Genomic DNA, 72,089 nt, shown 5'->3' on the forward strand with positions numbered 1-72,089 from the left:
AAAGCAGAGCAAGACGTTATGGCACCAGCTTGGCTTGAGGGGTTGCCAGAAGGAGGCATACAAGGTGCTGCCCTCTGGATTTGCGTAGGATTTACTCCTTAGCCTTTTTAATGTAGGTTCTCAGAAAAACTACACATGGCTGGAAGGCCAGTCAGGCAGTAGATCTTAAAATACATATATTTAGAATTATTTTGAATGCAAGTACAGTGGTACCTCGGGTTAAGAACTTCATTCATTCCAAGGAGATAAATAACTATAAAACCTACTCCTGGTGGAGCCTTGACGAGTGAAGTGGGATGGGCATGGGACTTCTGTTGCAACAGAATATTAAAGATTCTTGCTTTCACTGGTTCCTGCCTCAGCTCATTCATCTCTGACAGATGACAGACTTGGTGGAATCTGACTCCCTTGAAAGGAGTTACTTTGTTAAAGCCCCACCCCCTTATATTCTGGTAACACCTTCCTGCTGAAAAGGGGGGAAATTGGGCCATTCCTCAGTTGGCCTGCTGGTGTGTACCTAAACATGCAGACACTGTGTATCTACATATGGGCTTGATATACAGTGGTACCTCAGGTTAAGTACTTAATTCGTTCCGGAGGTCTGTTCTTAATCTGAAACTGTTTTTAACCTGAAGCACCACTTTAGCTAATGGGGCCTCCTGCTGCTGCTGTGCTGCTGCTGCACGATTTCTATTCTCATCCTGAAGCTAAATTCTTAACCCGAGGTACTATTTCTGGGTTAGTGGAGTCTGTAACCTGAAGCATCTGTAACCTGAAGCATCTATAACCCGAGGTACCACTGTACTTTTCAGGGATAGAATTTAACATCGCACCAATGCAATTGTTTAATCAGCGTAAGCATTTCCACTTGCTAGATGGAAAAATTCCCTTCTTCCCCCTCTCCATAACCCCTTTCGGGGGTTTTCTTGCCCCTCCAAAGTGGATTTGGAGGGAGGTGCAAGGGAAGGCGGGAAGGAAGCTCTGTTCTGCCCACAGAAGTCTTTGAGATAGCTTCCACTAGGTTAGTTGAGACTCCAATACTTTGGCCACCTCATGAGAAGAGAAGACTCCCTGGAAAAGACCCTGATGTTGGGAAAGATGGAGGGCACAAGGAGAAGGGGACAACAGAGGACGAGATGGTTGGACAGTGTTCTCGAAGCTACCAGCATGAGTTTGACCAAGCTGTGGGAGGCAGTGGAAGACAGGAGTGCCTGGCGTGGTCTGGTCCAGGGGGTCACGAAGAGTCGGACACAACTAAACAACAACAAGGTTAGTTGAATCCGGACCCAAAACTTCACATAGGTGGTAAAGATTTAGAAGAAGAAAAGGATGCTGTCTGCTTTGCAGTACCTGCATCTGTAAAACAAAACAGAACTTTTTCTTCAAAAGTTTTCATAGACAAATTCAAACAGATTAAAATGCATTAACTGATTAATAGTGCAATTCTGTGTGTTACCTCCGAAGTAAGCTATTCTGCATTCATTGGTGCTTACTGCCAAGTAGAGATTCAGTTTGCATTTAAAGCCAAATTTATCAAATCTGCACTTTCTGAAACAATATGAGAACAGAAACACAGCCATCCTTCAAAATTTGCACTTATCTTAATTTTGTGATGCAATTCTTCCACCACAACGTATGCAAAAGGGCATAATGAAGAAGACAGTGAAAGGGCAATGGCAATAGAAATAATAAGCTTTTATATTTTATATTTTACATAGGGAAGCATGCAGCTAAAAATAAAAAAGCTAACTAAAACGTATATGTGTTCTGCACATGACATAAAATATATAGCTCCAGCATGATTTTTTTTGACAGCAAAGTCATTGATAATGTCATCACATGCTGAGCTATGAAGTTTATCACCTTCTAGGCATGTAAGGATAAATGCAGGCAGCTTTCCTTATAACATTTGTCCACGGTTCATTCTTGATCTTGTTCAGCCGTGAAAATGACCTTTCTCCCAAGCAGTTTGTTACCATTAAACTCAAAAAGAGCCGCAATATTGCCTCTACATTAGGGAGGGCCAGCTACATCTTATCTTGGATGATGACTTGAGGGCATAAATGTTTTTTATCTGATTAATTTTGCTTGATCTAAGCATGGAAGTGCTGTATTTCCCCAATGAGGTTAGCATCAACATGATCAGGGTGGTCTTTCGTCAGAAATTTGATACCTTCACACAATTGTTTTTCTGTGGCACCTGAATCAACCAAGAATTTGGGGGGGGGGAGTGCGCACAACATTTTCAAGTTGGTTTCAAGTGCATCCACCATAGGCATAACAGATTTCACTCAAAATATTTCTCTTGAACAAAGCCTTTCATCAGCATCAGGTGTATCGCCATCATGGGCTACCGGTAGTTTTTTCATCATTCTCTTTCTTTTATTTACACACTTGCAATCAACATCAGGCAAATATTATTTTGCTTTCCCCGGGTTTCTTTTAGGAACCGAGATACTAATGTGCAAAGTTTTGCACATGTGCCAAGGGCTACCTGTTTATCCTGTAGTTTTTGTGGAACTGGCCTAAGAAATGATTCCACGAACACTCAAAGCCCTCCATTTTCTCCTGAAGAATGGCAGGTTATCTCTTTGTATCACCTTATTCACTGTTCCATGAGCAAGGATATTGATAATTGAATCACAACTCTCAGCTGAAGTATACATGTGGTGTCAAAGAAATTTTGGGTACCGTGGAATTAGGACCCAGTAATAATCTCAGTATTGCACAGCATTTTGTAGAGGCAGAAAGGAATGCATATATTTGATGTACAAAAGCCCTTTTTCTTTTTTACTGAATCTAGGCAGCTGTCAGATGGAGTAGAGTCAACAAGATTCAGTCAATAATGTCCAGCACATTATTTCTGCACACGTTTATAAAAACAATATGGCATAGTTGTCAAACCAGAATGAAAAAAGGAATTTGCCAACCAGCAATTTCGCCTCGGTTGTCGAACACTTCAGAAGTCAAACAGTCTTACGGAACGGATTACGTTTGACAACCAATGTTCCCCTGTATGTGAAATCCGATATTTAGTGTGTGGAACAGGGTATGTAGAGGTTCCTCATAATCTGAGGTCCTAAATTGTAGTTTACGTAGTTTATGCATAAATCCAGCACCATGGAGGACTGTGGACACTCACCTTCCCCAAAAAAACTTTGGAAAGCAATTCTTGGAGAAGCTGTTTGCAATTTCACACAAATAGTAGGATAATAATAATAATAATAATGATGATGATGATGATGATGATGATGTAGGGAAAGCAACAACAAAGGGATCATAGAGATAGAAAAACAGAGTGGCACACTGTTGAATGGTAAAAAGTGAAAGCCACCATTGTTCATTAAAATAATAATAATAATAATAATAATAATAATAATAATAATAATAATAATAATTTATACCCCGTCCATCTAGTTGGGTTTCCCCAGCCACCCTGGGTGGCTTCCAACCGAATATTAAAAACAATACAGCATCAAAAATTAAAAACTTCCCTAAACAGGGCCGCCTTCAGTTGTCTTTTAAAAGTAAAATAGTTGCTTATTGCCTTGACATCTGCTGGGAGGGCGTTCCACAGGGCGGGTGCCACTACCGAGAAGGCCCTCTGCCTGGTTCCCTGTAACCTCACTTCTCGCAGCGAGGGAACTGCCAGAAGGCCCTCAGCGCTGAACCTCAGTGTCCGGGCTGGATGATGGGGGTGGAGACGCTCCTTCAGGTATACAGGACCGAGCCCCTTAATGGGTACTTAGTGGTGTTTCTGTATTTCTTGGCATCTTTGTGGTGAAAACCTGGAATAGAAGAGCGGTGACACTGTTCAAATTTAGACCAGAAGTGCAAATAAGAATTTCAGTGATATATGATGCTAGACTTTCTATCTCTATGGAAGGTTGGCATTTTAGAAAAATGACCAGTGGAGCAGCAGGCAAGGGAGAGAGGGAGATCTATACTATCATTTACCCAGGGCTTTTTTAGGGGGAACTCACAGGAACTCAGTTCCAGCACCTCTCAGGTGGGTGCCATTGATATTCTAAGAGAATGAGGGAGATGTTCATGGTAAGTTCTGGCACTTCTTTTTCTATAAAAAGAGGACCGCATTTACCACATCAGAAGCCACAGCTTCACACCAAATGGCATAATAATATAACATCAGCTCAGACTACAAAGTTGTAGTACTACTACTGCAATGAAGGCACTTTCTAAAGGACATGGGTGGCGCTGTGGTCTAAACCACTGAACCTCTTGGGCTTGCCGATCAGAAGGTCAGCGGTTCAAATCCATGCTACAGGGTGAGCTCCCGTTGCTCTGTCCCAGCTCCTGCCAACCTAGCAGTTTGAAAGCACACCAGAGCGAGTAGATAAATAGGTACCACTGTGGCAGGAAGGTAAATAGTGTTTCCATGTGCTCTGGTTTCCGACACGGTGTCCCATTGCACCAGAAGCAGCTTAGTTGTGCTGGCCCCATGACTCGGAAAAGCTGTCTGTGGGCAAACGCCGGCTCCCTCAGCCTGAAAGCGAGATGAACTCCGCAACCCCAGAGTCGCCTTTGACTGGACTTAACAGTCCAGGGGTACTTTACCTTTTTACCCTTACGTTCTAAACGGGGGGGGGGGGGTGTTTGAAAAAAGCAGGATGGAATCTGGGGGTTGTGGAAGAAATAGCAGTTCTGGAAAATGTTTTGGGGAAATATTGACTAGTTTCTCAGCAACAAATGTGTGAGTGAGTATTATCTCTCCTAGGGAGAAGGATGAATGTGGGAACACATTAGGTTTCGCCATGTTCGGAGGCCTCGATTGTCTGTCTAGGACCCTTGAGAGTGCTGTACCCAATTGCACAGATGCTGCTTCTGTATACAGTGGTACCTCGAGTTAAGTACTTAATTCGTTCCAGAGGTCCGTTCTTAACCTGAAACTGTTCTTAACCTGAAGCACCACTTTAGCTAATGGGGCCTCCCGCTGCTGCCACGCCGCCGGAGCACGATTTCTGTTCTCATCCTGAAGCAAAGTTCTTAACCTGAAGCACTATTTCTGGGTTAGCGGTGTCTGTAACCTGAAGCGTATGTAACATGAAGCGTATGTAACCCGAGGTACCACTGTACTAACTTTAGACCAGAATCCTCCAGCAGCATGCCATGAAAACATAAAACTTCTAAGGTTTTTCTGTAGGTTGTGGGATATTAATGGTAACCCCAGGAAGAGGCAGAGACCCTAAAAAATCCATTCAAAGCAGAACTGTCACTTAGCAACCACTTTAGGCACCTATATGTGGTTATAGACCTTTCTTCTTCCTTGCCTTTGCCAGAGTTTCTATGCAACTGTGTAAATTAGATTTCTCCCCAGTGTGTTACCACAAAACGAAAGGTATCCACAAACATGCATGATATAAATGTGACTCAATTTAGTTTTATGATAGGAACACCGATGTGCTGTTGCTTGACGACGGTAGTCTGTCAATCAAAATTCACCTTCAGCATGAATTTGCAGGAAGGCTGAAGGCAAACCCCACCCTCCCACGATTGCAATATTCTGATATTACCGTTCTTCTTGAAGGGGTCCTGTTTAAAGATAACACTCTAAAGCAGCTTTTGCCAACCTAGTTTCCTTCCGATCTTTAGAACTACAATTCTCGTCGGCCCCAGCCAGTACTTGACAGGAGCTGTAGCACTGTACACATGCTAATCATTTAGAAATAAACTTAAGACTGTTCCTTTCTGCCTCCTTGGCTGCCTCTCTTCATTCTGATTACTTCTGGCTTCGAGACAATTTTGCACCCAGCCATTGCCAAAAGTAGATCAATTAAACCATCTGTCATCTAGAACGGGAAAGCCAATTGTCGAAATTTAGTTTATACCGAAGCTTAATTAGATCACCTTAATTGGATTCATGAATTTGGGTTTGTGCAGTGCTTTGAAGTTTAAAAGAAGCAGCGCCATGTGCAGCTATATACAGTATAACGCAGGGTCTCCCACATTCCCCACAGCTGATCTGATTCTACTTTTCTTTTTCTGGATTAAAATGGGAGGCACACTTCCCTGTCCGGTCCAAACGGGCTTCCTTTTCAGGATGCTCGAAACATCAACAACCCTACCATTTCACTGTCTGATTGGAAGGCAGGAACCCCCAGAGCGGTGACTTCTGCAGAGATGCAACACACAGACTTCTCTGAGGATGAGTCATTCTGTTGCATCTCCACATCAGGACCGATTTGGCTGATTAATATTCTGCAGCCTTTTAAATGTGTCTGTGGGAGGCGGGGGAGTTATTGCTTTGTATTTATTTCTGTCTATCTTGGGTTTTTATCTTGTGGACCACCCTGAGATTATTATTTTCTGATGAAGGGCGGTATATTAATGCAATAAATAAATAAATAAATAAATAAATAAATAAATAAAATCTTTAAATTGTTACCTATAAGGCTAAACCTAGACAGACAAACCTAGACAGCATCTTAGAAACCAGAGACATCACCTTGCTGACAAAGGTCCGTATAGTTAAAGCTATGGTTTTCCCAGTAGTGATGCACAGAAGTGAGAGCTGGACCATAAAGAAGGCTGATCGCCGAAGAATTGATGCTTTTGAATTATGGTGCTGGAGGAGACTCTTGAGAGTCCCATGGACTGCAAGAAGATCAAACCTATCCATTCTTAAGGAAATCAGCCCTGAGTGCTCACTGGAAGGACAGATCCTGAAGCTGAGGCTCTAATACTTTGGCCACCTCATGAGAAGAGAAGACTCCCTGGAAAAGACCCTGATGTTGGGAAAGATGGAGGGCACAAGGAGAAGGGGACGGCAGAGGACGAGATGGTTGGACAGTGGTCTCAAAGCTAAGAACAAGAGTTTGACCAAGCTGCGGGAGGCAGTGAAAGACAGGAGTGCCGGGCATGCTCTGGTCCAGGGGGTCACGAAGAGTCGGACACGACTAAACGACTAAACAACAACATAAGGCTAAAACAAAATGGAACGAGTTCCCCACCAGCCACACCTTCTGCTGGTCAGAAAGATGCAAGGGATATCCTGTGGCAGCACAGTGACTCATGCAGAGGCAGAATGGGCACACACACACACACCCGTGGATGAGTGCCAGGGCTGGTACAAAAATATTCTGATGTTGGAGGCAGAGCTGTTGTTTGCCATCCATTTTCACTGACCATTGTGACCGACATGGAAGGAAGAATATATGATGCTTTCAAACACTGAAACACAGTACTGCCACTCCACAGTACTTTTCTTTGGGGCAACCCTTAAAAAGAACCTGCTGTGGGAGGGGAAACAGCAGGAGATAGGTACAGCCACTTTCTCCTCTGCTGTTTTCCCACTTCAAACCATCGCTCCCAAAATTGTGCTCCCTTTAAAAAAACAACAACACACCCTTAATCATGTAGTTAGGCTCTCAGACTGTCAAAGAAGGATGCAAGGATGCAAGCGAGATTCACTTATCCTTATTTGCAGATTGGCTTCCTGGTAAATTGCATTCAAGAATACTGCAGAAAACCACTTTAATTCAGGTCTTTATTGTGTCTAGTGTTGGCAGCAGAGCTCACCCTTGACATCTGTTTTCATGTCAGTGCTGAACCCTGGGACTGATTGATTGGTTTTAATAAATTCTGTTGTGCGGTTCTTTATCAATATAGCAAAAGAAAGCTAACGGCACAAAATCAATAAAACACCAAACGCTAAACACAAATGCAAGGTTACAAGGTAGTAAGTGGGAAACATAACAAGAGTATGAAATACAATCCCACAGCATTTTCTGTGACACAGAAAAAGAGAGAACTGCCCTTGACTGTGGGTGCAAAAGTGCAGTTCTCTCATCAAGGAACTTCACACATCAGGAATTAGGGGGGGAAGCCGTTTCAGATAAAAGAGTCTGGAAACAAGACAGACTTCAGCTCAAGCGTCTCTTTGGGTAGAGAAGAAATTTAACGTGGCTTTATTCTTTAAAAGACCGGCACATTTTCAAATTATAAAGCTCTTCCTTAGGGATATTCTCCATCAATTCAGCAAGGAGGTGGAGTGAAAGGATGATCATCCTTTGAAAGGAAGAGAACACTTGCTCTTGAGAAAGAACTGCGCAGCTCAAAATACACTAGCCTTTCAAGAATATAAGAAACTTATTTCCCCCTTTTTTCGGTGAAATTCCTCGGAATTTTCACAGTAAGATCGTTTTGTACAGGTATCATGTCTCTGAAGCAACCATCCATATTTCAGGTACCATATTGGCCCGGATATAAGCCGCACCCGCAAATAAGCCACACCTTTAAAATTCAAGGGGCAAAAAGAAAAAAAGGACAATACCTGAATATAAGCTGTTCCCTTAAAATTGGGTTACAGGCTGAAAATTGCTGTGGCTTGTAGAATAGTAACTCCAGGCCAATTTAAGCCTTTGATCTTGCAAGCCCGCAAAAGTTACTGTACAATCGCTAAAATCGCAAATTGCCGTTCAATTGCTACAATTCCTCAGGCACTCAAGCTCGCAAATAGGCAATAAAACGTATTATTTTTGTTCCATTCTTCCGTATGTCTGTTTCAGCAGCGATATCGTAAAAGCCTATTTTTGTAAGGTCGCAAATATAAGCCGCACTTAAACTTTTCACAGCTGGAATTTGGGGGGGGGGGGAGTGCAGCTTATATTCGGGCCAATACGATACATGATTGTAGTTACAGTGGAAAAAGCCCTTTTAGGGGTGTATAAGGATTCACATGCTCAGGTGCCTTGCTTATTTTATTCCATGCAATAGCTTTACCCTCTGTGTAAAGCACTGCTTCTCAAGGAATGTGTGGGGAGCTTGTCTGGCAGCCCAAGTGAGGGCTGTTTCCAGAAAATAAGGACTCTGAAGAAAAGCAGCTACCTCAGGCATACATTGTTGTTGTTGTTTAGTCGTTTAGTTGTGTCCGACTCTCCATGACCCCAAGGACCAGAGCATGCCAGGCCCTCCTGTCTTCCACTGCCTCCCGCAGTTTGGTCAAACTCATGCTGTTAGCTTCGAGAACACCATCCAACCATCTCGTCCTCTGTCGTCCCCTTCTCCTTGTGCCCTCCATCTTTCCCAACATCAGGGTCTTTTCCAGGGAGTCTTCTCTTCTCATGAGGTGGCCAAAGTATTGGAGCCTCAGCTTCAGGATCTGTCCTTCCCGTGAGCACTCAGGGCTGATTTCCTTCAGAACGGAGAGGTTTGATCTTCTTGCACATTGGGGTCTGTCCCAGAGATGCAGGTGAAAGCCAGTATGGAAAAGTACAAAATGGCACAGAAAACACCTGTGTTTCACAGGTGCTGCTCAGCGCATCTTTACTAATCGCAGGCAGATTTCCCCTGTCTTACGTTTCACAGTGTGATACCGAGTCCTATAATTATTCCGGGTCTGTTGTTACAGGACATGTCACACTAATACTTAAGAGCTGACAGTTTGACAAGGGAGCATAGAGGCAATACTTGCAGCATGCGAAATACCTGCTCCGCTCTTGCTGAAGTTTAAATAACTAAAACCACACAGAAGAGAGTCACTGACTATAAATGTTATATTTTGTAATGCTAGCATATCTGCCCCAGTTTTTGATGATCCTTTTACATTGCAATACTTGCTGTGTTGTGGAACTGTGACTTTTTTAAAATTAATATACAGACATGTTGCACTAATTTTTAAACAGTGGGAAAGAACAGAATGTCAGGTCACCAGCCCCAATTACATTGTGTGAAATTTCAGCACAAAACTCCCAGGATTTTCCATGTTAACAGAGATAAAAATGGATTTTTTCCTAGAAACAATTAACACAGAAAGGAGCGCTAAACTTCTGTTAGATTCCACTAGATTTCAAGAAGTGGCATTTGACATTGTGTGGAAGATCAACGTAAAAGTTAACAAGTCAGGGGAGATGCTGTGAAGGCAAAACAAAGTGTCGTCTGAATGCATCCTTTTTTATACAGCCTCAAAATTTGTGAGGAGTCAATCTGTGTGAAAATACATTTCCTTCCTGGGACACTTGTTTAGAGACTAAAGCAATAAATTTGAAAGCTATATATCCCAAATGATGGACTATGACTGATTTTCAGTTAGAATGGAGAATTCCACTTGGGGCTCTTCCATACAATTTCATGCAGAAATAATATAACTTCCCTGCTTATTGAGCATTCATGATGATTTGTTTGCATGGAGGTTATATGATGTTGCTTGATCATTTCCCACACATTCTGATGCATTTCCCATCACTTTTCTAACTGCAAAAAATCAGGGTGTGTTGTTGTTGTTTTGCAGACAGGAGGTGTTAGGTACAGAAGTTGTTGTTTAGTCATTTAGTTGTGTCCGCCTCTTTGTGACCCCATGGACCAGAGCACGCCAGGCACTCCTGTCTTCCACTGCCGCCCGCAGTTTGGTCAAACTCATGCTGGTAGCTTCGAGAACACTATCCAACCATCTCGTCCTGTCATCCCCTTCTCCTTGTGCCCTCCGTCTTTCCCAACATCAGGGTCTTTTCCAGGAAGTCTTCTCTTCTCATGAGGTGAGGTACAGAAGTACCAAACCCATTTTAACTATGCAGCCTAAATTTGCCACCTACAACTGAATCATACCTTCAAAACAGAGACAGCCTAGAATTGACCTTAGTCAAAGTAAGGTCCATAAATGTGTCAGACTTATTGGAATATTTGATGGAGATCTTTGGGGGCAGGATGGTGCATTAACTTAATAATTATATGAAACAATTGGGTACCTGCAAGTGTGTCCACAGCTCCTAACCTTTTCCTTCCATGCTACTTAGTACATACAGTACATGGGGTGTGTGGGATGTTAGAGGAAGGGTTGTATCTCTAGGGCGGGGGGTGTGTTGTGCTCCTTCTGGGATAGTTTTTCCACCTTTGGTCCCCACCCTGCACTCAGCTCTCACCTGTGGCTTCTAGAAGCTGTCACCCCAGGAAACAGGTTCGAATGGACGGCTAAAACAGGTGAGGGTAACCTATGGGTCTTAAGCCCTTGTAAAGTTGAGGACTTCCTCTGCATGTAAAGACAGGCTCAGGCAGTTAGAGTGGAAGAGACTAATAGTGGGTTCAATGGTCCCACTATCCAATGGTCAGGAAGGTAGTTTCTGCACAAGCTGTGGAGGGAAGTGAGGGGCAGATGTTCTCCTCAACCTGGGAAAGGAGCCCATTTAGGAGAAGGAAAAATCTGCTCCTAAACCTCTGCTGTCTTGTGGGACATCTTCAGGAGAAGAAATTGTTAAGGAGGAAACCCTACACACTCCTGCCAACCTAGCAGTTCGAAAGCACGTCAAAGTGCAAGTAGATAAATAGGTACCACTCCGGCGGGAAGGTAAACGGCATTTCTGTGTGCTGCTCTGGTTTGCCAGAAGTGGCTTAGTCATGGTGGCCACATGACCCGGAAGCTGTACGCTGGCTCTCTCGGCCAATAAAGCGAGATGAGCGCCGCAACCCCAGAGTCGGCCACAACTGGACCTAATGGTCAGGGGTCCCTTTACCTTTACTTTAAACCCTACACAAATCCCAAGTGGGGTTCCTAAGGCGATTGGATGGCGCCTTGTATGCCTCCTTCCAACAGGTCCAGCAGCCAAGCTGGTGCCAAACATATTGTTGTGCTTTCCTTTGGACCACACCAGTGTTGCCAAGTTGAGGAGCCTTGTTGTCTAAAAAGCCCAGGACCTCCATAGGCTTGCACCCTAGAAGGTCACTTTGGTGCTGCCAACACAGTGGTTTGCTTCACCCCCGGAGGCACACTCCATTGTCTCTCAGGACAGATGCCAACAAACAACATGGCACTGGAGAGTTCAGCTGCCCACCCTGAAACTGTTGTGTTTCATTGCTACTTAGCCAGGGATGGAGGCTACAGAGTGGCGTTCTGAGGATATTCTTTATGTCATGGCATGCGTTCCCTTGTCCCCAACTCTAGTGATCAGCTCCAGGACACTTCCAAGCGAATGTATTTAGAATTACAGTACAACATGTAGGTGTCTCAATGACTTTCACTCCTCTCACTCTGCATGATGTCCTGGTCAACTCAAAGTTGTTCATGTCAAGATGTCACAAAGTCAAATCGAAAGAACAGCCTTGCCTACACTGGGCATAACCCCCTAGGAAGGTCTCCTGCACAAACCCCATAGACGTGAAAGGCATAAAAAGCTCTTGTTGACATTAGTAGACCTTGCGCTACAGACCTTCCCAGTGGGATCATTCCCTTAACTCTCATATTCAGTTGGGTGGTATGAACTGTAGGCCTAAACAGATTTCCTTTCAGGTGAACCCCACTGAACATAAATTATAGCAAGCAATGCAGTTAACACATTGTGTTGCGAGTTGCCTACAGAGTCTGAGCAGATCTCAAATGCATTTTAAGTTAATTACAAAATAACCTTGGCAACGTGCAGTCCTTAGGAGAGTGGGATGGAAACCTAAACCGATAAATCGATATTCACTCGTCCAAACTCAATGTGACAACTTGATTATTTTCAACTAGGCCTGTAAATCATATTTATTTCTTGTTGCTGTCTAGGTAGATCCTTGTAGCTCTTGGAATCATATTTCTTCCAGTATAATTTTTCACACTTGGGAACTGGGGGGGGGGGGGGGTTGCTTTCCACAAACATGTTTTGAATATTTACTTAGGCAAATGCTTCCTTGAGCATTTTTTCCCCCAGCCATATCTGCTAAACTGTGTAAGAAAGTGTTTCTCTAGAAGGCCAATACAATAGAAGCCCAGGCAGCTTCAAGTAAATCTGTTTCACAAATATTTAAACATATTATTATTTGGGGGTTTTACATAGAGCCTCTTCCTGATAATATTGTGCTTTGTGAAAATACAGCCAGAATATTTAAGCCAGAACATGAGGTTAAATACATTTATTCCACTGCAACTTGTTTTATAGCTCTTTTACAGCGAGATATCACTTATTATTACTGAGCAATCCGATTCATTTCACAACAGTTCTGAGGTAAGGTATTGTGGTTTCTTGGTAGCAGATTTGTTTCTATTCTTTGCCCTATATTTGTGATGGAACTGTTTTCCTAAAACCCTGTACCAGATCCACCAGTTTAACAGTACTGCCTGCAAAATCCTGAGGGATTAGTAGCACAACTCTTCCCTCATCCCTACAATTTTATTATTTAGTTGTTAGTCTCTAAGGTGCCACAACACTTTGCTGCTTTTGCTGCAACAGATTAGCATGAACACATTATCTAGGCTGCTATCCTACATTGGACGCGGGTGGCGCTGTGGTCTAAACCACTGAGCCTCTTGGGCTTGCCAATCAGAAGGTTGGCGGTTCGAATCCCCACAATGGGGTGAGCTCCCGTTGCTCTGTCCCAGCTCCTGCCAATTTAGCAGTTCGAAAGCACACCAGTGCAAGTAGATAAATAGGTACCACTGCAACAGGAAGGTAAAAGGTATTTCTGTGTGGTCTGGTTTCTGACACAGTATCCTGTTGCACCAGAAGCAGTTTAGTCATGCTGGCCACATGGCCCAGAAAGCTGTCTGTGAACAAACACCAGCTCCCTCATCCTGAAAGCCAGATGAGCGCCGCAACCCCATAGTCGCCTTTGACTGGACTTAACCGTCCAGGGGTCCTTTATCTTATCTTTACCTACACTGGAGAGTCTGTCAGTTGAAGAGAGCTCTGCAAGGGCAGGGGGTGGGGCTTGTGGTTACTGTCCAGTGTTCTAAATTTTTTGCATGTTGAGGGTGTGGCCTCTATACCATCCACAAGTAGATGCCATATCCAGCTCAGTCCTTGATTGGTAGGCTTTGGTGGTGTTTCCAGGAATTCTGGGGACAGAGAATCATCGAATCATAGAGTTGGAAGGGACCCGTGAGAGTCATCTAGTCCAATCCCTTGTGACACATGTTAATCTCAAACCAGACCCTGCTTAGCTTTGCAAATGAGCTAGCAGTTTTACTGCCGCACCAGGCACGTTGTGGGCTTTCCACCAGTGCAGCAACAGCGTATCTTTGGTCCAGATGTGAGGATTAGGATTGTTTTGCTCATTTGGGGATTTCTAACTCCCCCCACCCTTTTAATGGTGTCTTCCATTCCCCTGCACGTGCGTACAGTGGTACCTCGGGTTAAGAACTTAATTCGTTCCAGAGGTCCGTTCTTAACCTGAAACTGTTCTTAACCTGAAGACCACTTTAGCTAATGGGGCCTTCCACTGCCGCCACGCCGCTGCAGCACGATTTCTGTTCTCATCCTGAAGCAAAGTTCTTAACCCAAGGTACTATTTCTGGGTTAGCGGAGTCTGTAACCTGAAGCGTATGTAACCTGAAGCATATGTAACCCAAGGTACCACTGTATTTGATGCATCTTATTAAGACCTCAACATGTGTTAGAAGGTGTGCAATTGCATCCATGCATATGAAAACTGTCCTACATCGTTGCCCATCCCAGACCATATCCAACAGTACGTACCAGGACCTGGCACACTTGGGAACTTCATACAGACACCCCAAAACCATCCAGCCACATCAGCGCTGGCTGATGTAGGTGTGTAGGTTTCTTGCCATGTTGAAGGTCCACCTGGAGTGAAGATGGAGGGTGCAGCGATGGAAGAAGTGGCATCCATCAGGATGAAGATGCTGGACCAGTTGGGTCTGGATGCTCAGAGAGTATGCGTGTCTCAACTACTTCTTTCTCCTCCCTCTGGGCTCCATAAGAACTGGATCTTTCCTCTACGGTGTTGTCTATAGCTGCAGTACTGAGGTCCTCCATTGAAGTGCTGGATCACGCCTTTAAAGTGCTGGATTATGTCTTCAATGTCCCTGGTGACCTCGTCTACTGCAGTGCTCTGTAGCTCGCACTGCCCTGCCATAACAGGAGCTTTTCCTTAGAAACAAACAAACCAATTTCCATGCAGTTCTTATGACATAAAACTAACATCATGGGTGCTTGTCAAGCAATAACAAAGGTGAAGAAGTTTTGTGGCTTTCCCTACACCCCAAACACACACCTGTATCCCGCCCCCCACACAGTGTGGGGACTGGCTGCTGGCACTGTATTAGGTCTAGCACAAGTATGGAAAAAGTCCTTGAGAAATCTGAGATTCCCAGGCTAGCTGAGTGCCAGATGAGAACTAATGGTGGAAATCTACCATTGGATTGCCTGATGATGATGATGATGATGATGATGATGATGATGATTAATTGAAATTAGCTGCTGGGGCTTTATCAGAGTAGCAGTACTTGAAGAGGGTTTGTTTAAAAACAATAACAAACCTCTTTTCCCCATTCTGAATTTTCCCAAGGTGCTTCACAAGGTCTTCCTTTCCTTCTTTCTCGCTTCTCAATTTGAGATGGTCTGACTTGTTCGGTTTCATGCCTTACAAGGAGCCTCATGGCCAGAGCTGGTAACTAGGTAAACAGGATAAACAGGGCTCTAGGCAGCAAAAAACACTGGAAAGGGCAGAAACACACACTTCCTTGCAGATTTTTCATATCTGCCGTGCTGGCTGCCCCTGAAAGAAGGTCTTTTCTGGCCAAAACTGTTTGTGGAAAACACAGGAGTACACAACATCACAAAGAACAAAAATTAGTGTTAACCCACATTCAGGGCCCATTGGTTTAATGTGGATTGTGAAGCCCACTTTAATCCTTTAATCCCACCTTGCCCACGCATACACCTCCAACCAATGCTGCCCCACACTTTCTGCTCCCTAAATCAAGAGACTCCAAAGGGCCCTTAGTAGAAGAGGTGGCAACAGAATGATATAGGGTCCAAGCCGAAATCCTAATTAGAAGGGCAGTTCAGCAGTAGAACAAACTATCTAGGGAGCTCATCATGAATCTTCCTTCCTTCAAATATTTAAAAGAATGCTTTCAGCAGACATTTGTCGGGATGCTGTAATACATGGCAGTGTTGTCTTTAGGTCCTTTGAGAACTTCCACTCCATTCTGCAATGGTAATGGCTGTGCAGTCTGACATACAATTTCTCTTCTCTTCTCTCCCCACACCCTATAGCTACGCAGATTGGCTTATATTTGGCCAGTGCTATCCTGGGTGGCGCTGTGGGTTAAACCACAGAGCCTAGGACTTGCCGATCTCCTGTTGCTCGGTCCGAGCTTCTGCCAACCTAGCAGTTCAAAAGCACGTCAAAGTGCAAGTAGATAAATAGGTACCGCTCTGGCGGGAAGGTAAACGGCGTTTCCGTGCGCTGCTCTGGTTCGCCAGAAGCGGCTTAGTCATGCTGGCCACATGACCCGGAAGCTGTCTGCAGACAAACGCTGGCTCCCTTGGCCAATAAAGCGAGATGAGCACTGCAACCCCAGAGTCGGTCATGACTGGGGTTCCTTTACCTTTTATCCTATCTACTCTCAGGATCCTTTCCTATTGTGTCTTCCCAGTCTTTTCCAGAAGCTTTGGACTACAAATTCCATCATTCCTGACCGCCAGCCATGATGATGGGGCTGATGGGAGTTGTAGTCTAACAAACCCTGGAGCAAAATAACAACACACACCACCACCCATGAGTACCTACTGAGGCACGTACAGTGGTGCCTCGCAAGACGAAAAGAATCTGTTCTGTGATTCTCTTCGTCTAGCGGTTTTTTCATCTTGCCAAGCAAGCCCATTGACGGATTAGCGCTATTAGTGGCTTTTAGCAGCTTTTAGCGGCTTATCTGCTGATTGGATCAGCTGATAAGCGGCTTAGCGGCTTAGAAAAAGGGGGGGAGGGGAAAAAACCAGCAGGAACTCACAAGACATTTTCGTCTTGCGAAGCAAGCCCATAGGAGATTCGTTTTGCGAAGCACCTCCAAAACGGAAAACTCTTTCGTCTAGCGAGTTTTCCGTCTTGTGAGGCATTCGTTTTGCGGGGCACCACTGTATATCAAAAGGAATTATGGTGAAAATAAGAAAGTGGGGGCAAAATTTGTCCTCGCTCAGGGTACCATGTTACCAAAATCCACCCCTGCGCAAAGTAAAGTCACTAGAAGTGAGTAGCAGGGCCGGCCCACTCACAAAGCAAGGTGAGGCGACTGCCTCAGGTGGCAGGATCCACATAGGCAGCAGATTTGGCCTCCAATGAATGCATCACTCAGTGTTCCTGCTTAGTGGATAGAAGATGCTGGTGGTCTCCTTCCACCCTTGTTCCCCAAGTACAGCAGACCTTCATTTCCCTCTTGTTTCTGATGTAGATCTTCACTCACCCCCTTCTTCCCTGACCAGGGGTGAGGTGGGGGGCATAATTTTGTGGTTCGCCTCAGGTGGCGGAATGTCTTGGTCCAACCCTGGTGAGGAGCCTGGTTCTCAGCTTGGAGGTTCAACCCTCCAACATTCCACAGATAAAAATAGGGACATTTCTCACTCCCCCCACAACTGACCCTCCTCGACTCCCCATTTCTGCCCCATCCCCAGCAGAGAATTTCCACCACCATTACACCAATGGGACACAGCACACAAGCCCTCCACCAACCTGAAAAAACCCTTAATCCAGATTTTCTTTTATTTTACAGTAGTACCTCGGGTTAAGTACTTAATTCGTTCTGGAGGTCCATTCTTAACCTGAAACCGTTCTTAACCTGAAGCACTGCTTTAGCTAATGAGGCCTCCTGCTGCTGCTGTGCCGCCGGAGCACGATTTCTGTTCTCATCCTGAAGCAATGTTCTTAACCCGAGGTACTATTTCTGGGTTAGCGAAGTCTGTAACCTGAAGCGTATGTAACCTGAAGCGTATGTAACTCGAGGTACCACTGTATTTTATTCTTTGGTAGATTTACAAAAAGAAAAACACATACCAATAAATAAATTTTGGAAAGGGGCAAGGTTAGACATGGACACGCAAAGCGTTTTATTTTTTAATCAAGACTTCTTGTGCTCTGCTCAGCTCCCCCTTTTTTCTTGCCCATCCACCTGCCGTCCACCTGCATCTCAGAGATGGTTCTCAAAGGCCGCGGAAGCTCCCTCGCTGCTGCCACATTCCGGGATCAAATCAGAAGCCGGGATGGCTTTCGTAATTCCAGGACTGTCCCTGGAAAATAGGGACAATTTGGAGGGTATGCAACTATCGGGTCAGAGGAAGAAAGGAAAGAACAGCTTTACTGGACATGCTTTAAAGCCCTCTGGGGAGCGAGGGTCCTTTTGCCAAGCAAGCAAAAAGAATTGCGGCATCACCACCACCAATCGCGATGATTATAGGCCTCCACAGCTGCCTTTGTTATGCTGACTAGGAAGAGGCCAGGTGAACAGTCTGTCTCAAGCTTAGCCAATACAGACACAAAAGCCGCAGGGCTGGACGTGCTGTGGGTTTTTACTGAGCCAGCCGCATGGCTATCCTTCCAGCTGCATTTCTTACTTATTTAAGGTCCTCTGAGGGCATCGTCCTGTTCCCCACAGATACCTCCCCGCAAACTCAACACAGGAAGGCAGCTTAGGGGAGGGTTAGATCTATACAGTATTTGGAACAGAACGGGAAAGGGAAAGGAGAAATTAGGTCTTTTAAATGCTGTTAAGCACTTTGTGGGCCTAATGGTTTAAAAGCGGGATATAACCCTAAGCAAACAGCTCTCGGTTGCTGTCCACCCCACAGCGATGGTGGGCATGCAGCTTTGGAAGATTTAGACATCGTTAATTTAATTTATTAAAATATGTTTTTTCAACCTTTACTCCTCAGCTGCAATATGGGGATACCCAGGACTTCTTTTTCAGCCAGAACTCACCAGATCTAAGTTCTGGCACCTCTCAGGTGTGTGCCATTGTCATCATAAGAGAAGCTCGTGGTGAGTTCGGGCACCTCTTTTTCTAGAAAAGTATCACTGGGGATACCCTTCAGGGTTGCTGAAAGGATTAGAGATAATGCTATATGAAGCAAACACTCAAAAGTGTGGTACAAATGCTAGGGATGGTGATGGCATTGTCTTTGGATAATACATGTGTGAATGGGTGATGGAATTCTATGTACCATGGTCTATCTTGATGCCCCTGTGTCAGTGAACAAAAGAAGCCTCTGCTGAAAGCAGTGGCCGGGATAACTGAAAGTAATCAAGGCGCCACAGATGGAGAAGGAGCATGAACAGGCTTAGAAAGCTATGTACGTAGAGCTAAACCAAAGGGGACTCGGGTCAGCTGAAAAGTAGGCATTGGAAAATGCCAGTGAGATGCAACAGCACAAATGGCTTCAGCGAAGAGAGAGAGAGAGAGAGAGAGCGAAGACTCAACGGCTGCAAGGAGGAAGCCGTAGGGAACAAACAGAATAAGATGGGTGTTGCCATGGGAACCAGAAAGTGCGTGTTCCAAGGAGCGAAATGGCTGTGGGCAAATAACGAAATGGTAGGCCCTAACGTGGCATGAGAGCAAAGAAGAGCAGAACGAGGGCATCGAACGGCAGCTCTAACTGAAGTGACGACGGGCACTGCATGTTCTTTTCTGAACGCCGAGTGGCAGGTGGCGCTGACCTAGTTTCTCCTGAACTTTGTGTTGCAGAGATTTCTTCTCTTAGTTTCCTTGGAAGGAAGTAGGGACAGTAGGCTCACCTCATAAGCCCTGGGGAACCCATAACTAATCCCTGGTTTTTCACCTCCGATTCCTCCTGCTTTTTCTCTGGGGGAAATGGCCTTGTACTATTGCTTGGTTGTCTGGCATTCCATGCACACATGTCCAATCACCAGGTGCCTCATCTTTGTCATATACAAATTCCTTTTTACTGTCGCTCATATTGTTACATGTCACCCCGATCTCCAAGCGGTGCAAGATTCTGGGGTTCCAAGCACTTACCCAGGGTTTGTTGCTCCTTTTGGAAACAAGGCCCAGTGGAGACTGTGGTGTCTTTATGATATATGGTTTATTTACTCAAGATATACAACCTGCGCCTGCCATGGAGGGGCTCACAGCATTAACACTTCAATAGGGCCCTGAGTCCCCCATTTCTGCAGCTGTGGATTCAAAAAGAAATCAAACATAGCTCTGACTCTAGGAATTTGCGTTTAAAGATTGCCACTTTTTCTCTCAAACTTACATCACAACAACTCTAAAACTCTACTTCAAAGCCTTTTGTCTTTCTAACTAATTCTGAGATGATGGTGGGACCCCTCCCATTTACCCTCTGGCACAGAAACACCCCCTTTGTCCCCCTAACAAACCATCTTTAGTGGGTCATTACCAGGCTGGCCTCACCATTCCAGCAACTGAATCTGTGTTGGATCCAGGAATTAAGAGACATTCCCAGGTGATTTCTTGAACATGGGATGCCAGCCTGACTTGTATTTTAACATGCCAAATTCAGTGTCCAGCACCCAGGAATCAGAAGCAGGGTCCAGGCAGCTCACAAACTCACAACAATATTGTACATGGCACTTTTTAAAGAACAGCAATGTAAGCGTAAGAAAGATCGCGCCCCAAAGGAATGTACCATCTCAAATGTGTCAAAGAGGTGACAACAGGAGAAAAGCATAGCCAGGAAGAAAGATGAGAGTCAAGTGTAATAGGCTGGAGATTTGTCAGTGTAAATGTACATACTTCAGACTATGTTTCATCTGAAGGTAAGGAACAAGTCAAAGCGTTGATGAAAAGCATGGCTTTGGAGAGATTTAGAAGAAGCAAGAGAGATGGTGGTTCTAGTAACATGTGTGGATTTATTGATTGAAGGCAATCTCCTTTTGAACGCTTGGAAGAAAAGTACACCTTAACATAGCTTTCTCCTCAGTGTTCCACCCTCCCTCCTCTTCACTCTTTGGCTCAGCTTGGCTCATAGCTGTCAACCGTCCCTTATTTGGCGGGAAACTCCCTTATCCCAGCGCCGTTTCCCGCTGCTGTCCCGGATTGATGATGTCCCTTATATTTCCTGGGTTTCAAAGGAAGCAGCTCCTCTCCCTCCCTCCCTCCCGGCCAGGGAGCAGGGAGGCTCCAACTGTGTTGCTTGGCTGCATTGCTCACCCAATAAGGAGTCTAAGAACGACTGGGGGGTGGAGCTTGCATGCCCTGTGCCAATCAAATCAGCCGCGTTGGTGTAGTGGTTAAGAGCGATAGACCCATAATCTGGGGAACCGGGTTCGCATCTCAGCTCCTCCACATGCAGCTGCTGGGTGACCTTGGGCCAGTCACACTTCTTTGAAGTCTCTCAGCCTCACTCACCTCACAGAGTGTTTGTTATGGGGGGAGGAAGGGAAAGGAGAATGTTGGCCGCTTTGAGACTCCTTCGGGTAGTGATAAAGTAGGATATCAAATCCAAACTCTTCTCCTTCCTGGGGACTCACCTTTGCTCAGCGCTTCCCAGCGGTGGTTTTCCTTGCTGCATCCCCTCTGCCGGGTTGCTGCGCTGTGGGAACCACCGCTTGAGGCTTCGTTTGGCTGCTGGTTGACTAAAATCCTTTATTTTGGCTGCTGATCCCTTATTTTCTCTAAGTTGACAGCTATGGCTTGGATGCATGAGCTTTGACCCCAGGGTTCTAGTTGGGTGTTACCTGTTGACCAACTGAATACCACCAGAAACAGTTCAAAGCACAGGAAAAACCAGTAGAGTATGTTAAGGGGACAGAAGACTCTTTCCTCCAGACTGTAGCCTGCAAGGTGTTTTGGTGAAGCCTGGCAGGAGACAGAGCAGGAGAGCAGGACCATGGAGCTGGTTAAATCAGATTAGCTGCAGAGCATTCAAGCGCACCAAGCTAGAAGGTTGTCCTCAATCTGGACACTGAGGTCCAGCGCCGAGGGCCTTCTGGCAGTTCCCTCACTGCGAAAAGTGAGGTTACAGGGAACCAGGCAGAGTGCCTTCTCGGCAGTGGCGCCCGTCCTGTGGAGCAACCTCCCATCAGATGTCAAGGAAATAAACAACTATCTGACTTTTAGAAGACATCTGAAGGCAGCCCTGTTTAGGGAAGTTTTTAATGTTTGAAGTTTTATTCTGTTTTTAGTGTTCTGTTGGGAGCCACCCAGAGTGGCTGGGGAAACCCAGCCAGATGGGCGGGATATAAATAATAAAATTATTATTATTATTATTATTATTATTATTATTATTATTATTATCCCTCCAAGAAAACTGTTGGTGTTTCAAAAAGCTGCGCTCTTGCCCTATTCCTCAGGAACCGGCAGAGCTGTGGAGTCTCCAGCTCAAAAGTGCTGGGATCTCTTGAGAAGTTGTTCTCAGAGTCAGAAGAGGTGCAGGCAACCACCATAAGCAATGGAAGAGAAGGCAGCAGTCATGGGCAGCAGTCACAAGAGAATGAGAAGCCATGAACCAGAAGTCCAGACTGAAGAGTGCTCAAGATCCGAGGGCAAGCCAGAAGGTGGGACTTGAGAACAAAGACTGAAGGCCAGCCAGAAAAACAAGACACACCAGAAGTCAAGAAAAGTTCCATTGAGAACAGCAAAGGCAAATTTTACCTTTTTACAATCTATGCTCACACAGCCCTCTCTACCCTCCATCCTGGAAAACAAGAGGTTAAAGGGCACATTCCAGCCAAGCACTTAGAATGTGAATCCAAGCCACTGAGGGGTGTGTCCTAAAAAGAGGAGGCATGGCCTGTGGAGGGAGCCTACCGTGTATAAGACAATATTTTTTCCTCAGAAATAATGGCAAAAATTGTGGGTCACCTTATACACGGATACCAGAGGGGAGACCGGGGACTGGTGGCAACAGCCAGCAGGAGATTTTCAGCAGCGATTGGCGTGTGATTGGTTGCTGCAGCAAGGCCTGCTGACGAATGGCTGCGGCTGCAGCATTTGGGCGGGCTATTTACGTCAGCGGCGAGTCGTGCATGCAGTTGGCTGTGGTTGTGTCAAGCGTGCAGGTGGGCTTTGGGCTGCGTACATTCATACGGTTGGTGGGCGCGGCGATGCGTGCAATTTGCATTGGCGGGCAGGCTGTAGAGCGATTGGTCCCGGTGACACCCTCCCCCCCCGAAAAGCTCAACAACTTTGGGCAATTCCCCCCCCCAAAAAAATTTTTTTTTGCTGCGATCCAAAAAAATAGGAGTTGTCTTATACACGGGGGCGTGTTATACATGGAAAAATATGGTATATTAAAAATAGAGGAAAGTATCTGACTTTAGAAATCAGAAATGTATGCATTATAAATGAAGTAACAAGGCACGTACAGTATTACTTTTCTTATTGTGCACCTTCTACCAAACCAGGGACTAGCGAGTCACAGGTTCTAGGAACCCAAAGATTCTCACTGTCATTATTATCATCCACAGAACTCATAGATGATTTTGTACTCCTTCTTCATGTCCTTCAACTACAATGGTTCAGTCCTCAGTTATGAATATTCATGACTCTAATAGCTTAAAACATGGGTTCTTAACCTATGGTCCATGGGTGGCTGTGGGCACAAAACTGGGACCTTTTTTTCTTTTCTTTTTACCCCAATGCAATACAACTAATTGTATGCAAAATTCTGTATGAATGTGCTCATGTAGATTTCCCCCCATAGGAAGTGGGTTTAGTTTTCATCAGATTCTCAAAGTGGTCTGTGTCCCAAACCAAAATAAGAACCACTGAATTAAAATATTTCACGTATACTTTCCATATCACTAGGAACACTCTTTTATCTAAAAACTATCAGCACGAAACGTACAGAAAGACCTGGAAACTTACAGACCAGTTCAGTCCTTGTTTACTCGGAAGTAAGTCTCACTTTGTGCTATGGGACATTTACAGATGAGAGTGCCTACTACTGCAACATCCTAAGTAAGTGTTCTTGCTTAATGTTTGCATACGTAGATAGAAAGAGCCAAGAAGACTGTTCTCTAAGCAGACACAATTCGGCAGTGCAAAAAAAGCATGTAGGTTATGGTTTAATGGTGTAATAAAGGTTCCATTTAGTTGCACGCCAATATGTCTTACAGTGGTACCTCGCAAGACGAATGCCTCGCAAGACAAAAAACTCGCTAGACGAAAGGGTTTTTTGTTTTTTGAGCTGCTTCGCAAGAGGATTTTCCCTATGGGCTTGCTTCGCAAGATGGAAACGTCTTGCAAGTTTGTTTCCTTTTTCTTAACACCGTTAATACAGTTGCGACTTGACTTCGAGGAGCAACTCCTAGAACGCGGTGTGGTAACCTTTTTTTAGGTTTTTAAAGACTTTGGTGATTTTTGAAGCTTTTCCAAAACTTTCCCAACACCGTGCTTCGCAAGACGAAAAAAATCGCAAGACGACAAAACTCGCGGAACGAATTAATTTCGTCTTGCGAGGCACCACTGTAATTGTATGTGGCCATGGGCTACTCTACATGTCTGTTCAAGAAATATATGAATGCCTGAATGGGATATTTGATTTACATCAGTTATTTAAGTTGGCTTAATTTAAATCACCATGTATTGCGTTTCAGCTGAGTTCAGGTGTTTACGATCGCTCTGCGGTGGGTAATTGCACATCATCACTTGGCGCAATGGTCACATAGGTGAGTTGGCCATAAAATGCACATCTGATCCACTCGCATGCTCTTTGTGCCACACGCAAATGCTACTGAGATGTGCTTTTCACATTACAGCAGCCCTGGATCCATCCCATGGGGCAGCTGCAACGTTTAAGGGCTTGTAACCAGGTGGCCAGGACGAAATGTGAGAGTTGCTGCTCATACAAAATTGGCACTGTGGGGTAAAATGTGGCCCCCATGTTGGTGCTGTTACACCACCTGACGCAGGGCAAATGACAGAAAACGAATTTATATTTTCCAGTCAATGTAAGATTGCATTACATTACACTGCATTGTAGGTTATTCATGAAAATGTTTTCCAGGTCCAGGTCTGACAGCTTTATTTTTTTCTTTTTTGCACTGGTGCAGCCATGAAACCCTGCTCTTTACCACTGGTGCAGCTGCAGAAAACCCAAATTGCTGTATGCTCTGATTCAGTAGTAAAGAGCAGTTTTTCCTGGGGAAAGTGGTGGGCAAACAGTGCTCTGAGACAGGCCTGGAAAGCCCAGACCTTGTCCCTATAATGTGTGGGGCAAAAACATGGCTGAGCCCTAAGTTACTACAGATCCTGACTGATCCCTCCGTGAAATTATTTCTCCCAGTAATCACAGGGAGGAAAACTGAAGCTCTTACACTGTACTATTCTATACTTCTGTAAAGCGCTTTGTGAATTGACGGCACTATATCAAGAAGCAAAACAGCCCTCCTCCTCAGATATATAGGATAGAGGCGTAGTTGTGTTAGTCTCTTGTGCAAAAACCACGAGTCCTCTGGCACCTTAAAGGCCAACATTGATTGTCACATAAAACTTTTGCTACAAGGAAAGCCTTTAAGTTGCCACAGGGCTCTTGTTGCTTCCACACAAATATATAGCTACACGCGAGGAATGGAAAATAGGTGGCAGAAAAAAGAATCCCTAAAAGAATCCCTTTTTCTTTGTAGTGCCAAGAAGCAGCCCAATAAAACCCCCGGTATCTTTTTCCTTTCCTAGCCCACAACCAAGGACGTCTACTCTCCTTACGCATGTGAACATTTATCTTATTTTTTTAGGCTCAGACACACACAGCCCATTAATACGTCTTGCATTTTTCCTCCCCCCCCCCGCCCCGTCCTTGTTGGAATCAACCTTGGTCTGAAAGGCATGCTTTTAAATCTTATTTCTTAAACAAAACAAAAACCAAAAAAAACTGTTGCAGGTCTACAGATTCTTCGCCTCCCGCCTCCCTCCCCCCGACAGCCACCTTGGTATTTTGCAGGTCTCTTGTTCACACGCACCTGCAATTATCCTGAATTATACTATGGCGAGGGGGAGGCGGGAGGTGCTGAAGGGTGGAGGAGACTTGCTGCAAAAGAAGCAGCCATCGCTCCTCCATCCTCCAAGAACCACATCATTCCAGCTTCTCCCACCCCCCCCCATCCCCTTTCTCCTTTCCCCCTCCAACCAGTAGGGACCCAGGTTGCCACCACGTGAGCATCTGCCTGGCTCGGCCCTCCTCTTCTTGCGCATACAGAATAGTAGGCGGGCTTTAACCGGGGTTTTTTTCTCTCCTCCTCTGCCTCCCTCTCCGCCTCCCCCCCCCCCGCAATGTCAGATCCGCTGCAGAGTCGCGGGGCAGCCTGCAAGGCAGAAGGAGGCGCCGCGCGCAGCTGACGGGGGCTCCCCAAAACCCTGCAGCCGCGAGGAGGCGAGCGGAAGGGGGGGTCGCCTTGGCTGGGGAGGGGGGAGCCGTCTCCATCTTCTCCCCCACCGGTGCGCACGAACGGCTTCGCTCCAGTATTAAGCCTCGCCTGCGCCGGATCCCCGGCCGGAGAAAAGACCGAAGCGGAGGGTTCCTGCTTGCAAAGCAGCCGGGGGAAAAAACGGGTGCCCTAGGAGAGGAAAGTCAGACGGTGGGTAGTAGGGGTGGGTGGGAATTAATTGCAAAATAAACGCGTGCGGCAGAGCCACCATCTCACCTCGCTGGGGAGAAAAAAACTGGGTGAAAGAAGACACCCCCCTCCCCAAGAGCAAGCCCGGCTGGATCCCATTGTGTGTGCGCGCGCGCGTGGTTTAGTCGATCGGAGCTGAAGGTTATTGTGGAAGGAAGCGGCCTCCTGCAGCAGCAGCAGCAGCGTGTCGTCGGGAGTGGGCGGAGGGAGCCGGGGTGGCGGCGCTTTCCAACGTGGGATTCCATGGCTCTGGCGGCGGAGCTCTGGTGACCCGGGGAGAAGCGGCTCGACTGCGGCAATGCTGCCAGCAGCAGCAGCAGCAGCACCGACGGCTCTGCTGAGAGGAGGCGCCTGAGCAGCTGCGGCGGAGGCGAGGGCAGGCGGCAGGATCCGGCCACATCCACCCTTCCCCCGCTGCCTTTTCTGTTTCCTCCCGCCGCCCCTCCAAACGGATTCGCCTCCCCACTCCACAAACCTCTGCCCACCGTTTGCGCTCTGCTCGCCACCCGAGGGGAGGCGAGGCGTGCGCGGCTTGGCTTGCCTAGCTCGGGCAGGTAGCGGGTCTCTGCGTCCTCCTTTTGCCCTCCGACGACCCGCGCGGCCAAAGCCCTTGGGAGCATGGCTACCCTGCTGCGGAAAATCGGGCTCATCCGGATCCACAACAGGGACACCGAGGACCCCAAGCATCACCATCACCACCACCGTCGCGGCAGCATCCAGCAAGGCTCCTCGCTGCGGGGCAAAAGCAACCAGAAGAATAAGCAGCAGCAGCAGCTGCAAGGCACGCCGGCCAGCGGCTGCGGGAGCCCCGGCAAAGAGAGCTGCAGCAGCAGCAGAGGGAGCAGCCCCGCGCGCAACAAGCCCAAGAAGGTGCTGGAAGTGGCCAAGCAGCAGCAGCAACAGGCGAGCCCCGACGGCGCGCCAGAGAAAGCGCAGCAGCGCGACGCCAAGGAGGCTGGCTCGGGCAAGGACCCGGCGTCGGGGGGCAGTGTCGGGCGCTCCAGCACCCCGGCCTTGGTGCCGCCGTCGCTGGTGCCAGCCAGCCGGCAGGCGCACTGCACGCAAGTGCGCACCCGACGGCTGATGAAGGAGCTGCAGGACATCGCGCGCTTGAGCGACCGCTTCATCTCGGTGGAGCTGGTGGACGAGAGCCTCTTCGACTGGAACGTGAAGCTGCACCAGGTGGACAAGGACTCGGTGCTGTGGCAGGACATGAAGGAGACCAACACCGAGTACATCTTGCTCAACCTCACCTTCCCGGACAACTTCCCCTTCGCGCCGCCCTTCATGCGGGTGCTCAGCCCACGTCTGGAGAACGGCTACGTCCTGGACGGCGGCGCCATCTGCATGGAGCTCCTCACCCCCAGAGGCTGGTCCAGCGCCTACACCGTCGAGGCCGTCATGCGCCAGTTTGCCGCCAGCCTTGTCAAAGGGCAGGTAAGGAAGGAAGGGGCTCCTGGTGTGGGGGGGACTCTTGTGTGGGGGCTCTCTAGGGTGAGAAGCAGCGGGTCCTGGCCCACTGAGAGGCCTTGGGTGGCACCCAGCCTGGCTGTGGTTGAAACACCCCTGAACCTCTCCCCCCTGCTAACATTTGGCCAGCTGGCTCCCTCTGTGACTCTGGTCCCTTTCTCTCGCTGAGCCTTGGCCTTGAAGGGGGTGTTCTGGAGCAAAGGCCTAGGCTAGAGGTTTGGCTCAAATCCATCTCCTTCGCTGCCATTTTGCTGCACTGCATTATCCACGTGGCTGAATACCAAACCGCACATGATGTGGGCGATCTGTGACTTCCCAACCTTCGCCTCTTAAATTTAAAGGAGGCCTAAGTGGCTAAAAAATTGGTCAGAGGAGCACCACTTATCCAATCAGATTTGCAGTCCCTCATGTCTTGTTCGGTTGTTTCTTCTTAACTATCCCATTCTGTGTGCCTTACAGTGGCGTAGCGTGGGGGGTGCAAGGGGGGCCGGCCGCACCGGGCGCAACATCTGGGGGTTAGGGTTAGGGGGCGCAAATCCACGGGCTAGGGGGCGCAAATTACTTGCCCCGGGTGCTGACAACCCACGCTACGCCACTGGTGCCTTATCCAAGAGATCCCTTACAAAAGGGGTAGCTCTCCAAATGTTGGATTTCCAGCGCCCAGCAGCCCTTTGGTCCCAGAGTTTTAGTCCTGCAACACCTGGACAGCAGCAGATTGGTTATTTCATACCTTATAGTGTCTCAGAGGATGCGGGAGTGCACCTGTGGGATGATGCTCAGTTGTGTCCCAGCATCCTCTTCTGCAATACTGGCAAGGATACTGGGATGCCCATCTTGGGCCACACACTGCTTCAAGAGCACTTACAAAAAATATTTCGGGACCTCAAACAAGCCCTGCCCAACTCCCCACCCCCCCTCCCCCAAAGGGTGTGTAGAAAACCTTTTGCCAAACTCTAGCGCTGGCGGGGGGGAGGGGCGGGCAGGCATCCTAACCTCTTTCTCAAAGATGGGGGAGATGGTTCTGGTCCCCAAATCTTTGTGTAAATGGAAGAGGATGACTGCTCTGTAGTATTCGGTGGGCTGAGTAGGAGATATTCGTATTCTAAGAGGCTCTGTAGAGTCCAGCGGTCAGCAACCCAACACGGTACAAGTGGCCCTTTGCCAGGTGACAGAAGGTGCCCAGGAGTGCCCCACAGAAGGTGACTTTGGGGGGCAGACATGCAAAGCCAAAATTTATAAAATTCAGAATTATCCGGAGAGAGTGAGTAAAAGTGAGTTATTCCCCCTCTCCCAGAACTGGAACTTTTGAGTCATCCAGTGACAAATTGACTGGCAGAAGAATTTTGTCATATAGAACAGTAACGTAGGCAGTCCCTTGCTACAAGATGACACGATTGCAACTACGGTACATCTGTTGGCTAAAAGGGGAAATACAGCGCATTGATGGAGACCAAGTGTGCCAGTGACTAAGAGTCTGATTCTGGGAGCAATTAATTCCAGGACTGGCTGGTCAAGTGCTCACACAAATGGAGGCACGGTGTGTTCTTTGCTCTGATCCAGAAAAGCATTTTTGATGTTTTAAAGCGGTCTCACAGCCTGACACAGCTATCTATATTGTGGTGCTGCGTGAAGATGGTGATGTTATGAAATGAAGCCTATGCCTTCAAAGGAGAGCCTCTGCAGCCCCGTTTAAGATTGTACGGATATGTGAGTCAAAGCAAGGAGCACCACAGTTCTTGTGTATAATAAACCCCAAGCTCTTGAGGTGTCTGCTGAAATGAATGGGTATCAACTGAAGCCTAAGCTAGATAAAGCTACCACCTTGCCAGATCTAAGCTGCCTCCCCAATCCAGCCTTCTGGCTCTTTGTAATCTTGACGAAATATGCAGGAGACCCCTTTTATATATATTTGTCTCCCTGCTTATGTATAATCACATATATGTTTCATGTATATCTATATGTGCAACCCAATCCTATGCATATACATTTGGATGAGTTTAGTGCGATTTACACCCAAGTAAGCAGGGATAGGATCGCAACCAAAGTCAGATATACGGTCTTCAAAACAGAGACAGCAACAATTCCACTGCTCTGTTGTTTCATGAAAAATGTTTTTGGGATGTGGTGGGAAGGGATTTTGGTAAGAAAATCCACACACCCATTTATTTCTTTTTTAAAAAAGTTGCTGTAATGGGCGTACCTGCCTTGGCTAGCTCCCAATGAATGGCCTCAAGATCTTAATGTGCTTTGTATCCCTTCCTCCCCTGAAAACGTGCGCTACGGTCACAGACCAATGCAAAATTTGTATTGCTTTTAAATGTTTTTCTGTCGTCGTATGTCATCCTGATGTTCTGCGAGACGGCGGTATATAAATCCGTCTATAAATACGTTTTTTTATTAATCGCTCTGTCATAAATTAAATTTGGTATTGACTAATGGTTACAAACCCATATTTCCAAGTAATGGTTTTAAACAACTGCGTATTGCAATGCACTTATGCAGGTTGTAGATCCTTCTTGTGCCTCCTCCTGCTTTCCAAACATCAGTATCACTAAGCAAGACAGAGAGGACAATGCCCTTTGGAACATCCTTAGCTGTTTGGGTTGCAGTCTGGTGGGAATTTCTGTGCAAACCCCACTGAAATGAAGGCATTGTGCAGATCTTGTTCATTTCGGTGGGCTTTGAGCATGATAGTATCCTGCTGGATTGCACCTTTCATTTTTTCTTTTTAATAGCTCCAGCGTAGGCATTGGGTATGTTCTTCAGTGTTAACCTCCAAAGACCCTCCCACCCCCAAATGCAGAATGTACATATACACAGATAAATTAAAACAGATTTGAAAACTAAGTAAAAAAAAAAAACCCAACTTTTAAAATAAATAAATAATAATAATAGCTTGGTTGAAGTTAACTCTGAATACCAGCATGTTAAACCAATACTTACAGCCCCTTAGAACTGAATGGTATATATAGGGGGTTATCTGAACAAGTCATACTCCAGAGTAAACCCATTGAAAGCAATAGAACACGAGTCCATTTATTTCAATGGGTCTTCTCCGTTTGACTTAGTCAGATGTCACCCACTGAGTTAAATACCGCTTCTCCATGTGGACCACGGGGAAAATATGTTTTGAGGATAGAAATGACATAATTGTGGCACGATAGGACATATACTGTATTCTTAGGATGGGTTTGAGACAGGTGGCCTTGGCTTCGCCAGTTATCACAGATATTGGGATCCAGATCTTGGTTCCAAGAGATGCCATCCCATATATTACTAAGGGCAGACTACGTCCCCCTGGGTGATCTTGTATAAGCCTATTTTTTTACTAGCTGAGCTTTTCAGTTTGCTTCATTCTCGAATTATGAATCCTTGTTTAGAAGTTTTAAGGGCAGTCTTGAGAACTAAGTGGCTGTTATAACCGAAAAGGTTATGTAAGGTTTGGGCTTTATATATCCACTTTATTTCTTTGGAATATCTATATCTCACCTTTTGAGTGAATTATCCTCAAGCTGGCTTGACTGCAGCAGTGCACACCTGTGTGAACACTCAGCCTAAGCCCACACAACCCAACATCATCTCTTAGTCCCCCTGGTCAACTGATGGGGCTTCCTTCGACTCTGCAGTTCCAAGGCAACTGGCAGGCAGGGGTTGAAGAATCTCACTGCACCTGCTTCTTCCGTGATGGATGGATGGGAGCAAGTTGGTGCCCACCCCTTGCTGTGATGTTCTTCTAGAAGGCAGGGCGTGAAACTTTCAGTGGCCCAGACCCTTGGCCAATGTCAGACACCAGAGAGTGCCAGTGTGGTGTAGTGGTTAAGAGCGGTAGACTCGTAATCTGGTGAACCGGGTTCAATTCCCCGCTCCTCCACACGCAGCTGCTGGGTGACCTTGGGCCAGTCACACTTCTCTGAAGTCTCTCAGCCCCACTCACCTCACAGAGTGTTTGTTGTGGGCGACGAAGGGGAAGGAGAATGTTAGCCGCTTTGAGACTCCTTAGGGTAGTGATAAAGCGGGATATCAAATCCAAACTCTTCTTCTTCTTTTTAGTGCTGGAATCTCAGGGCACTTGGACCTGTGTATTCGTTAACTTACAAAAATTTCCCATGGAACTCAAGGGCATGCAGAGGATTGTACTGATTAAGTTGCTTACGCATACTAATAGTATATTCAGTTTTACTAAAATGACTTTAAATGTTGAACAACCTTTTCACATTTATAACGGGCCATTGAGCATGTCGCGTGATTGTCTTCTAGTTAACATTCCTAATGCACTGCTGCTTAATACATAAGGAGCATTTATCCGTCTAATAAGCAGGTGTATTTACATGTAACATTTCCCAAAATTCATAAAAATACCAAGTTTGTTTATTCAGCTATAGATGAACATGTCAATACATAATAGTATACTTTGTAGATAGTCTACATGCTCTCTTTGGATATAATCTATTTTAGTAATTATATTAACTGGTTGGTATGTATCATTGCTTAGGAAAGGTATGACATACCAGAGGGATGGGAAATTTGATTTAAATTAATGATTTAAATTGTAGGGTGTGTGTTTTTTAACTCAACAAGAGAAAGGCCAATATAAATCATTGGTTTAATTCAAGTTTCTCATTATACTTCAAACCTTCCCTAAACAATTACCCATATTCCCTCAATTCTAATGAACCCACCTTGCCTTCTTAAAGTATCAGCAGCCCTTCTAAGTTAAATGTCTACCAAAAGACAATGAAATTGTCTGTGCCATTAGGCTCAAAGCAGTTTTCAGTGAGAAAACATTTTTTTACCCTGTGAAGAATGCACAAAATGGACATTTTGGATATCAGCTTGATGGACACTTCATTTTATTATACACAGGGAATGAGGAAACCAGTTTGATCTGCTTTTGCCCTGCTTTACCAGAAAGCCATGAGGAAACCAAATATTATATAGATGCAATTTCAGGGTAAATCCATGGTTTTGTGACGTTTGCCATAATTATTTCTGCCAATACTATCTTCCTTCTCAGCTTTCCCCTCTGCTCCCCAAAAACCTTGTAATTGTACGGCGATTTTCTCCTGGAAATACTTCTCGTAAATATCTGTCCATTTGGGGATTAGAAGATGAGGAGAGGTGGTTGCACAATTAATTAAACCATATTGCTTCATGTTTCAGGGCTAGATCATGGAACCACTTTCCCATCCATTAGTCATATGATCCTTTTTGCCGCGGATATGAGTAATTCATGTTACTTCAAGCCTAATGAGAACAATTGTCAGCGCTGGGTCTTTTTTGCATTCTTGCAATTAAAGTAACAGGCTTTTACTTAATTGCTTTATGTGACTCAGTCATGTCTTCTAGAAAGGAGCGCAGGATCGTGTTGTACTGAGCAAGCTTTTGAGTTCCCTAGAACACTTCAACAGATTAGTTGTCAGGAAAGCCTACTACGGATGGGTGGGGCAGGTGGGAGTCCCCATTTAGTGCTGATCCAAAAACGAAATGTGGGAGGCAGGAGCAGACGATTCAATTAGGCTCAATTAGCTGCCGCAGTGAAGAGGAGGACCAGGCCTTGCCATTCGTGCCCATATATGAAGTCAGCATCAACTATTCTAATGCAGTCAACCTGCACCATTTTAAACTTAAACACTGAGACAAATAATTATTTCAACATTTGTTCCTGAACGCAGTCTATTGCTTCAACCCCTCCTTATCACATGAGTGTCTGTGTGAGAGAGAGAGAAAGTGTGTGCTCACGAATAAGAAATACAGAGCTGTGATATAATTGCTACAAAGAAATACATTTTTAAGGGAAGGTTAAATTGCAACTCTAAATATACTTTGTAGCGAGTATGCCTCACTTAGTATCGTGGGACTCCTAATTATTCACAATGCACTGTTTTCACTGGAATTCTATAATTTTAATTCTATAATCTAGAATATTAATTCCTATACTTGTTATTAAAAAAAGTATATGATGTTCATGTGTTGTTGAAGAGCAAAGGGAAAATGCAGAGGTGAATGTTTGTCAACAGTTTCGTAATGCTTTTTTGTAATTAAAAATGTGAAGGCAATCGCAAAGGGAAGATGAGAGGGTAGTATTAATAGTAGACTGTTGTCAATGTCTGTTTGATAATCTGAGCAACTGCTGTCCAGTAGCAGTCGGATTCAGCCCCATGTAATACGAGTTGCATTATATAACCTGGATGATTCTGTTGCATAAGGCAGATGGTACAGAGGCTCTGACTAGGAGGAACACTTGAGATTTCTGGTCCTGTTTGCAGAGCTAGTCTTTCTTAACACTTAGTTTAAGAAGGGCACTTGCACTGAGAGGGAACCTATTTCCATCTGTTGGGAAATACAATCACTGAATTTGTGAAACCCTTAACAACTGGCATTATACCCATTGTGTAGCACTTGGTAAGATTCCCAGTGTTTCATCAGAAGAGCTTCTGTCAGTTTAATCAGGCAATGTTAAGATAGTGCTTTAAATGGAAATAAGAGCCCTGTTGGATCAGACAGGGACTCCCTCTAGTTTCCAACAATGCATTGCAGGAGATTGAACTAAATGGCCCTTGTGAGCCCTTCCAACTCCTCCATGATTCTGTGAATGGCCCCAAATTGATCTCCCCTGGGCAGCCCGTGGAAGGAGAAGCAGGAGCAGAGCACATGTTAATGGATCACTACAATTATTGGGATTAGTAGTATATTCCTTAGTGGTGCCTGTCTTACCGTGTGGAAAACGTCTAGCAAAAAAGCACCTGAGCTCCAAAAACTTATTTACGTAGCATTAACTATTATTTAAGGGTCGCGGGTGGCGCTGTGGGTTAAACCACAGAGCCTAGGACGTGTCGATCAGAAGGTCGGCGGTTCAAATCCCCGTGACAGGGTGAGCTCCCGTTGCTCGGTCCCTGCTCCTGCCAACCTAGCAGTTCGAAAGCACGTCAAAGAGCAAGTAGATAAATAGGTACCGCTCCAGCGGGAAGGTAAACCGCGTTTCCATGCGCTGCTCTGGTTCGCCAGAAGTGGCTTAGTCATGCTGGCCACATGACCCAGAAGCTGCCTGCGGACAAACGCCGGCTCCCTTGGCCAATAAAGCGAGATGAGCGCCGCAACCCCAGAGTCAGTCACAACTGGACCTAATGGTCAGGGGTCCCTTTACCTTTACCTTTAACTATTATTTATCTCAGTAATAAGACACAGGAGACGTAGGGTTGTTTCCAGCTAAGTTCTACTCAGAGACCCATTGAAAATATTGAGCCCAAGTTAGTTATGTTCGTTAACATAGATAGGTCTACTCAGAGTAGGATTAGCTTTGGCCGTAACCCTGAGTGGCAATTCCATGCTCCCTGGAAAGGCAGCTGAGGGGCTATAAGTTTCTTTAACTTCCTCCTCCACCAGGGCGGGGAGAGTGAGGTTGCTGCCAGAGGCCTTCCTGATACACAGAGGAAAACTATTCCACTGACTGATGCATATTAACTCTATAACGACAAATAAAATTCAGCAGCGCCACAGGGACTCCCACAAAAGCTTGAGCAAAAAAGTGTGCTGAAAAACTCATCCTCACTGGTGCCCAACTGCACCTGAGAAGGGAAGCATAGAAACATAGACTTGTAGGGTAGGAAGGGAATTTGAGGGTCATCAAGTCCAAACCTGCAATGCCGGAATCTCAACACACGGTCCTCCATTCTATTTGAAACAGTACAAAGCCCTACATAGCTTTGCAAGTGTGCTAGTGATTTTATTGCTGCACTACTTGGGGGCCAGGGAATTCCATAATCGGAGCACCACTACTGAGAATGCAGGTAGATGCTGCACAGTCAAGAAGGCCTTTCCCAAAGATCTCAAAATATGGCTTAGAAAGCCCTGCTGTGATCCATCTTTTACTTCATGTCATGATTCTGATGTTGGCTGTGAATCATCAGACTAATGAGATGGGACCGTGGATTTGAAAACGTGTTTCAGGGAACCTTGGAAGCTCATTGAGGCTCTTCAGTGAGGAAACTCACCAGTCGAAGACAGCTTGGCCATAATTATCTTCTCTTCCCACAGAATGTGCAGCTTCAAAGTACCTTTAGATCTCTTCTAAGCCATGCTCTCAATTGACATGGGTCAACAGTGAAACCCTATGGATCTGGCCATCAGGGAGAAACACAGAAAGCTGACTTACACATGAATCAGAGTATTGATTGACCTAGCTCAGGCCTTCAGGCAGAGGCCGTTCCCAGCCCTACCTAGTGATGCCAAAGACGGAACCTCCACTGAGCTTTGGCCTTTCCCTAAAGACAGACATCGGTTGGTGAACCACCAACCTTTTGGTTTACAGTCACGCAGCTAACCAGTTATGCCCAATTGCTTCCCTTTATGAACTGAATGTGATCCTTGGAATGTGACCTGGAATTATTGACAGTGCACAAGGCAGCCATGACAAAACAAGTTGATCTGGAAAAGGCTCCCTGAAGGTAGAAAACTTTAGACTAAGACATGCTTACCAAAAAAATGGTTTGTGGACACAAACCAATACAAAACAACAGTGTCCTGCCGGGGCTGTGGGTCTATTGAATACAAATGTTTGTGGATCAAGGTTGTGGGCATATTTGGGCAGGCCTGTGGGCACACTTGGACTTTTGAGTGAGGGGCATGGACAACACCCTTCTGGTCACTTCTCCCCTCCAGACCAACCTCCACTCCCAAGAGACAGAAATAGAGAAAGTGCGTGCACATACAATTTGCATTTCCAAGGAATCTGGGTAAAAGCTGGGTCCAGTGCAGTTAAATGAGCCTTGTAAAACAAAAAGAGCTGAAAGATGAAGTGTTTTCCTCAACTGTATGTACTTTTCAGTACAAAGGGTACTGAGAAAGGGTAACCACTCTTACCGCAAGATGACTAGGGGGCAGTGAGTGGGGAGGCACTCAGAGGCTTTGTGGGTGCAAGGGGAACAACTCAAGGGGACCTCCCATAGGCTCTGTGTCGGTGACCCCTAAGCTGCAGTCTCCAAACCACTGTCCATTATTCCTAAACTCGTTTTTGGCAAGTGATGCTTTTAGATTATGTGCTCTGAACATGAAAACACAGGCCATGCAGATGTGGCGAGCCTATTAAGAACACAAGAAGTGCCCTGCTGAATTGGGGGAAAGCTGCCTAGTTCAGCATCTTGTTTCCTCATCTGTTGGGATTCAGGCACATGCTAATGCTCATCTTGGAGGCAAAAAGGTAAGGGTAAAGGTACCCCTGACCATTAGGTCCAGTCACGGACGACTCTGGGGTTGCTTTATAGGCCAAGAGAGCCGGCATTTTTCCATAGACAGCTTCCGGGTCATGTGGCCAGCAAGACTGATCCACTTCTGGCGAACCAGAGCAACTCACGGAAACGCTGTTTACCTTCCCACCAGAGTGGTACCTATTTATCTACTTGCACACCCTACTTTATAGGTGGCGAGCCCGCCTTCTATTCATTTTTGCCAATTCACTGATGCATGTGAAGCGTGGGGTTCCTAATTTACTCCCACCATTGTCCATAAATTCAAAACCTAACTGCCATATATATTTATATTTATATTTATATTTATATTTATATATTTATATTTATATTTATATTTATATTTATATTTATATTTATATTTATATTTATATTTATATTTATATTTATATTTATATTTATATTTATATTTATATTTATATTATCCTGTTTTCTAAAGCCTTCATCTACAACCCAGTAGCTGTGGTATTATAGGCATGGCCTAAAACCAGCTAGGCACACTTATTATAAGTAAAAGTGTATAAAAGTAAAAAAGGGGTTATTTACCTATCAGAAACTATAAATGTAAAATAAGGCAAATTCAGCTGGGTCCTATTTCTTACTTATGTTAGCTAAAATGAGGTTACAGTGTCTTCAAGTGACAGTTACAGAAGTTTGGGTATGGCTGCCTAGTAAAGTGTAGCTCCTAACCCATTTAATTGATATTCCACTTTCCCCCGTAAATCTCGCCACCAGGCACTGTAGACTTCAGCCGGTTTCCTCTGAGCCAGACTTGCAGACAGTTCTCACTCTGGTCAGCTCCAGAAGCTCCTTGCTTAATCCCTCTCACTTGCTTAATGCCTTTATATGGCCTCACTGCCAAGTCTTCGGCATAAGCCAGTGATTCAGCTCTTTTGAGACAGACTATATTTCCTTTATATTTATTAAATTTTCTGTTTTACCATTTCAAATAAACATTTTACATACTTTAAAACATCAATGACTTCACTTCTTCTCTTTCCATGGTTCATTTTGCATATCTTACATCCTTGCATATTTTACAAAAAATATTCCAATTGGTTTTCCGTTATTACATCCGTCAAAAATTATTTACACTGTTGAATTGATTTTAATCCTGCCAGCGTTTTCAGCTGTACACAGTTATTTTCCATATACTCCAGTCTTCTTTAAACATATGTTCTTCTTGCTCTCTTTTTCTATATGTTAAGTCTGCAAGTTGTGTATATTCTGTCAACTTAAGTTGCCAGTCTTCTTTAGTTGGGACCTCGCTCACTTTCCCTTTTCGGGCTAACGAAACACGGGCCGCAGTTGTTGCATACATAAATAGCCTTTTCTGACACCTGGGAATTTCGGTCTCAATTATCCTCAACAAAAAGGACTCAGGGTTTTTTGGGGGGGAGGGGAGTAATTTGAAACATTTTTTTCAATTCATTATAAATCATTTCCCAATGAGACAAACCAAATTTTCAGTTTTCTCTAGGCTCTTAATAGTCGCTTGACTGTCTTCCACCTGCTTCTGCCTCCTCTCTCAGCTTGTTCTTCTTGGCTGTCTCACTCTTCTGTCTTCTTTATTCTTGTCTTCTTCATTCTTGTCTTCTTCTTTCTCTCTGCCCCGCCCACTTGCAAGACTGGTAGAATAGCTTCATTTATTTTGCAGCCAGCCTGTCCTTCAGCCAGTCAGATTTTAGTGGAATACAACTTCATCCAGTCACTTTTCCTGTCCAATGAGTGATCAAGAATTTCTTCCCATTAAGCCCATCAGAAGTGTGGTTTTACAGTTCTGTCCCATAGTATTTAAAAGGACCCGGTTTCTCCTCAGACCAGCCTTTTGTAACTTAAATAGCAGCCGAATGTCAACCACCTTTTTATGGGGGGGGGGGGGGAATGTAGCCTACGTTTACTTTATAATGGGGTGTTTGAATGAGATTGGCATCAGTGCCTGAACAGACAAGCACTCTTTACCTAGAAATAATTTTTTCCACTTTAATCTCCCAAATGATTGCTATCAAGTGAAAAGCCGTTGAAACATTTTTAGCATCTGCAAGTCAAGAAAATGCTGTTGAGAATTTTTGGATAAAGTGATGCATATCTCTGGGGCTCGGGAAAGGATTTAAGTCATTCAGCCAGGCTATCCAAACAACTATTAAGAGTTTATATTTCGTATCTCTCAATTGAAAAGTCAGTCACATTTCCAGCACATTCTGGTGTGATGAACCCAGAAGAACCCAGAATGGGACTTTGTGGAGAGGAGCTGAATTGATTCCCAATGGTTGGAGCTATCAGGGGCAGAGAGCAAATTAAACAGCAGTGTCTCCAAGTACTCCCTTTCCCCTTTGTTCCTTGCAAGTGAATTATTATTATTATTATTATTATTTAATATTTATACTCCGCCCATCTGGCTGGGTTTCCCCAGCCACTCTGGGCGGCTTCCAACAAAATATTAAAATACAATAGTGCGTCAAACATTAAAAGCTTCCCTAAACAGGGCTGCCATCAGATGTCTTCTAAAAGTCTGGTGGTAGTTGTTCTCTTTGACATCTGGTGGGAGAGCGTTTCACAGGGCGGGCGCCACTACCAAGAAGGCCATCTGCCTGGTTCCCTGCAATTTGGCTTATCGCAGCGAGGGAACCTCCAGAAGGCCCTTGGTGCTGGACCTCAGTGTCCGGGCTGAACAATGGGGGTGGAGATGCTCGTTCAGATATACTGGACCGAGTCCGTTTAGGGCTTTAAAGGTCAGCACCAACACTTTGAATTGTTCTCGGAAACTGACGGGGAGCCAATGTAGGTCTTTCAAGACCGGTGTTATGTGGTCTCGGCAGCCGCTCCCAGTCACCAGTCTAACTGCCACATTCTGGATTAGTTGTAGTTTCCAGGTCACCTTCAAAGGTAGCCCCACGTAGAGCGCATTGCAGTAGTCCAAGTGAGAGATAACTAGAGCATGCACCACTCTGGTGAGACAGTCTGCGGGCAGATAGGGTCTCAGCCTGCGTACCAGATGGATCTGGTAAACAGCTGCCCTGGATACAGAATTGACCTGCCCCTCCATGGACAGCTGTGAGTCCAAAATGACTCCCAGGCTGCACACCTGGTCCTTCAGGGGCACAGTTACCCCATTCAGGACCAGGGAGTCCTCCACACCCGCCCGCCCCCTGTCCCCCAAAAACAGTACTTCAGTCTTGTCAGGATTCAACCTCAATCTGTTAGCCGCCATCCATCCTCCAGCCACTTCCAGACATGTTTGTCATACCTTCTTGTGTGAAAAAGAACACTTGTTGCAGCGAGGGGAAAACTTGCCTTTCCCCTCGGACTATGGGTGTCTCTGCCTTCACTGACCACAATCCTCCAGTGGGGTGCAATGGACCCTCTTGTAGATATGCAAGTATTGCCTACCCAAAGACACCACCCATCATAAAAATGACGGCCATTTCCACCTATTTTGTTAAGTTGTAGGTGAACATATCAGACAACACAGCGATTCTTCAAACAGCTCTTGTTTATTCAGAGGCCAGAACAGAACTAAACTGAAGGGTTCAGCCAGCCTGCTTATATAGAGCTCCAGTGCAACGTAACTGTAACAACTTTCTAAAACTATCCAATCACTGAACGTCACTTTTGATCCCTTATTTGCATAACTATCTACAGTATCCCCCTGCTGGCCCAGGGTGAGAACTTCAGTACATAACATATTTAACTGCCACTAAAGGGGACTCTAGGTGATTTCAGTGAGGTATAACTCAGTCTACTCCAGGGGTCACCCATCCCTTGGGAGCCAGTGGGCACATTTTGAATCTCTAGAAAGTGTCGTGAGTGCCAGTCACAAAATGGCTCTTGTGGGGTGTGGGGCATAACACAAAATGGCGGCTGCCAAGTCTGGGCCAGTGACAACAGGAATTGAGCAGGAAGAACGTACCGTCTCTCATGCATTGCAAATTTTGAGGGGATCTTTTACTGAGGCCTATTATGGGTACCATATGAGGTGCTGCCAGGTTTTGTATGCTGGTGCCTGAAGGCTCTATATTTGTGTCCCCTGATCTAGCCTATGAAAGGAAGAAGAATGAACAAAGAGAGAATTCTCCAGTACAGTGTATTTTATCACCATAGATAGCTCCGTCAGTAGAGCATGAGACTCTTAATCTCAGGGGCTCAGGCCGCATATTGGGCAAAAGATTTCTGCGTTACAGGGGGGTTGGATTAGATGACTCTCATGATGCCATCCAGCTCTGTTATTCTCAGAACAGGATTAATGGCAAAAGAAAATCAGATTTGTGATGAAAATTTGCAGCAAGTACCGAGCATGATCCTACCAAAGAAATCTTTTTTTTAATATACTTTAATTAGGTTTTTTTTAACATATCATTTTCAACAGTAATTAAACATACTTTTACATCTTATTCAAATTTTTGACTTCCATCAATCCTGTCTGAAAATTTTCCAATCTAATCTCTCAGTATGCATTTCTTATTTCCCTATTATATTTCAAACTCATAACCAATATCTCTATCTTTTTCTACTTTGTAACACTTCGTATATTTCTCCTTACAAAACTTCTTGTAGTCTTATTAGCTTAATTTGTTGATTACAGTTCCTCTTCAAATAATTCATATACTTCTTCCAATCTTCTGTAAATCTCTGGTCCCGCAGGTTTCAAATCCTTCCTGTCATTTTGTCCAATTCTGCATAGTCCATTAATTTTGTCTGCCATTCTTCTTTTGTCGGAATTTCTTCTTGTTTCCATTTCTGGGCTAACAATACTCTTGCCGCAGTTGTTGCATATAAAAACAATTTAACATCTTGCCTATTAATGTCCTGAACTATAATACCAAGTAAAAATGCTTCTGGTTTTTTAAAAAATGTATTTTTCAACATCTTTTTCATCTCATTATATATCATTTCCCAGAAGTTCTTTACTTTTTTACATTCCTACCACATATGATAAAATGTTCCTTCTTTTTCTTTACATTTCCAACATTTATTATTTGTCTTATACATTTTAGCTAATTTCACTGGGTGTAATATACCATCTATACATCATTTTCATCATATTCTCTTTCAAAGCATTACAGGCTGTAAATTTTATCCTTTCATTCCACAACCTTTCCCATTCTTCCTACCAAAGAACTCTTAACTTAGCTTTATTCACACGCATATGCTCAATGTCCCTCACCGATACCGTTTAGACATCCAAGATTTAAAGTTGGCTAGATGATACACATTCCTTGCAAGTACTTTTGTTGCTGCTATATAACAGGGATAAGTGGTTATGGAACTTAGGGCTCATTCACACTTCTGGGTTCTGTGATTTCTTCCATTTGTCCCATGATTTCTGGGCACGGCTCCAAGAGGTTTTCCTTCCGTCCCACCGCTTTCCCCGGGAAAACCCCGCTGTCTGCTGTTGAATCTGAACAAACGTCAGTCTGCAGAAAACCCAATTGATGTTTGTTCCGATTCAGAAGTAAACGCAAGTTGTGAATGAGCCTTTACTTTGCCACATACATAAATAATGTAAGTTGAGAGTATTACAAATGGGAATTGTTAAAGTGGGGACAGGTTTTTTCTTTATATTGCTTACTAGGAATTCCTGGTTGTAATAAATCCATTGCTCTGCAGTCAGCAAGACTTATTTGTGGGATGTGAAACACAGGAGCAGTCAATTACAACATTCCTAGAGTGTACATGTTTAGACATGGGGAGGGATGTTTGTCCAGCCAGCAGGTAAACTTCCTGCTTCCCTTTGGGCTGGGACAGACTTCCTCCACATGTGACTAGAGGTGGGTGTGGCCTCACCTGTGCAGGTAATGATAAAAGCACAGGGCAGGGGCAGCCATCCCTCTTGTGCCTCTCTGCAACATCTGCAAACAACATCTCTCCTGAGTGAAAGATGCCCTCTTGGCTCCCAGCCAAGAGAGGAGAAAGGGACTATCTTCTTATAAGATAGAATCCAAATGTATATTACTTCACTAAGCTTAAGTCTGCCTTCTGGGATCTGATTGTGAACAGAATGTGAGTAAACTCTTTTTATACTTTTGTAAAGGACTGTGTCGTGTCTTCTATTTTAAGAGGGGAAAAGGGGAAATTACCAGAGTGATTATTATAGAGGCTTAAGCGAGCCTGAGCAAACGCTGCCGTTGCAAACTTAAAATAAAGGGGAATGTTTTACTCTGCTGATATTTTGGGAACTTATTAACACAAGTTGGATAAGGATATAATCACACAATATATCCTCTCCTGCATCCCTGAACATTCCCACATTATTTACATCACAAGCATGTATCCAGAGACCCCAGTTCTCGCGTTCTGAATGTGCTCTGTCCTTAAGTTACGATTCAGTAGCTCCCCTGTTGATTGTCGCTCTCCTTATGCGAAAGTGGTTGGGCTCTGGGCTGTTGCTGGGTTTCCTCAGTCAGAAAACCATCACTAAGCTGGTACTTTGAAGCTGACTCTTGAAACATGTTCTTCCCATTGTATCTGTGCCTTTCTCGCCTTTTTTGTGGCAGCTTAGAAAAAGCAAATTCCGTGTTAGGGAGCATCGGGGAAGGGATTAAAAATAAAACTGCCAGTATAATAATACCATTATACAAGTCTGTGGTGCTATCACGTTTGGAATGCTTTGCACAGTTCTGGTCACTGTGGGTAAAGGGATATTGTAGAAATAGGGGGGGAAAGCTTGAGAAAAGGGAAGCAAAAATTATAATTAAGGAGATGGAGCAGCTCACCTATGTATTTCTTTTAAATGGCTGGTTCACTTCCTCGCAGGACAAACTGTTGTGTTCGCTTTTACTTAATTCGTGGGTTGAACAAGACCTTAAATCTGTGAAATTTCCGTTCTGAGTTTTGAATCACTTGATGGTTGTGTAAGAAGCTGATTGATAGAAAAATCAATGTGCTGTTTCACATTGCAAAAGATGCTGCGTTTTTTCCAGAATTATAACCTAGCTAGTGTCAAAGAGACGACATGCTGCATTTTCAGATTTTTATATCCCCAGGTGCACTTGCATCACACTCAGTTATGTGAGCAAAGTGGGATTTACTTCTGAGTAAACCTGAATAGGATTAGGCTGAATATACAGGATTATATCCCTCAATAAAGTCAGGAGGATGTAGCCACATTACTAGGTAAAAACAGTAATGTTGGTTTAAGGGTACTGGGAACTGTAGCTCTGTAAGGCTGAAACCACAGTTCCCAAGATTCTTGGGAGGAGTGCTGTAGTGCATGGTGTGTATAGAGCAGGCATGTCCAACAGGTAGGTCGTGATCTACCGGTAGATCACTGGACATCTGTGGTAGATCACTGGTAGATCACTGGCTCCCCCCCCCCCCAAGATGCTCAACAAATTTGGCTCCCCTAAAAAAAATCTCAATAACTGTGCCCTGCACCCCTAAAAATGGGACTTTCCTTCATTAAAAAAAGCTCAGCAACTTTGACCTGAAACCCCCCCAAAGTGGGTAGATCACTGCCAGTGTTTAACTCTGTGAGTAGATCACAGCGGCTTAGTCATGCTGGCCACATGACCCGGGAAAACTGTCTGCAGACAAACGCTGGCTCCCTCAGCCTGTAAAGCGAGATGAGCGCCGCAACCCCAGAGTCGTCTGCGACTGGACCTAACTGTCAGGGGTCCTTTACCTTTAGCTGCCTATTGAGTATGTCATGGAAGTCCAGCCCTGGAGTTATGAGAGCATGAACAGCAAAAAGGAAACAGGGCTGAAGAGAAAGGAGAATGGGGTTGAACAGTTAAAGAAACAAGTGGGGCAATTGATCAACAACACCATGAGTCGGAGTGACCAGGTGAGACCTTCGCAAGTATGAGAGCTTTCTTCTCCCCACCCTGCTAAAATGCACTGCCCTTCATAAACTCACTTTTATCTGCAATCCGCGTTTAGCTGATTTCAGTTCCCTGCTATGGGCAGATACTGAATAAAGCTGCAAAAATACTCAAAAGAGATTGACTGACATTTTTTAAAATAAAACTAATGCTGCAATCCTAAGCACATTTAACAAGGGAGCAAGAACTCTGTAGGGTTTGTTTCCAGAATAAACCTAGTTAGGACTGCTGTACGTGCTGGAATATGGTGCTGCTGTTTCCCTAAGTGATGAGCTGCTTCAAGAGCAATGCTTGGCTTCTTTTGGAAGATCACCCAAACTAGTGGCATGCTTGTAACACATCTGGTTTTTTTTACATACATAGACAAACTTGAATATAGGTGGAGGCAAACAGCATAGGGCAACTTTAGGCTGCGAGTTATATCCATTATCCCCAGAAAGAGATATTTGTGACCCTAAAGATTCCTTCCATTCTTCAACTCAGCCCCTAATACTTCAGTCTGTCTGCTTCAATTTGGGTCCCTCTGGGAAAGCAGAAGATTTATCACCTCCTGAAGATTCAGATGGGTTTCACATTCAGGGCCGTCTTTACCCAAGGGTGCGGGGCAACCAGGCGCCGAATTCTGGGGGGCGCTAAATGTATACCTACTGTATACCAGTCCCTCTTGATTGGCGGCAGTGAAAAGCAATGGAGCGAAAGTCCCCGCCCCCTCGTCCATCACTCTGTAACTCTGTAGCGTCAAATATTCCTGACGAGCCAGGAAACAAAAGCTGTTTTATCCGTTGTGTCGTTGTTACAGGTGAGAGATTCCCCCCCTAAAGAAGATCAACAACTTTGGCTTCCCCCCTCCCAAAAAAGCTCAATGAAAGTTAATTTGGGGGCAGATAAACTAAATTTGGGGGCACTGGACGGATCTTTGCACCCCTGCGGTGCATATGCTAAAGACGGCCTGTTTACATTCCACACCATTCTCCAATAAAGCAGGGCTGGATGGGGAACGTGTGGTTCTCAAGATGTTGGACTCCCACCAGTTCCAGCCAGCATGGCCAGTGGTCAGGGATTATGGGGATTGCATGGGAGGTTCCCCAATCCTTCCCTAAAGAGCCATTCATTGAACATCTTGGGTCATTAGCAAACAATTTGATCCATAGCAGATATAGAAAACAGAGACATACTTGGCCAGCATTCATAACAGTAGGCTTAAAAGATAAATCCCCAAGAAGCAAACGTTATTCTATAGAATGAAGCCGGACTAGGAAAAATAGGGAAATTTGGTATTTTATTTCTAGCTTCATTTGTCTTTTTCTTTTATGTGAAATTTATTTCATTGTTTATTTTTCCCGCATGTTTATAAATTGCTTAATAACAGAACAGTCTCCAAGTGTTCGCTGTTAACTGTGAAATGTATGCAGAAAATCCCATTCATATTCTTCGACATAAATTATATAATGCAAAATCCACTTTGCAGATTTCACAGATATAAAATTTAATAGACTCAAACTTCTGCAAAGAAGATCCTACTTCCTTGGTTGCTCAGCTGGATGCAAAATACTATCTTCTCCTATCAGCAGGGTGCAAACAAACCACTATATTTTTCCAATGGCTCAGTTGGGCGCAAACAAATTCTATCATCCAGTAGCCCTGGACGCCGGAAGCAAACAACTTACATAAAGTGTGAAGGAAGGGAGGAAACCAGGACATTAAAGAAGGCTAGGATAAAGTCTTTGCAGTCCAGAGAATTCCTTCTGCACTGTGGAACAGTTTGTTGTGCATATGCAAGACGGATGTGCAAGAACTTCGCAAGAGGAAAAGCAGGTTGCGTCCAGAGAATCTGTACCGTGTAAAGACGCTTACTTCACACAGCTAATAGTGGACACGATTTGTGAAAGGGTTTGCAGATCCATTTTTCTCCCCATTCATTCCTTCATTTCTCCCTTGATTGTTATCTAGTCAATGAGTGAGCTTTGTTGCTGTTTAGTCGTTTAGTCGTGTCCGACTCTTCGTGACCCCATGGACCAGAGCACGCCAGGCACTCCTGTCTTCCACTGCCTCACGCAGTTTGGTCAGACTCATGTTTGTAGCTTCGAGAACATTGTCCAACCATCTCGTCCTCTGTCGTCCCCTTCTCCTTGTGCCCTCCATCTTTCCCAACATCAGGGTCTTCTCCAGGGAGTCGTCTCTTCTCATGAGGTGTCCAAAATATTGGAGCCTCAGATTCAGGATCTGTCCTTCCAGTGAGCACTCAGGGCTGATTTCCTTCAGAATGGAGAGGTTTGATCTTCTTGCAGTCCATGGGACTCTTAAGAGTCTCCTCCAACACCATAATTCAAATGCATCAATTCTTCAGTGATCAGCCTTCTTTATGGTCCAGCTCTCACTTCCATACATCACTACTGGGAAAACCATGGCTTTAACTATACGGACCTTTGTTGGCAAGGTGATGTCTCTGCTTTTTAAAATGCTGTCGAGGTTTGCCATCGCCTTTCTCCCAAGGAGCAGGCATCTTTTAATTTTGTGACTGCTGTCACCATCTTCAGTGATCATGGAGCCCAAGAAAGTAAAATCTTTCACTACCTCCATTTCTTCCCCTTCTATTTGCCAGGAGGTGATGGTACCAGTGGCAATAATCTTAATTTTTTTGATGTTGAACTTCAGACCATATTTTGCGCTCTCCTCTTTCACCCTCATTAAAAGGTTCTTTAATTCCTCCTCACTTTCTGCCATTAAGGTTGTGTCATCTTCATATCTGAGGTTGTTGATATTTCTTCCGGCAATCTTAATTCCAGTTTGGGATTCATCCAGCCCAGCCTTTCGCATGATGAATTCTGCATATAAGTTAAATAAGCAGGGAGACAACATACAGCCTTGTCCTACTCCTTTCCCAATTTTGAACCAATCAGTTGTTCCATATCCAGTTCTAACTGTAGCTTCTTGTCCCACATAGAGATTTCTCAGGAGACAGATGAGGTGATCAGGCACTCCCATTTCTTTAAGAACTTGCCATAGTTTGCTGTGGTCGACACAGTCAAAGGCTTTTGCATAGTCAATGAAGCAGAAGTAGATAATCACGCAGCTAATAGTGGACATGATTTGTGAAAGGGTTTGCACATCCAGTTTTCTCCCCATTCATTGCTCCCTTGATTGTTATCTAGTCAGAGACTGGGCTTACTTTAAACAGATTCCAGAGGAAAGGTTTGGTCTGTCTTTTTAAATGGAGGAGCATTCAAATATGCAACCCACATGTTCCCACTGAAGCAGGGCAGTCCAATAACTTCTTTGCCACATGACTCTTCTGATTGTGGAAACTGAGTCCTGTATACCTGAAGGAGCGTCTCCACCCCCATCGTTCAGCCCGGACACTGAGATCCAGCACTGAGGGCCGTCTGGCGGTTCCCTCATTGCGAGAAGTGAGGCTACAGGGAACCAGGTAGAGGGCCTTCTCGGTAGTGGCGCCCGCCCTGTGGAACGCCCTCCCATCAGATGTCAAAGAGATAAACAACTACCTGACATTCAGAAGACATCTTAAGGCAGCCCTGCTCAGGGAAGTTTTTAATGTGTAACGCTGTACTGTTTTTAACACTGATTGGGAGCCGCCCAGAGTGGCTGGGGAAACTCAGCCAGATGGGTGGGGTATAAATAAATTATTATTATTATTATTATTATTATTATTATTATTATTATTATTAGACCTGACTGGCCCACTAATTCCTACCAGCAAAGCACCTGTCCAAGTCCTGATTTGCTATTTGGCTTGATTTAATTGCATTTTAGGTGCCGAAGATAGGAAGGAAGAATAGGAACACTTTTAGTTATTTTCGTTTCCTAAAAAAAGTTTTCATAATACCCCACCTTTTTTAAGGCAAAAAAACAAACAAAAAAACCCATTTGCTAATGTGTTGTTTTCCGATCCGTGTAATCGGGTGGTTTATTGTCTGTTTAAATGGCAACAATGCCGACTTACCAGCAGGCACCACAGATTTCTTAATTCCGCCTCTGACCTCAGGCTTCAAAACAAAATTTTCCCGTTGCCAGTTTCCGTGTTTATCTGTTAAACGACAGACGTGGTTTTGACAAAGCCAGAGTAAACCCTGGTAAGCCTTCGCTCCATTGTAGCTATTTCCCAGCAAATAACGCGGTGGGGAAAATGGAATGTATTTCAGAGATGTGCTTAGTATTGGTCTTGCTCTTGTTAGAGCACTGGGTATTAATATATCGGCGTACAACAGCAGCCAGGGACCTGTTATTTGCTTAACGGAAAGCATACGAAACGTAAGGGAAGTTATTGTGATGGTCAGATTAGCAGCCGGGAGCAAACTACGTGTGATTCATCCGTCACATGTGGTGTTCATCTGTCTGCCCTACCCATGTTAAAACATGGGGTTTCTTCTTTGTGAATCTCTGCATGTGGGGATGAATGCCTTTTCTATTCCTTGCTACTTTTGGGACAAGAGGGTTGGAGTGATGCAGCTCAAGACACAAGGCACAGTATAATTATTATTATTATTATTATTATTATTATTATTATTATTATTATTATTATTTATTTATACCCCGCCCATCTGGCTGGGTTTCCCCAGCCACTCTGGGCGGCTTCCAAAAGAATATTAAAATACTGTGATACATCAAACATTAAAAGCTTCCCTAAACAGGGCTGCCTTCAGATGTCTTCTAAAAGTCTGGTAGTTGTTGTTCTCTTTGACATCTGGTGGGAGGGCGTTCCACAGGGCTGGTGCCACTACCGAGAAGGCCCTCTGCCTGGTTCCCTGTAACTTGGCTTCTCGCACTGAGGGAACCGCCAGAAGGCCCTTGGCGCTGGACCTCAGTGTCCGGGTAGAACGATGGGGGTGGAGGCGCTCCTTCAGGTATACTGGGCCGAGGCCATTTAGAGCTTTAAAGGTCAGCACCAACACTTTGAATTGTGCTCGGAAACATACTGGGAGCCAATGCATGTCTTTCAGGACTGGTGTTATGTGGTCCCGGCGGCCACTCCTAGTCACCAGTCTGGCTGCCGCATTCTGGATTAATTGCAGTTTCCGGGTCACCTTCAAAGGTAGCCCCACGTAGAGCGCATTGCAGTAGTCCAAGCGGGAGATAACCAGAGCATGCACCACTCTGGCGAGGCAGTCCGCAGGCAGATAGGGTATTCACATGCAGCACAGAAAGCAGGGTTGAGAAGAGCCTGCAGTGGTCATACTTTGTCGCAAGAGTTCCCCCCATTTCCTGCTCACCTGTGTGGGGTGTTTCGCCTTGGCAGCCCCAGCCGTTGGAGTAGACCAGTGGTCCTCAAACTTGTTTTCTACGGGCTGCAGTTTCAGAATTAAAATTTGCTCGCACCACACCAAGAAAACATTGGAAAACAAAAGGAAAACAACTCCTGGGTGCGCTTGATTTATCACATAGAACACAGCTACTTTATAATAGGAACATGGGTCATCCTTAAAGTATAAAATAATGCAGCTACATAAGAACATGAATTATAAGTGAGCCTCTTATATATGTACCATATAAACTCAATGAGAGGTGAGAGCTTGCTCTTGCTGGATATTCTCATTTATGTTATGTCTAATTTGAAACAAAAAAGCCCCCTCTCATCTCCTTGTTAGCACACAAAAGCCTTTCTCTTTCATGATCTTTCATACTTGTCAGAATTTTTTTTGAAAATATATCTATCCATATTCTGCAAATTTTATGTGTTGGTGTAGATAGATGATAGGTAGAAAGATAGATAAGATAGATTAGATGATAGATAGATAAAGATGATCAATAGATAGATAGATGATAGATAGATGATAGACAGATAGATAGATAGATAGATAGATAGATAGATAGATAGATGATAGATAGATAGATAGATAGATAGATAGATAGACAGACAGACAGATAGATAGATAGATATAGATGATAGATAGATAGATGATAGATAGATAGATAGATAGATAGATAGATAGATAGATAGATAGATAGATAGATAGAAGTGTTCCTTTGATTGTCCTTGAATCTTCCTACCACACCCTTTGAGAATGACTGGAATAGAGCACGGTACAGTGGTACCTCAGGTTACAGACGCTTCAGGTTACAGACTCCGCTAACCCAGAAATAGTACCTCAGGTTAAGAACTTTGCTTCAGGATGAGAACAGAAATCGCGCAGCGGCGGCGCAAGGCCCATTAGCTAAAGTGGTGCTTCAGGTTAAGAACAGTTTCAGGTTAAGAACGGACCTCCAGAACGAATTAAGTTCCTAACCTGAGGTACCACTGTATAGGATTTCGTCCCAAGTCTCTTTCAGTGGGACGTACTCAAAAGAAAGTGAACAGAGTGTTGTAGCTTTAGATGCCCTCGAATCTTTGCAACTTGGTAGGTGGTATGGGGCAGGAATTTACAGAGTGGATGCCAGCATGGCAGTAACACTTATGCACTTCAAGGGTTGAGGACTTACACATAAGGTAAAGTAAAGGGACCCCTGACCATTAGGTCCAGTCGTGACCGACTCTGGGGTTGCGGCGCTCATCTCGCTTTATTGGCCAAGGGAGCCGACGTACAGCTTCCGGGTCATGTGGCCAGCATGACTAAGCCGCTTCTGGCGAACCAGAGCAGCTCACGTAAACGCCGTTTACCTTCCCGCCGGAGCGGTACCTATTTATCTACTTGCACTTTGACGTGCTTTCGAACTGCTAGGTTGGCAGGAGCAGGGACTGAGCAACAGGAGCTCGCCCCGTTGCAGGGATTCGAACCGCCGACCTTCTGATCAGCAAGTCCTAAGCTCTGTGGTTTAACCCACAGCGCCACCCGCATCCCACATGCATACATGCATAATTTTGTCCACCTGCCACCTTTCCACAGTTCAAACCATGTTCAAACACAGAGAAAACAGATAACTGCAACATAAACAAAACATTTAAAAATGCACAACCAAACTGAACCATTTCCACATAAATTGCACAATCGAAAATAAAGATGAAAAAACAAAAGCAACAAACTTCCGCTGAAAAACAGCACACCAGTATAGTCGATTGAGCTTGCACATCACAGTGGAAGCAGTTAGGACTGCCCTTAGTTTGCCTGTTAAGGCAAAGGAAATGCAAAGGACAAAAGCCTCTTCAGGCATCCCTCCAAATGTGGGCAGCCTTTTACATTAAGTCTCCCATTTAGTGGAGGATAAAAAATATTTTTTAAAAAACCCCTATATGCCTGCAGGGGGATGGAATGGTGAATTCACTGAGTTCTTTTCTAATGTCCAAAATTCTCCCCTGCCAGAATGAGAGCTTTTGGGCTGCTACTGCTGTTATTATTTTTTAATGTTCACATCGCAGCATCTTACATTTGACTATTTCCAAGCCCAAAGCTTGAGTAAGGCAGCGCAATAATTGAAGATTCCTCCTTTCCCCTTGAACTGGGATCCACCTTCAAGTGAGGAGAGGGCAAAAGAGGTGATTGTCTTCTAACACTTTCACCCCCCAGACTGTAATAATAATTATTTGTTTATTTGTTTATACCCCGCCCATCTGGCTGAGTTTCCCCAGCCACTCTGGGCAGCTCCCAACAGAATAATAATAATAATAAAGCAATAAAACATCAGACATTGAAAAATTCCCTAAACAGGGCTGCCTTCAGATGTCTTCTAAAAGTCAAGTAGTTGTTTATTTCCTTGACATCTGATGGGAGGGCGTTCCACAGGGCAGGCGCCACTACCGAGAAGGCCCTCTGCCTGGTTCCCTGTAGCTTCTCGCAGGAGTTAGGTTAGGAAGGAAGTTGTGCCCCTCCATGGGCAGAACCAAGATACTGTATTTTTCGCTCCATAAGATGCACCTTTTTCTTCCTAAAAAGTAAGGGGAAATGTCTGTGCGTCTTATGGAGCGAATGCGTGGTCCCTGGAGCCGAATTGCCCAGGGGCAAAAATCAGATCATGCTCTCTCTTTTTTTGAAAGAGGGAAGTAGGTGTTGAAACAAAGCCGCTAATGGGCAAGCAATTGGGGAGGGAGATAAGGGACGCTAACAATAAAGGAGGCTGCCTGGGAGGGGGGAGGTAAAGACAGCGAACTTGGAAGGAGAGGAGGAGAGAAATTAGAAGAAAAGGAGGAGCAAAAAAACTGCTCCAGCTAAGGAAAAGACACTAAGGCAAACAAGAGGGAAGGGAGTGTTGAAAGGAAGCAGCTGATCGGCAAGTGATCGGGGAGAGAGATAAGGGATGCTAGCAATAAAGGAGGCTGCCTGGGAGGGGGGAGGTAAAAGCCCATGGATCCTCAGGATTTTTGCATTGGGTCACCCCAAATTCACCATCAGATCACATAGCATGTCCATGGCTACAGCCTGCACCCAAAAAACCACACATCCACTATTACGTGGGGCCGCAATGGCACAAAAGTGTGGTTACAAAGCACGGATCCACATGGATCCTCAGGATTTTTTGCATCGGGCTACCCCAAACTCACCGTAAAATCACATGTCTGTGGCCACAGCATGAACCACAAAAATCATACACCCACTGTTTCATTCAGAATATTTTTTTCTTGTTTTCCTCTGAAAACTACGTGTGTCTTATGGTCAGGTGCGTCTTATGGAGCGAAAAATACGATCGGATGGATGGGAGAGGGCAAAAGGAAATCAAGGATTACAGATGTGCAGGCCTAAGGAAAATTAGAGGAGGAGTTTAAACAGTTTTTCATTTTTTCAGTGGGGGGGGCGGACTTGAGGGTTAAAAAAATAAAAAAATTGAACTGTTTTCTCCTTTAGAGAAAATGCTTTTAAGACAGGATTTTAAAATTTTTGTTCAGCTGCACTTTACCCTGTCAAAATGGGGAAACTGTTGACATGCTTAGCTCCTGCTCTGCGACTTCTCAAAGCCATTTGGTTCATCACTGTGGGAACAGGAAGCTGGATTTGAGGGGGTCCAGGTTTGGGGCTGCAGGCTTCTCTCACATTTTTATAATTCATTTCATGATCTTGAAGTACTGAGTGTATGTCTAGAATTGGTAAGACAATAACTGTCACATATATTTCAATTTCCCCTAACATTTCTATTCCATTTCTCGTTACTGGGGGAGAATGGGAGGGGGGAATTGTACATTCGCCGGGCTTCAAAATCTTTAGCCAAATTTCACCTACATATTTTGGAAATATATTGGAAGAATGAGGGTCTTCTGCAAAGTATTTCAGCCTGGAAGTAAAATGAGAAATGCCCCTTGTTTTTTGTTTATCAAGATAATTAAAAAAAATATTCATCTGTGAGATAAAAAAATTGCTGCTTTGACTGCCTCTGCACAACAGGTGTGCTGAGTCTCTTAGGGCGACTTTACATACTACGTGTTAATTTGTGAGTGCTAATGTTTGTGTCGAAGAAAACACATAACTAAGCAATTTATGAATGGTGGCTTTGGTTTCATTTTCTGTGTGGGGATACTGATATATATGTATCCAATTCCTGATACGCAAACCTGGAATAATACACGTTTGCTGCTTCTCCCGTATTACATGGCACGCTCTTCTTCTGATAATCATACTCAGGTTGCAATAAGTATATTATGTCATTGCCATGTTCTGTTATGCAAAGAGGGGGTCCTCTCTCTAGACCAGGCACCCCCAAACTCGGCCCTCCAGATGTTTTGGGACTACAACTCCCATCATCCCTAGCTAACCGGACCAGTGGTCAGGGGTGATGGGAACTGTAGTCCCAAAACAGCTGGAGGGCTGAGTTTGGGGATGCCTGCTGTAGACTTTCCTACAGCTTGACAACAAAAAAAGTCCTTGTTTTAGGAATATGGAAGGCTGCTTGAAGTCCTTCAAAGCTAAATCGGAGTCTGCATTTACAAGAATTTTTTTTTTTTTTGTCAGAATTAACTATTTTTTAGGGGCAAAATCCACTTTTTAAAAAGTTTACATATTCTGTGCTTTAATGTGATGCTTCGCTCAGCTATAACAATAGCAGTGGGTCAGGTCTTGGTTGATTATCCAAACCTGGCTTTGACCTCAAAGGTACATAAATACTTAGGAGCACCATAGCGCAGTTCAGGCATCAAGTACCCATAGGTACCGATTGTGTGAAGGCTCTGTCTGGAATGTGCCTGCCTAGATGCTGATGTGCACGCCAGCCATGCCCCCTAAGCAACAAGGGATGAAACTCAGTCCTGATATGTAAAGGGAATTGGGGTTGCTTGTGCATAGAGGGTACTGATGCTCTAGGCAACGTTCCCTGGCTAAACCTTTCCCTGGCTGAACAGCCCTTTCTCCGTGGCTGTGTCAGTCGCTGGCAGAATCCGTCAGTGGGCGTTTCCTGAACTTCTTCCAACATAAAAACTCCTTGACACCAAGTCTCCGCCTAGACTCCCTGCGCGGAAGTCTTCTGCGCAGAGTGGGCGTGGCCAGCGGAGGTCCTGGACCCTCCCCGCTGGTCTCTGTGGAAGAGTCCTGGAGCTCTCTCTCCGAGGTCCTTCCCTGCTCCCCTTTCTCCCAGGTGTCACGCTGATTTCCTTCCCCAAAGGAAGTGTTCTCTCTCCCTCTGCTGGTCCCTTCTCCCGCATCGTTGGGGAGCCTTACCTCCACTCTTGGCTCCGATGGCAGTTCCCTGACATGATACATCCATCTGTATGCATCTAGACTACTTCCATGAGGACACGAACTCTGATCAATCAGGAACCGTCTCCTGTGCACATAAGAAACTTGTATCAGTCATGCCTTAGCTGGAGTTGTGGCCAACTCATGCATTGTCATCCAGGAAGGAAGCTTGACCCACACATCTGTGAGAGCCCACGGATATGTTCTTACTAAAGAGGGCTGGTGAATTCGTGTTGCTAGGAGGGATTTATTTAATGCTTGCATCTGCATTAGGGTGCTAAACACACCTTTCTTCTCTCCCCCCCCCCCCCCGTTTCTTTTCTTTTACACAGGGACGCATCTGCAGAAAAGCTGGGAAATCAAAAAAGTCCTTCAGCCGCAAGGAAGCCGAAGCAACATTTAAGAGCTTGGTGAAGACCCATGAAAAATACGGGTGGGTGACCCCCCCTGTGTCCGATGGCTGATGCTACGTGCAACCCGCCCATCAGACGCTAAACAAAACAACACGACAACGATGAAGTACTCTTTTGACATTTCCTCAATGCTGTACACCACATCCATCCTTTTTCTACTTCAGCTTCTGTTAGATATCATGAATGTCATGGAGACGTCCAAATTATTTATGAACAGATCTGTTTACAGAGGGAGGGAGGGGAAATGTTGTATAGGATTATATTTTGAAACTGGCAAATGATCGGTTGATCATTAACAAGTCACTTTAGCGCAGATGTTGAGATTGTATCACTTGCCCCCTTCCCCACCCCACCCTCTTCTTCCATCTGAGCCACACTTGTCGCCTGCTTCTACCCCCCCCCCGCCCTCCCCCCCCCCATGGCACAGCAAAACCAACCGGGCGGTTCTGGAAATTCCATCCATCGTTGCTTAGTTCATTTCCATGTAAAACGAAGCAGTTAATATTTAAATAAGGAAGCAGTGCATTGCAGAGCCATGTTTGCTGTGCTGTTTTTAATCTATGTTTTCAAGCAGGTCAACCTAACTTGAAGATGTGTTTTCTTTTCTGTGGAGCTGTGGTCTGCTGTGGCTAAATTTTAGACCTCATTTGTGCTCTGTAATATGACCTTCGGTTCATTAAAAAAAAGAAAAAAAGAAATTCTAGCAAAGACAGACGCTCTAGTGTTAAAAACAAAAAAAGCAAAAGCACTCAGTTGGTCAAAATGTGCTAGCTATGGTGATATTGTGGTGTGCTGTTGTTCACCAATAAAAGCAATGTGATCATATGAAGGCTTTGACACCAGATGAACCCCAGTCAAGGGGCTGTGAGGAGCCAAATGGTTTTCCTCTTCCCAATAGGACAAGGTACTTTTGGAACAGTGTATTTAACTGTCCGCTTCTGCAACGATTGAACAAGAAAGTTAGACAAGATGCAGAAGAGTTAAGCTTAAGTGTATGGTATTAGGTTTGAAATGATGGTCCAAGTACAAAAGCAAAGTCCGATTTTTAAGACCTAAGGCATTTCTGTGACTATTTATATGCCTGGATTTCCCTACCCACCCAACATAATAGATAAGTACTTTTGAGTCCCATGTCAGAGAGAATCAGTTAACATATAAATGTGCAGCAGGGTCACTAAGAATTCACATTCCCTCTTCTATCAAACAAGTTTTTAAGACTTCATATAATGTTCCTAAGAATACAAAGGGTGAAGTTTGAAATGTGGAACCCAAATGGAGAATTGTGTTGGACACATTCTAAATAAAATCAAGCAAACGATTTAATTGCCTCAAGATTTAAGTCATTCTGTTTGCAGGACTACTGTGTAACGCTAGAAATCTCACAGATATATTACATTATGAATACCTTCACAGCATTTTTGGTAAAGAACCTAGGAAGTTATTGATCGTGAAAGGCGTTGAAAAGAAAAATTGCAACACGCTCCCAAGCATATTGACTCAGAAGTAAGTCCTGCTATGTTCAGTGTGACTTGCTGCTTAGTAAGGATGCTGAGGACAGAGGGCTCTTAAGAAGTTTTCCGTCATAGAGAAGACCAGGCTTTAAAGACATCTGCACGAGAAAGCGAAATGCTCATGTATAAGGCGTTTGGTAGCAACGATTACAACAAACCAGTCACAAGCCACCTTTGAAGAGTATTATTTTCCTTGCACATCTAATGGTTTTCCCATTAGGGAAACTTGCATAACGAAGGTGCTTCATTTTGTCCAAGTTCCAGAAGAGCTAGTGATTGTGTATCGGAAGCATTTTACTGGCCTGAACAAAATTTTACCTTCTTTGCTGATTCCCAGAAATGGAGGGCGCAAAGGCAGACGACAAACCAGAAAATGTTTTTTTTCCTGTTTGTGTGCATGTGTGAGCTGTCCTAGTGCATATGATTGCACAAAAGCATCATAAGGGTGTCTGCAATTTCCATTTACTTGGGTGCACTGTGAAAGCTGAGTGAAGTGACTACAAACACAATTTGGACGTGAGTTTGGACACACTGCTTCTAGGCCTTTGTTTGAATGACTTCTTTCAGGGGTTGGAAGGGGGACTTTCAACGTACTTGGCAATCTTTCTTGACAAAACTGCATGCCCTCATATAACGGAAATAAAAACATAATGTAAAACAGGTGCTCCCCTTTTCTATCCCCGATTCGGAGACCTTCCTTTCACACAGAAGCACAGAGAAATATGTAAAGGATACTGTAATGAGTATGGGTTGCTCGTGCGTAAGTTGCCGCCTCTCCAGGCTATGTTGCCTTGTTAAACCTTTCTGTCTGGGCAGCCCTTCACTTCGTGGCTGCCTCAGTCGCTAGCAGAATCCGTCAGTGGGCGTTTCTTAAACCTTTTCCAACATAAAAGTTGCTTGACGCCAAGTCTCCTCCTACTCTCCCTGCGCGGAAGTCTTCTGCGCAGCGAGGGCGTGGGTAGCAGAGGACCCGTGCTCTCCCCGCTGGTGTCCAGTGAAGAGTCCTGGAGCCCTCTCGCTGATTCCCCCATCAGCCCCCCTTTATCCCTGGTGTTGCGCTGATTTGCTTCCCCATCTGTTGAGCTGCCTCTCTGCCTGCTGGGCCCTTCTCCAGCATCATTTGAGAGCCTTCCCTCCACCTCTAGCTCCGATGTCAGTTCCCTGACAGATACATATCGCAGAAAAGGTCAGGCTCATGGCATCAATCTGAGAGAGGGTGGCCCTTATGCCCTAGTCAACCGTTTTGCCAGACCTCTGACTCTGACCCAAATTCTTTGGGTTTGGGGTTGGCCAAAGACCCTGTCTCCAAGCCTCTGGACTCACTAATCGTTCTGTGGACCACATGCCAAAGCTGACATGGTCCCAACCAGAAATGGAAATACAAGATTAAAATACAATTAAAATATTGAAACATTAAACTATTAAAATGCAGCCTCATCACAGGAGGAGAAAGGAAAAAGAAAGAGGGGGAGGGAATCAAATTGGCTCCAAGCCAAAGGCCAGGCGGAACAACTCTGTCTTACAGGCCATGCGGAAAGAAATCAGATCCTGCAGGGCCCTGGTCTCATGAGGCAGAGCGTTCCACCAGGCTGGAGCCAGTGTTGAAAAGTCCCTGGCTCTGGTTGAAGCTAATCTAACTTCCTTAGGACCCGGGACCACTAGGGTGTTGCTATTTATGGACCTTGAGGCTCTCCGTGGGGCATACCGGGAGAGGTGGTCCTGTAGGTACGAGGGTCCTAGGCCGTGAAGGGCTTTAAAGGTCAAAGCTAGCCCTTAAATCTGACCCTGTACTCCACCGGGAGCCAGTGTACCTTGAAAAGCACTGGGTGAATATGCTCCCATGGCAGAGACCCCGTGAGGAGCCTCGCTGCAGCATTCTGCACCCGCTGGAGTTTATGGGACAGCTTCAAGGGCAGCCCCGCGTAGAGTGAATTACAGTAGTCAAGCCTGGAGATGACCGTCGCATGGATCACTGTGGCCAGGTTGGGGCGGGAAAGGTAAGGGGATGGTAAGGTAAGATGAAGAGACACTGCATTCCTCCACCAAATCATTTCTCAACTTGCCTCCACTGTTGTACCATTACATTACCTCACCTCCATCCATTTGGTCTGGAAAGAGAGGAGGAAGAAGAGTATTATGATGGCAGCAAGGGATGTTTGCAAGCAGAGCCCTGTGTCTCCAGTGGCAAGCTCGACAGCAGCTTGCCATCCTTAGTGGCAATGCAAACCATAGTGGTAGCAGCTGGAACAGGGTGCTGGCAGCAGATGTTGGCACCGTAATTGTGCACCAGTTGATGGGGGCACAGCTTGAGTCTGTCCAGCAGAGAGATCAAGATGTGCATGGGTGTGTATGCATGGGTGGGAATGCGTGGTGTGTATATGCGCAGGTGGAGAAGTATGCATAGATGCATGGATAAATTAGTGTGTGCATGCGTGCATATGCTCAGTGTATATCTGATGCATGAGGCCAAACACACAAGTGTCACAATGGAAAATAGATCCTGCACTTTTGTTTTAGTTGTATTTCACCCCATTTCATTGAATAGCATATTCTTGAAAATACTAGAATAATGAGAGAGACCCGTGACTTCTAAATGTAAACTCTGCGCTTTATACACCAGAGATAGAAAATGAAAGGAACTGAAAAACTTGAAAAAAAGCTTTCCAGCTTTTTAACATGTTAATATATTCCTCAGCTGTACATGCATGTTTTCAAATATTTCACACTATTTCACAACACAGAAGGTTGAGGAGTCTAAAGTGACGGTGGAGTAAGAGGCTGTCTTGTACAAAGGTTTTGCTATGCTGTTGTAAGAGTAATACGCTTGGCAAATTTCTAGTTTTGACCAAATACCTAAAGATGTTCTGTTTTCTGAAACTCTAGAAAGTATTTTTTAAATATTGGATGTGAGCCGGGCCGCAGGGAGGCCTGTTCTCAAAGCTGTGTGCTACACCAGCCTACCTATTGTCTGCAAAGAAAGGCGTCACATATACCGTGATACATGCAAAGGCCTCCACACAATGGGGAACTTGGTTTTTGTGGGTTTCCTGATTGCACATAAGCCTTCATGCATGCAGCTGTACATGTGAAGGCTCTATTTTGCACACGTCCATGTCAACACGAAAACAGTAGGGTGTGCTACAGCGGGGGGGCGGGCTAGTGGGGGCAGTCCTACTCCCACATCATGCATTGAGTCAATGCATGAGTTTGAATGCATGGAGCTGGTGTTATCACACTGTCCCAGCCGTTATTTTCTGGTGCATCGGTGCGAACTGCTCCAGCCCTTGCCAGACTTCATGATTTAGCTTCCAGAAAATAAATGCACCACCAAGTGAGTGAGCGGATGCATCTTGTCTCTAGTCCACACATACGTGTGCAAATGTTTGCACACGTGGCACCATTCAGCACCCAAAATACCGTTTTGAATACTAGAAAGGCTAATTTTGAACCAGCCTTGTCACTTTCATTGATCATATAGTCCCGAGACAAAAATTCCAAAAGGAACTTTTCCAGCAAACTTCTGGGGGAGCGGGAGAAAAAACAAAATGAGGATGGGGAGAAAAGCACGACGATTTGGGGGGTGGCTGGCGGGGCTTACTTTTCAGATTGGTAGAGCGTTCCCCCTCAGAAGAATCAGTGGAGCCCTTCTGCGCTTGTGTTATTCTTTCATGCAGCCTCAAGAGATCGGCTTATAGCAAGTTTGAGAAGCTTCAAGGATTATAAGACAGAGGACTTCACCCAGTCCACCATCAATCTGATGCCAACCCCAGTTTTGGGGGGAAGAAGAGCTGGCCTTCAATACTGTCTCTGGCCACAGACTTGACCATCCTAGCAGACCGTCCTCTTTCCACGCTGCTTGATAGCAACCTGTATTGGCAGTTATTTCTGCAGGTTTCCTCTTACAAAACAGCTTCCTTCTATCCTTCTCTGTATCGGTACAGTTGTAGAACAGTATGGCAACCCTATCAATGGGGGCCACCTGGCTTACTAGCAGTGCATTTGAAAAGGATCTAGGGGGTTTGGTGGACCACAAGCTTAACATGAGTCAGCAGCAAAAAAAGCTTATGCTATTCTAGGCTGCATCAACAGAAATATAGTGTCCTGGTCAAGGGAAGGAATAGTACCACTCTCTTCTGCCTTAGTCAGACCACACTTGGAATACTCTGTCCAGTTCTGGGTGCCACATTTTAAGGAGGCTGTTGACAAGCTGGAACATGTGCAGAGGTGGGCAACCAAGATGATCAAGGGTCTGGAAACTAAGCCTTATGAGGAGCGCCTGAAGGGGCTGGGAATGTTTAGCCTGCAAAAGAGGAGACTGAGAGGAGATGTGATAGCCATCTTCAAATGTCTTAAGGGCTGTCACATGGAGGAGGGAGCATGCTTGTTTTCTCCTGCTCTGGAGGCTAGGACTCAAACAATGGTTTCAAGGTGCAAGAAAGGAGATTCCGACTAAACATTCAAAAAAACTTTCTGACAGCAAGAGCTGTTCAGAAGCGGCACAAACTCCCACGAGAGGTGGTGAACTCTCCTTCCTTGGAGGTTTTTAAGCAGAGGTTGGGCGGTCATCTGCCATGGATGCTTTAGCTGAGATTCCTGCATTGCAAGGTTAGACTAGATGTCCCTTGAGGTCCCTTCCGACTTGAAGATTCTATGTATTCTTCTGTTTTCACACATGTGTGGGAGCCTGTGCACTAGACCTGTAAGAAGTGTGTCTATGCAGCTAAGGACGGTTACACTTGAGAATTAACAAAATGAGAGATTGCTGCCAAATAAAGCTCTTCCCACCTACAGAATCATCGTTACATAGATTTGGGTTGATGATGCCTTCTGTCCTGGTATGGTTCTGCTCTAACTTTTCCACAAATATCCTCATCATATGATGTTTCCCCAAACTTCAAGAGGCCATCATCTCAACTGACTGGGCTCCAGTTTACATGACATATTCATCGCACTACCTTTTAGATGGATTCTGAAATGTTGAATGGGCTTCAGGTAGGATGTCAACCAAATAAAAAGTCCAGTTGATTAACCAATGTTTAAAATATAAACACATTTACCTATTTTGTCAACACAAATCCTCAAACTGGATGCCTTTATGAAATATCTAAGGATATTGCTGTTTTATAAGCAAAAGCTCCACTCAGAAGGTAAGGCCATCTTCCATGCTTCCTCTTTAGTTAACTGCTATAGTGATTCTTCTGGACCTAAAGAACATCAAAATGTGTGCCTTCAATTCACCACCACCCCTGATTACAATTTATCCTCACTGATGAAAATTGGTCCCCTACCAGCTAATCAATTACTTCCTAATTGATTAACCTACCACTGAAATCTTGCAGCCATAGTTTAGCAAGTAATTGGACTGCTTTTCCCAGTAGCAATTAGAAGCTGAAATAGTATGCTGAGAAGTTGCGATGTCACGCTCAATGGGGTGTGTATACACATGCAAAAGGAGTTTGGGTGTATGAGGGTCTGGCTTCCTGAGGTGAAGGATAATTTTGTTGTTTAGTCGTTTAGTCGTGTCCGACTCTTTGTGACCCCATGGACCAGAGCATGCCGGGCACTCCTGTCTTCCACTGCCTCCCGCAGCTTGGTCAGAGTCATGCTGGTAGCTTCGAGAACACTGTCCCACCATCTCGTCCTCTGTCGTCCCCTTCTCCTTGTGCCCTCCATCTTTCCCAACATCAGGGTCTTTTCCAGGGAGTCTTCTCTTCTCATGAGGTGGCCAAAGTATTGGAGCCTCAGCTTCAGGATCTGTCCTTCCAGTGAGGACTCAGAGCTGATTTCCTTCAGAATGGAGAGGTTTGATCTTCTTGCAGTCCATGGGACTCTCAAGAGTCTCCTCCAGCAACATAATTCAAAAGCATCAATTCTTCAGCGATCAGCCCTCTTTATGGTCCAGCTCTCATTTCCATACATCACTACTGGGAAAACTATAGCTTTAACTATACGGACGTTTGTTGGCAGGTGATGTCTCTGCTTTTTAAGATGCTGTCTAGGTTTGTTATTGCTTTTCTCCCAAGAAGCAGGTGTCTTTTAATTTCGTGACTGCTGTCACCATCTGCAGTGATCATGGAACCCAAGAAAGTAAAATCTCTCACTGCCTCCCATTTCTTCCCCTTCTCTTTGCCAGGAGGTGATGGGACCAGTGGCCATGATCTTAATTTTTTTGATGTTGAGCTTCAGACCATATTTTGCGCTCTCCTCTTTCACCCTCATTAAAAGGTTCTTTAATTCCTCCTCACTTTCTGCCATCAAGGTTGTGTCATCAGCATATCTGAGGTTGTTGATATTTCTTCCGGCAATCTTAATTCCGGCTAGGGATTCATCCAGTCCAGCCTTTCACATGATGAATTCTGCATATAGGTTAAATAAGCAGGGAGAAAATATACAGCCTTTCCCGATTTTGAACCAATCAGTTATTTCACATCCAGTTCTAACTGTAGCTTCTTGTCCCACATAGAGATTTCTCAGGAGACAGATGAGGTGATCAGGCACTCCCATTTCTTTAAGAACTTGCCATCGTTTGCTGTGGTCAACACAATCAAATGCTTTTGCGTTGTCAATGAAGCAGAAGTAGATGTTTTTCTGGAACTCTCTAGCTTTCTCCATAATCGCATGTTTGCAATTTGGTCTCTGGTTCCTCTGCCTCTTTGAAATCCAGCTTGCACTTCTGGGAGTTCTCGGTCCACATACTGCTTAAGCCTGCCTTGTAGAATTTTAAGCATAACCTTGCTAGCATGTGAAATGAGCGCAATTGTGCGGTAGTTGGAGCATTCTTTGGCACTGCCCTTCTTTGGGATTGGGATGTTGACTGATCTTCTCCAATCCTCTGGCCACTGCTGAGTTTTCCAAACTTGCTGGCATATTGAGTGTCTCCCCCCCCAAAAAACACACACCCATTCCATGTATATATGTCAACTGGTCTGTGCCTTCTGGTGTCTCCTGGGCTCTGCACCACCCAGTCACATGAAGAGCAGGCCTTCCCCATCCCCTCCCATTATAGCATTTGATTCCCACTTCAGCCATCTGGTAAGGTTAATTTGATTCCCCTGCTTGTTCCCAATGTCCATCTTCACTCATTCCTTTTTTCCTACTTGCGGGGACAGGGCACCATTTTGTGGTTTCTGTCAGGTGCCCAAATGTCTTGGAGTAGCTCTAGCAGAGAGGACAACGGCTAGGGGGCCACACCACCCCATTTAACATGCATATGAAAACCATTTATGTATGTAACCTCGCAGCAGAGTTCAGTAATTGCCCTTGGGTATATTCAAGAATAAATCACTTGTAATTTAAAACCTCACAATAGCCCAGATTGAGGTACTCGGGGAGAATAATCTTATGTGGTCCGGAACGGGGGGGACGGGACTCTGCCTCTTCCACCTTCCCCAAAATAAACCCCCTGAGCATCTTAGTGACTTTGCCCTCTGTCTGATGAAAAGTTACCACCTTTTCCTTGCCCAGAAACATGGAATGATAGGGGAAAGGTTACCCGTTTTGCAAGCTTTGCCACTTTGTTTTGTTGAATGCATAAACTGGGAGTAGCAGCAGCAGCAGCAAGATATAAGCAGAAAATCCCGAATCTTTTATTCTTGCTGGCATCTGCCTTCTGCCTTTATTTATTATGATAGCTCTGCTTAACGGCATTACAATAATACCATCTGAGGACTCCTAGGGCGAAGCCCCTACGGAAATGACAAGCGGCAGTAAATTGTAATGCCACGAGAACCAAAAGGGGAAACTTCCCAATGTGAGCATTTCAAATGTTCAAAAGCTTCACCCTTAGGACTCCAGAGTTTCCTGCTAGTCCTTTTGGCATTCGTTTGGCAGTTCCTGCAAAAGCCTTGTTTTAAAAAATGAAGCCAGGCATGAGGTATGCTTTGATTTTATTATGCTGAAAAACGGTCTATAGTTTGGCAAAAATGAAGCCTTTGAAATGTATCGTAAGCACTCCCTATTTAAAAAATAATAATCAATGAAATGTAATGTTTCCAATTCTAATTAAGCGTCTGCGTGATTTAGAAGCCTTTCCCCCTTCAGATTTCATTTGCATTGAAAAGATTTGTGGAGTTGTTTAGTAATGAGCCCCCTTCTCCCACAGTTTCTGGAATACAATAAAAACTTAATTGAGCACCACTCATCTCTTAACAGAACAGGATTAAATACATCTCTCTAGAAATGAAAGTGGAGAATACCAAAATACATAAATCACAGGGTAGTGTAACAGAAGAAATGAAAGGTATGTTTCTGGGCTTGACCTTAAATTCCAGCACTTTGACCTTCTTGTGTGGAACATGTAAAATCTCAGGGTGAAGACCAAGAATTGAGGGGCCAGGCAACTTCGAAGCTTTTTGCTCTGCCTACCGCAGGAAAGGGGAACCATTTTCAGACCCAAGACATTTTGGCAGACCCCAAAATGGTGCCCCCCCCCCGGCCGGGAAGGTGTGAGGGAAGATCTACATCAGGAACAAGGGAGAAAGAAATATTGGCACTGAGACTGCTGCCCCTTGTGGATTTTGCTGCCTGAGACAGTTGCCTCACCTTGCCTCACGGGTGGGCCGGCCTTGAGCCCAAGGGCTCATTCCTTTCTAAGCAGCCTTCGGGCACTACGTGCCAGAACAACACAGGGCCAGAGGCAAAAGTCGGCACAGCAACAAAGGCAAATTTGAACTTTCCGTGGTAGGCTAGTTTTGATACACACTTGCAGAGCCCTTTTCCTATCTTCTATCCAGGTAAGCAAGAAGCATTCTCAAGGAGAGTACAATGTTCCTTATTCCAGTGGTGGATTTGGGGGGTCTCAAATTTCAGTGGCGCCATGTGCAATGCCAAAATTCAGCACACACACACCCGCCTCTCACCTTCCATAGTTGTGGTGCCCTGAGGCTCTGTGCCCAGTGCAACTGAATCAGTCATAGAATCATAGAGTTGGAAGAGAACACAAGGGCCATCGAGTCCAACCCCCTGCCAAGCAGGAAAGACCATCAGAGCACTCCTGACATATAGTTGTCAAGCCTCTGCTTAAAGACCTCCAAAGTCGGAGACTCCACCACACTCCTTGGCAGCAAATTCCACTGTCGAACAGCTCTTACTGTCAGGAAGTTCTTCCTAATGTTTAGGTGGAATCTTCTTTCTTGTAGTTTGGATCCATTGATCCGTGTCCGCTTCTCTGGAGCAGCAGAAAACAACCTTTCTCCCTCCTCTATGTGACATCCTTTTATATATTTGAACATGGCTATCATATCACCCCTTAACCTCCTCTTCTCCAGGCTAAACATGCCCAGCTCCCTTAGCCGTTCCTCATAAGGCATCGTTTCCAGGCCTTTGACCATTTTGGTTGCCCTCCTCTGGACACGTTCCAGTTTGTCAGTGTCCTTCTTGAACTGTGGTGCCCAGAACTGGACACAGTTCTGTGCACCTCTGAAATTCCCTCTGCTCATTCGTTGCCTCTCTGCTGCAGGCATGTCCTCCCATCGTCTCTTCAGCCTGAGCCAACTGATTCAGCTATCTTGAGCAAATCTTCAGCCAACAAGCCATTCCACCTACTTCCAAGCTCTTCTTTCTTCCGTCTGCCCTCCTTTCCTCCGCTGTCTCCTTCTCCATCTTCTGGCTGACTCCACAAACACCAACAATTGCAACTGTCCTACAAACGCCGCTCTCCGTTTAACGGACCCCCCTCAACTGACCAGCTCCTGGCCATATATAAACTATTCCTGGCCTCTTTAGTCCTGCCCCCATCAAGTCATGCTGCCTAGCTCAAATGGCTATACCTGCACCCACCAAATGAAATGTGCACACCATTTATCCTCATTTTGCAGGTGGAAAATTTTCACTCACAGCTGTCAGCTAAGGCCCCACGTGAAAGTTAAACTAATTTCCTCCCGACCAGAAAGCAAACTTCCCACACCAAATACTCCACACTCTGAAGTTACCATTGAAACGTCAGAACCACCTTCCGCAATACCCATTGGAACTTAATTCAAATTAACAGGATCTCTTCACAAACGAAGATTCAGGTGAAAAGAATCAGCTTTTTGGGTCAGGTAAGGATAAGAGACAGCTGGTAAAGCCTAGCCCCTGGGCATACAAAGAGTTTCCAGCATGCTATATTGCATAATAATTCGTATCATTAGAACTAACCTGCCCCCGTAGTTGCTTGTTATAAACAGGAATGCCATATTGAAATGCTGCTGGAGCCGCTGTCACATGAAGTTGGCAAGAACGGAGTTATTGTTCTAAGAGGCCACGGTGAGAATTAAACGTGATGAATGTCCCACCACACGGTTTATCCAGCTGTTGCTTCATGGCCCGCAGCAACAGTAGGTTGTATCTTAAGCTACACCAGTGACGCCACCACAATTTAACATTTGTATACATGTGCAAGCTTTGTTGTTGCTGTGCGTTAGGGGGGGGGGAAGGACGTGGAAGGAAAGGATGGGGAGAAATGGAATGCAACTCTGAGGGAACCAATCTGAGAGGGTAATATTCTCCCAATATTATTTCAAGGGGTGTATGGCGCGTTAGGGGAAGGGGAGTATCTCTGGTGGAGGCCACATTGAGCTTCTTCTGGGATAGTTTATCCCCCTTTGGTCCCCCACCCTGCACTCAGCTCTCACCTGGGGCTCCTTGAAGCTGTCAGCATGTGACAGTGGTCCCACCCCAGGAATGGCTTTGACTGGCCGAATAAACCAGGTGAGGGCAGCCAATGGGTCTCCAAACCTCAGTAAGTTAGGGACTTCCTCTGCATGTGAAGACAGGCTCCAGCAGATCAGACCAATAGTGGGTCCAGTGGTCAAGAAGGCAGTTTCTGCACATGCTGTAGAGAGGTAAGGTAAAGGTAAAGGGACCCCTGACCATTAGGTCCAGTCGTGACCGACTCTGGGGTTGTGGCACTCATCTCACTTTACTGGCTGAGGGAGCCAGCGTACAGCTTCCAGGTCATGTGGCTAGCATGACTAAGCCGTTTCTGGCAAACCAGAGCAGCGCACAGAAACGCCGTTTACCTTCCGCCGGAGTGGTACCTATTTATCTACTTGCACTTTGAGGTGCTTTCGAACTGCTAGGTTGGCAGGAGCAGGGACCGAGCAACAGGAGCTCACCCCGTCACAGGGATTTGAACCACCGACTTTCTGATCGGCAAGCCCAAGGCTCAGTGGTTTAACCCACAGCGCCACCCGCGTCCCTGCTGTAGAGAGGAGTGAGGGGCAAATGGGGCTCATCAGCCTGGGAAGAGAGCCCATTTAGGAGAAGGAAAACTGACCCTAAACCTCCAGCAACTCCTGCAGCCAAGCTGGTGCCAAACATCTTGCTCTGCTTTCCTTTAGACCACATCAGCCCAGGACCTCCATACACACTGCCCAGGCTTGCGTCTTGGGAAGGTCACTGCTAACAAAGCAGTTTGTGTCTCGAAATAGACAGATGCCAATAAATTCTCATCAAGGGTAAAGGCCCATTCTTGAATATATATTAAAGATATGCTGGGGGGACACAACATGAATATTTTAAGAGCATTTTATGTGATTCATTTTTAAATACAGTGGTACCTCGGGTTAAGTACAGTGGTGCCTCGCAAGACGAAAAGAATCCGTTCTGTGATTCTCTTCATCTAGCGGTTTTTTCGTCTTGCGAAGCAAGCCCATTGACGGATTAGCGGATTAGCGCTATTAGCGCTATTAGCGGCTTTTAGCGGCTTATCTGCTGATCGGATCAGCTGATAAGCGGCTTAGCGACTTAGAAAAAGGGGGGGGGAACCAGCAGGAACTCGCAAGACATTGTCATCTTGCGAAGCAAGCCCATAGGAAATTCGTTTTGCGAAGCACCTCCAAAACGGAAAACTCTTTCGTCTAGCGAGTTTTCCGTCTTGCGAGGCATTCGTCTTGCGGGGCACCACTGTACTTAATTCGTTCTGGAGGTCCGTTCTTAACCTGAAACTGTTCTTAACCTGAAGCACCACATTAGCTAATGGGGCCTCCTGCTGCCGCCGCACCGCCGGAGCATGATTTCTGTTCTCATCCTGAAGCAAAGTTCTTAACCTGAAGCACTATTTCTGGGTTAGCGGAGTCTGTAACCTGAAGCGTATGTAACCTGAAGCATATGTAACCTGAGGTACCACTGTACTTAAATACAGTTATTTATAAATAACTGTAACAATGATATGAACACAGGCCAAAGAGTTAAACTTCTGTTTAATTGTTGAAGCAAAGGCATTGGTGTCACTGGTAGGCACGTCTTGGCATGGTGTGTCTGTTTCTGCCAAAGGCGAAACATCACCTTGAGTAGCTCTGGATGCCAGCCACGTAAGATTGTGCTTTTCCTCCAATCTTAAAAAGAAGAAGCCCCAAACCTGCTCAGACTTAGTACTTTCTGAGACGAGAAAGACAAGTTGAGGTTGGGGCACAGGACATAAAGACTGGAGGGACAACCATGTTGTGCGGACGCCATATGCCAAGGAAGTGAATGGCAACTGCATCCGAAGTGCCTTGCGTAGAAGCATCCCTGGCACAATCTCATGTGCAACCCAGGTAAGCGATGCCCCTCCCCACCCCCAATTGTACCCATGAGAGAGGAGGAAGGGAAAAAAGCAGAAGAGAAGGAAAACAGAGAAAGAAGACGGATGTAGAGGAAAGTTTAAAATTTAAAGGCAGGTCCTGAGTCTGGGAAGACTAAAGGCTACTGCCTATCTCTCAACCCTCCAATTTCTATTTGTATTGTAAATTCCGCATAACACCATTTCAGTATGTATACTACCTTATTAATTTAAGTATTAGTGATCTGCTGAAGGAACAGATTTGAGAAGGACGTTCAGTCTGGCCAATCTGTCATTTGTTCATTAATATGTATTTTTATTTACTTCAGTGCCTGGCATTTCCCCTATACTATCATGTTTAGATGTTTAATTTCAGCCTAGTCTTGTGGAGCATTTTTAAAATCCCTGCTTGAAATAAACATGTCACTCACAAAGGCTGCAAAAGTCCCACAAGAAAAGTTAGAACGAGATGATTATTGGTTGAGGGGCTCAGAGAAGCTCTTAAGTGAATTCTTCCTGGGCATTCTTCTTAGAAATGGATTCAGGGCTTATATGATCATTGACTGTTTTGCTTGAAGCTGCTCAAGAAAACAAAATAAATCATTTACAAGCCTCCAGATAATGAGTAAGAAGAGAGGCGGTTTTCTTTGGTACACCTGGTGATGGGACTCCTAGGATGTGCTGAGCTGGTACCAACCTGCACCAGCGGAAAGCGATTTGCAGGATTTGTGGGTGAAGTGGCAAGAATCCAAAACAGGGCAGATCTTTTTCAGGCCTCTAGTCTACTTTGTAGATCCAGTGAGATCAGGCTGCCCAGAGAAAGATAAATATTTTCTCTTTTCCAGACCCCTTGCTGCCCCACTGGAGACATGAGGGGGCAGGGAAGGCCTGACCCACCCAGAGAAGGGCACGAAAAAACCCAGGACCTCAGTGCCCATTTGCACACTCAATTACACTACTGGATCCTCAAAGAAACTAGAAGAAAGGTACAGTGGTGCCCCGCAAGACGAATGCCTCGCAAGACGGAAAACTCGCTAGACGAAAGAGTTTTCCGTTTTGGAGGTGCTTCGCAAAACGAATATCTTATGGGCTTGCTTCGCAAGACGAAAATATCTTGCGAGTTCCTGCGGGTTTTTTTTCCTCCCCCCCCCTTTTTCTAAGCCGCTAAGCCACTTATCAGCTGATCCGATAAGCCGATAAGCTGCTAAAAGCGCTAATAGCGATAATCCGCTAATCCGTCAATGGGCTTGCTTCGCAAGACGAAAAAACCGCTAGACGAAGAGAATCACAGAACGGATTATTTTCGTCTTGCGAGGCACCACTGTAGTGCAAAGAAGACCCCATTTATTTTAGACCAATAGTTCTCAAAGGGTGTGACGGGGAGAGTGGCAAGTGTGGGAGGAAGATCCAAGCACAATCAAATGACATTTAAACACTTCAGAGTAGTATAGTATCATAATTATTTTTTGCAGAATATGGATAAATATATTTTCACAACGAGAGCAAGAGCATCAAGTGATACGCAGGACAATATTAGTTATGTCTTCCAGTGTACAGTATTCCTTAGCAATAAAAAATTTGGTGTGGCCCAAGCAAATTTTTATTCTGTGTGACCCAGAGAAAAAAGTTTGAGAACCACCGTTTTAGATGGACACTGACATTACCGGTAAATTCTGGACATGGGCAGTGTATTCAAGGTCGCTGGGTATTTGGGAAGCACAACTCATCTTCTTGAGACTTGGGGCTTTTAGCTCCCCCCCCCCCTTCCAATAATGTAAGTTTCTAGTCCCTTTGCAAGAATCATGCCTTGTGAAATCTGAGAAGCTGAAGTAGCTTAATAAAGCTATGTGGCGCTGTGGGTTAAACCACAGAGCCTAGGGCTTGCCGATCAGAAGGTCAGCGGTTCGAATCCCCGCAATGGAGTGAGTTCCTGTTGCTCGGTCCCAGCTCCTGCCAACCGAGCAGTTCAAAAGCACGTCAAAGTGCAAGTAGATAAATAGGTACCACTCCGGCAGGAAGGCAAACGGTGTTTCCGTGCGCTGCTCTGGTTCGCCAGAAGCGGCTTAGTCATGCTGGCCACATGACCCTGTACGCTGTACGCTGGCTCCCTCAGCCTGTAAAGTGAGATGAGCGCCGCAACCCCAGAATCGGTCACGACTGGACCTAATGGTCAGCGGTCCCTTTAACTTTACTTACACATTAGCAGCTTGAAACGCATCATGGTTGTTTATTTCTGCTGCATTACAAGTTGCATTTTTATGCTGCAATATACACCAGAAGGGGAGGAGGTTTTCTTCACCCGATGCA

General features: G+C 45.2%; 1 protein-coding gene across 1 annotated transcript; it reads left to right on the forward strand.

Annotated features, from left to right (window-relative positions):
• The first annotated feature begins 25,821 nt into the window (after nt 1-25,821).
• UBE2QL1 (ubiquitin conjugating enzyme E2 QL1) lies at nt 25,822-57,066 on the forward strand. The gene is made up of 2 exons (XM_083519655.1): nt 25,822-27,693; nt 55,668-57,066. The coding sequence occupies exons 1-2, from the start codon at nt 26,875-26,877 to the stop codon at nt 55,797-55,799; spliced, it is 951 nt and encodes a 316-aa protein (XP_083375781.1). The 5' UTR covers nt 25,822-26,874; the 3' UTR covers nt 55,800-57,066.
• Nucleotides 57,067-72,089: the final 15,023 nt, after the last annotated feature.

Source organism: Podarcis liolepis, assembly GCF_965112155.1.
Source record: "Podarcis liolepis genome assembly, chromosome: 8".
Lineage (NCBI taxonomy): Eukaryota > Metazoa > Chordata > Lepidosauria > Squamata > Lacertidae > Podarcis > Podarcis liolepis.

What these genes read in the sequence shown, in the direction of transcription:
- UBE2QL1 (XM_083519655.1), top strand. Translation starts at nt 26,875, where the DNA reads ATGGCTACCCTGCTGCGGAAAATCGGGCTCATCCGGATCCACAACAGG. An exon ending in CCAGCCTTGTCAAAGGGCAG is followed by an intron (nt 27,694 to 55,667) that starts GTAAGGAAGGAA and finishes TCTTTTACACAG; the next exon opens with GGACGCATCTGCAGAAAAGC.